The sequence below is a fragment of the Meriones unguiculatus genome, chromosome 15 (assembly GCF_030254825.1).
Source record: "Meriones unguiculatus strain TT.TT164.6M chromosome 15, Bangor_MerUng_6.1, whole genome shotgun sequence".
Classification (NCBI taxonomy): Eukaryota; Metazoa; Chordata; class Mammalia; order Rodentia; family Muridae; genus Meriones; species Meriones unguiculatus.
The window spans coordinates 32,582,524-32,654,612 of NC_083362.1; positions in this window are offsets into that span (position 1 = coordinate 32,582,524).

Genomic DNA, 72,089 nt, shown 5'->3' on the forward strand with positions numbered 1-72,089 from the left:
TGAAACCAGCAAGGGGGAAAGAGAAATCAGCATTTGAATGAACAAGGGTAAACTGTATGCATTTTCACAAGAACATCATACCAACAGGAGGAACTCAAGACAGTTGTGTTGACACATCTATAATGTGCCATTGAGTAGATCACCTCTCTGCCTCAGTTTTCTCATCTGCAATACAGGGAAACCTGTAAGAATTGTAACAGTATATCATTGTTCACTATGAGGACCAAATGAATGTACTCATAAAATGATTTGAAGTTTGGCAAGTTTATAAAAATACTGAGAAAAAACAAAATGAAGTTTTCTAACTGAATAAATGCAAAGTTTTCTTGCCAATCAACTCCCTATGAAAATGAGACTTTCACTCATATTCTTGGTTTTCTAGCTAGTCCTCACATGAATAAGAACATTTGACCATGCATCAGAAAATATTTAATAATAGGCTTTATTCTAGTCACTAGCTTAAGTTGTGGTCCTAAAACAGAAAAAAAAAAGTTTTTCCCCCCTTAGGAAGATTGGAGTATGTGGTATAAAAAGTACTTAAACTACTAATTACAGTGGAGGCTAGAAGGCAGTGAGATCTTGGTGGCCTGTGGACAAGTCAGTGTTTGCTACCTGATGAAGCGGCAAACACTTACATGTATTCACAAAAGGTTGATTTTAGAAATCTCAACTGTCTCATATAACAGAAGATCAGAGAGTGCTGTGTATTGTTTTCCTGAGTGTGAGTTCTTTGAAACTGCAAACTCTGAAAGTCTCTAACGAATAATCTGCAACAAAGGCTTAGGTATTAGGTTGGTTAAAGATGAAAAGTGTTATGCAACATCGAACTTAGCTTTGCTAGATTCTTTCAGACATTGCAACCTGAAATTATTTTCTACTGATTAAATATATAAACATAAATACTGTGGCCCTACCTAGATTCAATTGTGCTTATTGGCTACACAGACCAATGTAACATTCTTCCTGTTTGTGCCCTCTGGCTGGCTAGACATATAGCAGAAATCAAGCAGCACTTGAAAACTCTGATATTTTCCTGTGCTATTGTGGTTATCACAAATATTTCCAGTCATTTTCATTGGTACAATATGTTTTTAATCAATTCATCTAATAGCATGTTATTACTATTAGAGAAAAAATTGAAAGTGGTAGATATCTGTGAAGAACTTTTTCTCACCTAAATTCAGATTCTAATTGCATTTATTTTAAATATAGAAGATAAGCTGATATAATGAGGCTGAGTCTAAGCACTGCGCTGGCTTAGGTGATTTATATAAGATTCTTTCTCTAGACATTCTCAACACTGTGCCATTTTGTAGGGTAGAATAATGAATAGGATCAAGGTAGGTCTCAGTCACCAAAGGAACAATGACCACTGACACATCACTGGGTGCAGGGAGCACCTCTACAGAGTTTGGTCAGGCAGCCTTGGCTGCACAGCCTTGGAGTAAATTCTACTGAGTGAGACCAGATGATCTGCAAATTATGATGTCTTACCCAAAGAGCTTTCTAGAGTATCTCTCCTAGCAGTACATCATTCCTACACAAATCATACAGAATTTCCATGATTTCTAAAAACTTCTCATCTTTTCTTCTAGGAAGACTGATACAATTTTTAATATTTTTGACATAGGAACATCAGGAGTAATGTGTCTAAATTAATTTGGACAATCAAAATTACTAGTTGACAGTTGTTAGGCCATTTTTGTACTCTATCCTGGAAAGCTTAAGGGTCAGGAAGCTATAACTGTGGGGATGGAGAAATCTGAGAGGAGGAGATTCATGTGGGGAGGGTAAAAAATAGGAGGAGTCAAATTGACTACTATATTAAACTCCTCAGGTCAGATTTCCAAAGAGGTCTTCATGCCTATGGCACTAGAAGGAAATTTCAGATATCTGAATCCCATTCTGGATACTTCTTCGGAACAAGTAATAACAGACAAGTTATTTATCTCTCTAGAGCTAAGCATGTCCTCAACTGTGAATTGGGATGGTTAATATTTATTGTCAGTGTAGCAAGATCTATAGTCACTTAGGAGCCAAACTCTCAACTTGTGTGAGGGAGTATCTAAGTTTGAATCAGATGAGGTCAGAAGACTCAGCATAAATATGATGATAGTATTCCATGGACCAGTGTTCCACACTTTAAAAAGATGCAGCCAACTGGGTATCACATGCATTTCTGCTTCCGAGGTGTGGATTCAATGCTGTCTCATGCACCTGCCATTGTGCTTGACTGTATCCATTAAACTGTGAAGCAAAACAAAACAAAAGAAACCCATCTTTAAATGTGTGTTTTTGTGTGTGTGTGTTCAATAGCATGTGCATGTACACATATGTGAGTATGTATGCCATAACTCACATTTGGGAGTTAAGAAGATGATCCCAGGTGTAGCATACACCCTCTCCCTTGTTTGAGAAAAGATCTCTTGATGTCTACAATTGTGTACACCAAAATAGATAGCTTGTTGGATTCCTAGATTCTCTTGTCTCTGACTCCTGCTTCGTAGCCAGAGCACCAGGCTTGCAGCTGTATCCTACAGTTTCCAGCTTTGAGTTAGGTCTGGAACGCCAAAGCCAGATCCCTTTGCTTGTGTACCAAACAGTTTACTTGATGAGCTCTCTCTGCAGCCACATTAACTTTCTTTTGTCAGGTATCTTGTCACAGCGATATTAAAGGTAAGTGACACAGGTTTAATAGCGATGCCCTTTCTTGGAATATTAAATGAATAGTGTGAAATGCTCAGATATGTGCATGTAAGAAGTAGAAAATTGATGTCCTTCATCTTCATTGAGTTTTATTTTTTTATTTAGAAAAGGCCATTATCATAAATCAACTTGTTTTTGAGCTATCATAATTTCACTGAAATACATTTAAATAAATCTGAAATGACCCACTATTTAGAAGGATTTCATTTGTCTGTTCCTATGGTCCCAGGAAAGATTGATATTAAGTCTTTGTAAATATCCAGACAAAGAAGCTTTGAGACTGAGCTGTGCTTGCAGTGGAGGTGAAGACTCAAGCCTGAGGAAGAACAGGAGAGCTGGGAAAAAGACTAAGCCATTGCCAAGTCAATGCTAGCCGAGCTCTTAATTTGCCCTCAGCTTCCCTACCTTCTAAACTACTTCCTTGCTGTGGCAAGGATTCTGCTTTTATTTGTTTCTATTTTGTTTTGTTTTTGTTTGTTTCAATCAAAAGGCATTTTCCATGGGAACATATGTCTAGCTATGAATAGAAAATCAATGGTAAAGCAGGTTTCACTCTGCTGAACTTATCGATTCCATAAAGGAAAGCTGCTCGTATATACATCCAGCCCAGGCAAAGGGCACCGGCGTGGAGTCGGGCTTGTTTCTAAGCTGCCTTTCTTGGTCCTTTCACATCCAACAGTGCTGAAAAGGGAAAGCGGTGTTCTTTGGCTTCACACAAACTCACAGCCATTTTGATGACAAGAAAGCAGAGCTGCTTCCCAACGTGTTTTTGTTCGACTGATAGCAGGCCCATTGAAACCTCCTGATGGAGCTCATTGAAAATAATAGGCGCCATTATCTTCCCTGCCAATGCTGCCATGAGAGCTTCAAAAGCTCAAATCATGACAGCACATATTGGATGTACAGTAGAAAGGCAGAGCGTGATTATGGGCAATTTGTGGCTCTCCTCCGCACACCTCATTGTATGAGGAGGGGGCACGGGGCTTTGTAATGCATGGAGAAAGGCTTTGTAGCGAACACTCTTGGGGGATGTTTTTGTATCTTTAGAATTTAAATGATTTGTCTCAAATAATTTGCGAAAATAAAATATCAATTTCAGGATCTCTTCAGAAACCGGAGTTTGAAAGTAAGCGTTTCTTTAATTTAGTATTGGAATACTGTCATATTTGCTAACTTGGTAGGGACTGCAGCAAGGAAATAAGTAGGGAATCTTATCTTAGACACTGCGGAGTGCAGCAACAGAGAGTCCAGGTAGTGTGGGATCGATAGATCAGGTTGCTGCAAGATTGCAAAGGCCTTCTTTTCCCCAGGTCAGCACTCTGTCACCTCAAATGTCCCTAGAAATCTGATTTTCAGCTCCCTGGAGTCAGGAGGAACTAGTGAGAAGCAGGATAAACTTGGGGGAAAACATTAGTCCTCACCCCCAGCACAAAGAGCAAGCCTGTTAGGCAGTGAGAAATTATAGGAGAAAAACTCCCCTCAAGGGCTCAGTGACAGTCGAGCAGGAAGGAGATGGCTCAGGAGAAGGGCTCCATTTTATTAAAGAAGAGAGGGAAGGGGATGCTTGCTTTTGGGGAATCTTTCTTTTTGTTCTGTGTTATTATCTCTATGTCTTCCAAAATGAAATGTCTTAAAACCACTACCCAAACACACAGACATTACTTTTTTTTTTCATTTGAAACAACACCGAAGAACACATTGTGCCATGTACAGCACCCTTGGGGCTTATATTTAATATCAGAACAAGATGGTCTCCCTGTTTGCCTGATGCCTGACTCTAGCTAGGGAGAGGCCTGCAGTGGTAATAGCATCTTCCAGCTACTGTGGCAAAATAGAAAGTGACAAGAAAGACAAGGGTCCCTATAGAAATGGCCAGAGATAAACAGAATCTCAGGAAGGTGTTACTGAGAAAGAGATGGAAGAACTGCTTGGGACTTACATCTACATAAAAACAAACTTCTCCCTCCTGTTTTGCTGCTGTATCTTCTATTTTCTTTGTCTGTGAATAAATCCTTAGGTCTGAGTGGGAATGCATGACTAACCCTGGCTGTGTTGCAAACAGACACACACAGAGAGAGGGGGAAAGTCAGAGAAAGAAAGGGAGAGAGAAAGAGAAAGAGAGAGGGAGATCCTGCACACATTTACCACATCACCCTAAAGCAGAATACTCTGAATGAGCCAAGGCAACTCTGAGGTACTATGCTGAATGAAGTCTCAATACCAAGGAATCTATGACCTACCACTTACCCATGCCTGTTGAACATTCTGGGTTCTTTTCCTGTCTTTGAAATATCCTTAGGTGACAAAGAAATTTTGTTCATGGAAGAAATAAGATTGTTTTAGATTTCTTTTCTATGAATTTACCCCCCCCCCCAAACCAGGAAAGATTTAATTACAGATACCAAAGGTCATCCCCAGGTCCAGACAGGCTATCATTTGCTCCTCTGTCTGGAGTAAATCAAGTTGTAGTCATGCTTTCTAGACCAAGAAGAATGGTCTCCAGGTCACTTTATGTCCTAAAGGTCAGACACTAAGCCTCCCAAGTGTCTGCCCTCTTACTTCCTTTTCACCCATGTAGGAGAATCTGCAGCTTATCATTCTCATGCAGCCATCGATGTTCCTTGAGGTTTTCATGCGTATTAATGAGTGTAGGCTTCCCACCCAATAAATCTGTCTATCATCAGCTCACTTCCATAAATTTCAGAGGGCAGAGGAAAATTCCACTTGCCCCTGAAAAGACAATTTCTCCCTATTCATGGAACTTAATGAATACTTAGTAGATATTTCTGAATGAAACTATTGACCAAGCATAGAAATCATAACTAGTGAAAGCAAGATGATGATTGTCTATAACTTTTCCAAAACATCTTAAAAGAATTTCAAGCCAAAATCTTGTATTTATTAAATTCCGAAGAAAGAGTTTTGCTCTCCACACCTTGACCCTGGCAAGTTTCTTTGCTCCAGGATCACTCTCCTGTTTCAGATGTGGTGTTTTGAGTAAAAAGCTTTCCTGGTAGCCTATGAGGAGTGGCAAAATTAGGAGGAGTGGCTTTGTTGGAGGCAGTTTGTCTCTAGGTGGTTGGCTTTGAGGTTTCAAATGCTGAAGCCAGGCCCAGTTTCACTCTCTCTTCCTGTTGCCTGTTGATCCAAATGTAGAACTCTCAGCTACCTCCCTAGCACAATGTCTGCCTGTGTGGCACCATGCTTTCTGTCATGATGACACTGAATTAAACCTCTGAAACTGTGCGCCAGTCCCAATTAACTGTTTTCTTTTAAAAGAGTTGCAGTGGTCATGATGTCTCTTCACAGCAATAGAAACCCTAGCTACTGTCTTAGTAGGTTTTCAACAGAAATACTTTTCATGTGCCATGCTTGTTTGGTCTTATTTCTTGGGTGAATGAAGGGGTTAATTTGTGCATTTGTTCATTTTTAATTCAAAATCTGATTTACATACAGGTCTTAACTGGTCATAGAGGGAAAAGTACATAAAAGGCCATATGTTTCTACAACATTCTGCTTCTCAATGATTATTAATGTTATGTAAGAAAAGAGCCTAAGTGGGGTTGTCACTGTGTCATTAAAAAGAGGTCTGAAACACTTACCCAAGTCTTCTGAATTGAAGACTCTGGAGGTGGCATGTCTTTGAATCCTGAACATGCAAACATATTTTTAATTACTTATTTTGCTATAGTTACTGTTTTGGTTTTGGAAGTGGTGGATTTGACTCAGAGTCTTTGCACCAGAGATGGCCTTGAATTTACAATCCTCCTGGCTTAGCTACCAAGATCTCAGCTTTCAGGCCTGGGCGACTAGGTATTTTCTGCCCACGCTAATATGCAAGGCAGCAAGAACGAAGGTTCAGTCAGCATGGCAGCACCCATGTTTCTGGGTGGAATTTCACAATTGCATGCTTAGGGAAAAATGAATAAAGTCTGTATTGCATTTCCAAAGCAATTACCAATTTTACCATAAGTTTTTGGCTCATGGTTTTTAACAAAGTTTATTGAAAGTTTTACCAACATCAGATTTTGTTTTAAGGAGATAGAAGGAAGGCATGACAAAATACACCTGGGAATATGATTTTATTCTATTGGTATTTCCTACTCTAAAGTGGGTGGTGAATTAAAATCTGCTGACTATTCAATAGTACAGTCTGACAGCAGTACACATGAATGACTCAGCTCTTTTGGAAAACATTTCAGAGTCCATGCATGATCATGGCTGAAAATAAAGCCATAAAAAAGGTAAGGAAATTAAATTAATATAGCCCAAGGATTAAACTGTTTAATCCTTAACAGTAAACCCAGACTTGTTTATGAATTAGGCAACATGAATGTCTAATGGCAAATGAAAAATCCAAGAGCACTGTCACTCAGATGAGAGGTATTTTGTGATACTGAGAACAACAGATTTTTTTTATTTTAATTACATTATTATTACCATTTTAATTATCTACAAATTATCTATTGTTTTGTTATCTGTATCTAGAGAAGTAATTCAACAACATAGCTTTAGTTGGCCAGTGTGGTGTTTAATCTCCTTTGATTGATCCTGTTATGTAATTTGATTAATTTTAGACATTAACCTGTTTATCTCACTTGTGTCATTAGAACACTCTTAATGATTGAGTTCAATTCAGGCCCTAGTACTAATACAAATTTACAGAAGAGAGAAAATATGGCATTTTTCATTATGGAAAATTGTTATGTTTTTTCACTGTAGTTATTACATTACATATTCATTGGAGAAAAAGGTGATTTTTGATCAGAACTCAACTCCAGTCTAGAATTCTTTGCAAATTTAAAAGCCCATGCTTGCAAAACAATTTTGTACTTATGATTTGTTTTCTAAGGAAATTGAAGATATTATTTTTTCTACTGTGGGAATGAAGAAATTAGTAAGTGGCACAGTTAAAATCTGAGTTCTGAATTATAGCTTTCATTTAGACCCCATTAATGTATTTTAGAAGATCACTTCTAATTCTCATGCTATGTAAAGCCCTACCTCCATTTTTCCAGTTTCTCTTTCTATATAAAACTTTCTGTTATGAGTCCATGTTTTAGTGAAAATGATAGCATATAATGTGTTTTCAATATTTCAAAAGGCTTTCTTATGTTTTCACTACCTTAAACTCATTCTTTCTTGAGAACACAACGTTCCTCACATAAGTTTTAAGTCCGTACAACTGCAAATGGGGTCAGGACTTCTGGCCAGTCATCTTTCTGGATGAAGTTCTATTTCTTCAGCTTTGAATCATGTTTGGGATTTTATGTTTAAGATAGCATTCCATGACACAAGAATATCTTCTTTTTGGTATGTTTTGTTTTCTTATATTATTTTTATTTATTAAGCTTGTTTATTCTTTTATTTTTAATCTAATTATTGTCAGAATTTACATCATATCCATCCATACTTCTCCCTCCAGCTTTTCCTGTGTCCCCATCCCCTCTCAAACTAATGATCTCTTCTAAATATATGTGTATATAAATTATATATTATACGTAATATATAAAATTGTGTTTGTGTCCTGCTGATTCCATTCAGTTTTTCTCCTATGAATGTGACTAGAGCTTTCTACTTGGGACTAGATAACTTATGGTGATAACTAGTTGAAAACTGAATATTTTTCTCTCAGAAGCCATTAACTTCATTCATATCAATTGGTGCTGCCATCATGCAGGTCTTGTTTAGGTGATTATGCTGTTGAGATTTCATAGGTGTAGGCCCCTGTTATATATAGGTGGCAAAATGCAGCAGCAGACTTCCTGAGCAACAGGCTTTTACAGTCTTTGACACGTCCATTCCAAAAGGTTTCTTGAGCCTTAGTCATCTGGGTAGTGACGTAGTTGTATCAATTTGAGCTGAGTAATCCATGGTCAATTTTTCTTTGTCTTTTGACCACCAATTGTGGGATTCTGTGATGGACTCTGCTACAAAATAAAACTTAGTTGATGAGTGTTGGAGCTACATTTAAGAATGGATATACGAGTACATATTTATAATTCACTTAGAAATTTTACTGCTTCAGGAGAGTGTGGTAGTAGGTTCTACCTTTTGATGGCCTCAGCAACCAACGGTGATCCTACGGAGTATAGTACTACCCATACAGTTCTTTCTATTGAGCAGGCCATAAATCCTGAACTCATTAGACTGAAGTCTTTGCAAGACCTTTATTATTAAGTCCATGCTTCTGGTACACATATTATTCTGCTTTACATAAGTTCATATAAGACTTTCAGAATGCATAAGTGAATGAATGAACTCAACAAATTACGTAATGCTCAACTTCAAGTCTGGCTCTGACACATACAGTACATAAAAACTTTTCACTGTGTAAACTATCCTATATGGAAATGTGAGATTTAATATGATGCATTATCTTTACTTTGGGATTTTGTGAAAATAAAATACAACCTCCTTGTTAATTAACACCCTTGATAATTCTAGCTAGATGACAGGGTGACTAAATGGCAGTGGTATAAATTTTTATGTTATTTGAAAATAAATATGGCAGTTAGTTACAAATTTCACCAAATGTAGTTTAAAGAAATAGCTTTTTATTTTAACCACACAATACCTGTTAGAGTTTCATGATGCCAGGGTCAATGTTTCTTCAACTCAGTCTATTCTGTTATTATTTGCAGAAGCTATGGCTGCTACACTGTGTTCTAATAAAGGAATGTGAAGGACAGAAGGTAGAAGACATTGGTGATGTTGTCTATTTTCTTTGACCTGTTAGCTCTTTTTTTGAAGTGTACATAGCAGTATGCCCCTTAGTTCTCACTGGACAGAACCTCATTCCATGGTTATTCCCAGCTGAAAGAGCTTTATGATTGCCTTTGTCAATCACATTTTGTTCTCTAGAGATAAGCATACTTAGCCTCAGACAAAATTAAGACCCTATTAGTCAGAAAAAATTACACCTTACCATGTCTTTCGCATAAATATCAGAGATTTTATAAGGAGCAAGTTTTTCAAAGTGGGGAAAAACAGTCCAAATAGACATAAGTATACATGTGTTTGACTGTGTTTTGTCCTAAGTGCTATTGGTGCGAGGAAGTTTAACCTTTTTGTTCTTTGATTATTAACTGCTGAATCTGGAAAAGGAGTGACATAAAGAAATCTGCTATGTGATGTAAAATCAGGATTGCATTGCTTTTCTATAGAAATCTCTGCCTTATGAGTTCTGCCAAGATGGAGTGATAGCCTTAGTATGTGCAAGAACAATAAATGACTCTCTAATCTGCCACACACACTGCTCTTTAAATTTTGTTACTGAAAGACCATATTTCATATCATCAGTGCAGAATGTCTATTGGAATAAAAATCCTAAGAATAGTAATTACAGGGTACAGTAAAGCAGTGCATTCAGTCTGCAATGTTCCTGACTTATGTCTTTTCCCTTAATTATGGGATCAGCACAATACGCCATGCCTGTCATCTCTGGTGACCCCCAAGTTCCATTTACATGAGCATGTCTGGCATACTTAAATAGGATATTCATTCCACCATTTGTTTGACTGTGGTCCCTATCGCCTCCTCCTCCTTCCCTACCTCCTGTTAAACTGCTTTGCTTACTTTCCGTTACAGAAGTGACTGGAATACTCTGCACTGGCCCTGGTTATTTACTCTTCTGAACCCATCAGTGTTTAAAAAGGAAAATAGGCAGACATCTGTGACCTAGCCGGGGACAGGGAGCCACAATTTACAACTGCCAAGTTACAACTACCAAGTAATTTTATAATGCTAGCGTCAGACACACAGGTCATATGAGCAGACCAGAGTACTATATTATAACCCAACAACCTGCTTCTGCCCTGTTCTTACATGCCAGTAGAACCCGGTTTATGGTTGATCAGAATGCTTCAGGGTTTGAGACTGCAGCAGGTATCACATACATGAGAAAACGAAATTTTCTCATTTCTAGCTATAGCCACAAAATGCTAAAGGTCTTTTGAATTAGAATTAGCTAGAGGACTCCTGGTAATATTTTATACCCACAACTATAAGTATACTCTCACATTTTGTCAATTACACTACTTCAGGAAATTGTATATTCAACATGGGTAGAAGTTTTCCTTTATAAAGCTTCTATAGATGGATTCTTAATGCTACACAGATACTGTTGCTGATTTTGTTTTGTTTCATTTTCTTTTTACTTTGAGAGAATAAAATCTTTCTCTTCTCAGATGTTCTGCTGAATTGTATTTTTTTAAATCCCATTGTACACTTGGGGTTAATATGAGCTGCATTTTTCTTTCTACATGAATAATCAGGCTATTATTATTGGTGTTGTTGTTGTTGTCTACTATTTGCTTGGATCTTGTAGTGTACATGAATTCAGGGAAGGCCAAATGTAGAATTCATATATTTTATATCAATGAATTTATCGATATAAACCAACACCATCAAGGTCTATCCCCTTCAAACTCATTCATATTTCATCAACAAATGATTGGAAACTCAATATCATAGTAAGGTGCCTGATGTTCTCCCGGGAGAACCTAATAAAATGTGATCAGCTATGTGGCTTCTGTGTCAGGAACTCATTTTCTTACAATTCTGGAGGCCAAGGATATGAGATCTGAGTACCAGAGCTGTCCAGAGCTGTCTAGATACCGACAAAGGCACTAACCCTGTCTAAGGTTCCTCCCTTTACATAGTTATCTAAATCTATTGCTTTGCCCTGGCCCATTTCCAAATACCACCACATTGGACTTATGGCTCCAACATAGGAACTTGGATGATATCATTTACTAAGACATACCTTACAGCAATAAACACTTGAAACTACTAATTTTGATAGATGAAAAGTATTTAAATATCAGCTTAATTGACAAGAAAGTTAAGGAATTCAGCAGATGCTCAAAACAAAGAAGAAATTTATGCAGAGAAAACACACCTCAATTGAGGTTCAGTAGAGTAGGCTAAAGTACTACTGAGAAGCAGCTTCAATTCAAGCTTCCTGGGAAATAAGGCACTGGAAGAGCTAGAGCAGTAACAACGCAGAATATCACCACTATGGTGCAAGCACCACGTGGAACTTAAAAGGGTGATTTTTTTTGGAGAAATTTCTACTTACAATTTTGGAAAGGTGAAAATACTCATCTACTCATCTCATCTACTTTCTGACTTCTTGAAAACCTTAAATACTGATTGTGGGCATCACTTAAGCATGAGGTTGAGAGTAACTGTATCTCCATTGTCTCTGAGCTCAAAAGATAAAAATGAAAAGTTAACCCTTACAGTAGATATCCTCGGAATGAAAGCAGAAAATACTAGAAAATGTATACTTAGGAATTTTTATAGAGGAGAAGGTATGTTTAACACAAAATAGTTAACCATGAGTAGGATTCACATTTACAAAACAAAGAATTTTAGGGGCTAGGAACATGAGCTTATAAATTAACAATCAAAAAACTCAAAATGAAAAAAATTCTTAATGGCTAGACATCAAAGAAAAGGCCACGACTATAAGATTTTACGAACACATATATTTCAAATAGATAAAATAGAATATATGATTAGGAAGAATCTTGTTGAAGTTAAAAAAATCAGTAGTGTCTTTAAATACTAAGTTGCACACATGCAAACAAAAAGTAGCTATTTGAAATATAAAGGTAAATCTGGGGATTAAAAAAACAATAGAAATAAATATAGAGAAATTGTAAGGAAATTTAAAACATAGATGGGTAAGGTTGCTTAATAGTAATATTCCAGAAAGGAAAAGCGAATAAGCATATAAGAAATGCATACAGCCAGAAAATTTATAGAATTTATGGATAATTACATTTTTCCAGATTTAAGAAGCACAGCTTCCTCTCTCATTGGCTTCTTGACTCCTTAGTAACCAAAACAAGGCATTTTCAACCATTACATCTTATGAGAATAATATCTAAAGCCTTTAAAGGCTTGTTTGCATAAATACTCAAGAATATTTGTAAACTGTAAAGAAACATGACAGGCTCCAAGTAAAAAGTTTTTAAGTACATGTAAAATTTCAGCAACAAATTATATTAACATTCGTCAAATTTTAATTTTGAAAAACTTCTACACAATTAGAAAATTAACTTTGAGTTGAAGGAATTTGCATATATGTAGTATTATTGTTAAGATTTAAAGTCAGTGTTTAATAGATTATTTCCACTTTCAACCACTAAATTATAAGAAGAAAAATTTGTATCCATTCACATTCAAAAATTTTATTATAGGATTTATGTATATTTTTTCTTGTGTTGGTCTATGAAATATTTTTTTCTATGGAATAAAATCCGCTCTTTCTCAAAGTGGCTGTGGTGTCTGTGGTAGTCCTTCAATCATTTTCAATGATCTCAGTGGCTCATTCACCAGAACTATCTATTATAGAAGATGGGAAGTAGAGATGAGATGGTTTATGGCATTACTATGTCTCTGATTCCGACTCCTTTTCTTCTATTGTAGCTATTATAAGTACAATGTTTATTGAGTTATCACATGTCAGGCATTGTGCAGAGTTGCAAATGCTTTAATTCCTTTAATCCTCATGATAGCCCTATGAAAATAGGCTCAATTATCGTTAGTTTATAGATATGGAAATTGTGGCTTAGTGAGCTATGCAGCTTGCCAAGAAATCACACCAATAGAGTGTTGGACAGGGTAAAGAAAAGAGCCTTCTGACTTGAATGCCTTGTTCTTGCCCATTATGTTATATTGCCTTTATAGTCCACACATACAGTACGATTACTGTTGTCAAGCCTGGCACTTGCAGGATGAATTAAATCTACTTCTATTATGACTTCTCCAGGGCTGATCAGAACACACACACAGACACAGACACACACATACACACACATTTGCTGATACCTTGAAACGTTTAGTGTGACCAAAAGGGGAATCTTTAAGGATTGTGATTTTTGAAACACCAAGGTGATATAAAGTTGTCTATTATGCCAGAATGTGTATACTGTAAGACAAAAATGAGAAATTCAGAGTCCTAGCTTGAACTATGATGACTGCTATTTTAGAAATGCTACGTCTTTAGCTATTTAAAAAAAATTATGTTTATATTAATTTATTTTTCTGCCTTCTTAAATACACATTTGGTTCATATGAAGTTTAATTTTTGTATGTCAATCTAGAGAATATTTTGGAATGAATTTAACATCTCAATAATGGATTTTGAGTAAAATGGACTACTATCCAGGTTCTTAGTGGGTCTTCATACACCTTCAGACCTGGATAAACCATATAGCCTAGAAACATAACCTGTTGTAGAAGCTTTTCTGGGTCTACTGACTGATTCCTGTAATACAGATTCTGGGATTTCCATATTTTACAAGTATATAAGCCAAATGCTTTAAGTAAATAGCCTTTCGTATGTCTGTTCTGTTTCTTCTCTGGAGATTAATGATAAAAACAATCTCTCTGTTGACTGACTCACATTTTCACAATGCCTGCCCTCGCTTAAGAATTCCAAATCTCTGCTGCCTCTTTCTAAATATTAATGTCTGAATTCTTAACCTACAATGGTCTTCTGTACTTGACAGGATGTACAAGTTAATAATTATAGGCATTCTTAGTGAAATAACTCTGCCATTGTGTGGCCAACAAAGTTAAGTTACACAAGCCAAGGTAGCCACAGTCCCTGGGAGACATGATCTTAGAGTACCTTGTCCTCAAATACAGTTTGTTATTGACCTTAACATTATTATGTGGAGGATGACTATATTTAGTCGTGTTTTTTTCTAGTTCCCCTGATCTTCTTTTGTTGTTGTTGTCATTGTTATAAATGCTTTTATTTTACTAGAGGCAGAGGAGCATGTAACTTGGTACAAAGCTGAAGCTCTTCTGAGCTCCTTATTCTCCTCCTCTATCAAATATTGATATTATAGGCATGTGCATCATGATCTTTTTTTGTTAATTTTTGTTTTTTATATTATTCACAGGTTATTTACTTATCCCAGCCATAGTCCCCTCACTCATTCCCTCCCAGGCCCATCTTCTCTCCCTTGTCTTCTCCCTGCCCCTTTCCAAGTCCACTGGAAAGGGGCAAGTCCTCCTCTCCTTCCATCTGATCTTATCAAGTATCTTCAGGACTGGCTTCCATGTCCGCCTCTGTGGCCAAGCAAGGCTGTTCCTCCCTCAGGGTGTGGGGCAAGGTAATGGAGCCAGATGTTGAGTTCATGTCAGAAATAGTTCCTGTTCCCCTTACTGGGGAAAACCCACTTGGTTACTGATCTACCATGGGCTACTTCCGAGCAGAGGTTCTAGGTTGTATCCATACATGGTCCTTGGTTGGAGAAACAGAGGCCCCCCTTGCCCTGATATATTTTGTCCTTGTGGAGCTCTTGTCCTCTCCCAGGTATATTAACTTCCCTTTTTATCACAACACTCTATACTGTTTTATCTACTGTCCTGTGGTAATTTAACTTCAATGTAGAAACAAGATAATACAATTGTGGGAAAAACATTGAAATCCGACCTTCATTCTCATCCCAAAGTTCTATGCCCCAGGACAAATTGTCTGGATCCCTCATTTATAGGCTATTGTTTTGTTTTCTTTGTGGTCCATATATGAAAAGAAAGTACACTTACAACAAACACAAAATCTAAATCCAACAAGTGGTCATGGGATTTTTCAGAATACAGAAATCAAATGAGTTTTGATTTCAAATTCCTGGAACCTTGTATTTGATTCTTAGAGACCACAGATGCCAGCCACAATATATTCTCAAAGTTTTATTTTTTTTTATTGTAGCTACCCTCACTCCACAAACAACTGAATTAGTTCACATTAACCATGTGTACAGCAAAAGTACACAAAACATAAAGAAATCACCTAAAATAATGTGTCTGAACCAGCTGCTAAATTAAGTAATGTATTTGTTTTATTGCACATTTGCATAATAGGGCAAACCAGAAATTCTCTGTGCCAGATGTGCTGGTGGCAGGGAGCTCTGATTACTGGCTTCTGTTATTAATCACTGCACAAACCTTAAATGATTTGTTTCCACAGTTTGATCAATTTACAGCTCACAATGAACATTTATGCACACAATGTGGAGACAAAGCAGCTGTTTGCACCTTTCACAGGCCTTGGTATATTTATGGAGATTGAAGTGAATGCTGTTAGCCAAGGCACAGGGGAATTGGGCCACAGGGTTGATGACTTTTAGAAGAATGCCATTGTCTCTCATCAAAGTAGTTAATAAATACAAACCATTTACCATTCCCATAACATTTGTGTTCTGACCTCTCTTGCTTTGTTTATTTTCTGAAAATAAATGAAAGATACAGTGTATTAAATTCACCTTTGTACCCTGGACAGACCTCCTTTATATAAATCACTTCAGAACTGTGAGAGGCTGGACCATGCCTGAGTCTCACTGAGAGGTGCAACGGATGCTTTTTCAGCCATCCTCCCTTCTGGTTTTACATTTGACATTTCATAATCTTTTATCTATGATTTCCATCAGCATTTTAAACAGGTTTAATACATCTAAAGATGGCATGCCTGATGAAAAAAGTGAAAGTGCATACAGTATAAATACTGTTTCATTAATTTCCAATTAAACATGATAAATGTATGGGCCCCACACATAAATGTTTCTTCAATAAGTCATAACACTAGATAATGTGATTTCTTTTCAATTGTGAACAGTGTAGTTATTTTATATGCAAAAAAGTCATAAAGCCCATAAAATAAAGTTACCATTTATTTTAGCACATCGATTCCAGGAGCTTATTTGCATTGTGAGGCTTGTGTGGTATCATTTCTTACTGTGATGACTTACCATTTGAGTCCTAATGCTATTGTTAGGATTTCACACATGTGTATGCATATATGCTGTATTTGTTTAATTCAGAGATCTTCCTAAAGCACAGTAACCAATCAACAGAGAAGAGAAATGATTAGGAATAATTATTTCTCAGATTATCTTTTTTTTCTGTATTTGGCCTTGTATTTCTTCATTGTAGAGAGAGAAGAATAAAGAACAGAAACTCATCATAAATTAAGTGCATCATTTTCTAAAACTAGACAAAATTTCAGATAGAGGCTTTGTTTTTAATACCTAAGGAAAAAAAATGTGTGTTTTTTTCTCAGTTGTCGTTGCAGTTCTGAGTTCCCACAGCTCATCCTGGGAGCTAATGAAGCACTACATATTTGTTTTAAATTCAAAGCATATGCAGTCACTGGGCCATTTTTTTTTCTTTATATAGTTTGATTTAAAAAAAAGCCCCAATGTGGTCAGCTTAGAAAATGTAATTTGGTCCAGCACTAAAGAACTTTTTTTCCAGACAACAAAAACCTTAACCTTTGAGTTGCCTATGAGAACACAAAGTGGCTGTGAGGCTCCTTCAGCTGTGTGTGAAAAGTGTCCAGCAGCTGATGAAAATATATTAAAGGACTGGTGTGCCAAGGCCACAAAGGGCGTTGAACAAATTTGGATAAATGTGTCCAGATTTCACAGAAGCTGAATCAGAAGTGAGTTAGAGGATGAAGTGAGAAGATGCTGAGGAAGATATCGCAATTGAGATAATGAACTTAACTACATTACACATCAAGAGCCATCTCCGAAGCTATTAGCACTGTTGCCGGGGGTGCCTGCCAAAGAGCCAGATGTCACTCTGCCACAACTTGGCATCTGATGGTTGTCATTTGTAAGAGTGAATCAAGTAAGGACTGCAATTATGTTTGTGCTGAATAGAACCCTTCCTCCAGACTCCATTGGATTCCTACCCCCATGCAGAACAAAACAGACCGATATGCCCTTGAGATTCCTAAGAACTTATGTATTTTATTCCTTGAGGAAAATACTGACCTTATAAGTTTATTTGATTTGTTTTTAGCACATTGGGCTTTTGTTAATTCTTTAAGAATGGCAGTCACGTTCCTGGACTTCTTAGAAGCATATGCTCCAAGAAAAGAAAGATTCAGACATGTAAACAGATATGGTAAAAACACACCCTTGTAGCACTATATGAGGAATATAAGTATAGAAAGGGTATGTGGGAGCACAAAGAGGAGCTAGGCTTCCCTTTAAAGACTGGAGACAGGCCACAGAGAGGCGAAGATATTAAAGAAGCAAGCATTTGGTATGTGGGTGAAGAAGTAAGGGGGTGGGTACCTCCACAGAAGGCATCTCATGGTGACGAATGATTATATAATCTTCTATGAAAAGTCTGTTGTAATGCAGGAATGTTGGAGATATTTTCCATGGTGAGAGTCTAAAGCTACAAGCATTCTAGGGGAAGATAAAGCCAAGCAGAGAGGACAAAGCCCACTAACGCCTTCATTCTGTGCTTTCGAAAAATAGTTAACTTAAAGAAGTATAAAGTCAGGGCAGCAGTCTTGAAACCAAACCACCATAATACTTGTCTACACCGTGTTCAAATTCACTTATACATCTAATTCTTACCACACTCCTGTGCCAAAGTTTATTTTCATTTTATAAGTTATGAAAAGAAAATTTGTAGGTGATATACAGCAGGCCCCAGTAGGCAGCAGAAGGGGTCTTATCAATTTGGCTAGCCTGGCTGGCTAGCAAGTCCCTGAAATTGTCCCTTGTGCTTAGAATAGAGATTATGCCATGTGAATAATGGAGATACCGTCTCAGGTCCTCATGCTTGTATGACAACTAGCCCTCAATCGTTAAATACTTAAGGTGATGAATGTGATCCAACAACACCTATCCAACATATCTATTAAGATAATGAAAAACATTCTCTGAATGCTAAAATTGTGACATTTGAAAACGTTTGCATTTATCTTCCATCAACAGGTAGAATTTGCAGTGTTAGAAAGCATATAACTGTAGCAAGCAAAAGGCATGAGTCAGACAACACACTGTTAAGTCAGCAGCCTCAGCTCTCACCTGGGGATGTCAAGACCTCATAGATATCATCAGCAAGTAGGAAAGGATCATTTGTTCTCAAGATCAAGTAATTTTACAGAAAACTTCCCTCAGCTGGATAATACCAATACATTTTAGAAGTTTGTGTTTCTGGGAACACAAAGCCTTCCACAATATCCAGAACACTTCCTTGACCAGTGCTACAGGGCAAACATCCTAATGCACAGGTAACCGAAACCACATGTGCTGGCTTTCACTGTATGTATATTTTCTAGCACAAGAATAGGTTGAGACCATAACAGTTGCTAGACAGATCAAAGGTAGCCAGACCTGTCTTCCATACGCACAAATGCTCAGCTGCAGCTGGCTCCTTTTTGTGAAGAAGCTTCTGAAAATATCCCAGCATTTGGTGTAAGTGGTCTCGAAGTAGGGGACAGAGGAATAGCCAACACTTTTTCTTCTGGCCTTAAGAATGATCAGATATTTCCCAGAGGACCCTTTTGTTGCCCTCTTATTGTGTCCATTCATGATTCTTAAATAGATAAGTTTTTTATTAAAGCCCAGCTTCTGCTTGCCAATGGCTCCTACATTACATCATAGGTTATGGGAAGCTCCATTTGGAATTACCCTGCATTAACAGCAATTTGCCCAGCATGTTGGAAATAAACGAAAGAGAGCAGAAATCCTCTGATCAATACATAGTGACTGATAGTTGTAGTAAAAGCTGAGAGGCAGTTTTTTTCTCTGTATATTATAGCAGATACTAGTTAGTGATAAAGTCAGCGTGGAAGCAACTAGCTTCCTCCAAAGAGTTTTATTGAAGTGATTGACTCTTTTGTGTTAAAACATCTGCACACATTGGAGTAGAGTTAACACAAGAATCTGTTCTAGTAGCATTCACAAGAGGCATTATCCCAGCCTTCTTGCATCAGAAGACTGATAAAAACCACAACCGTGGCATCAGTAGCATAGGCTGCACTACATTTTATAGGTAGTGTAGATAGCAACAAATGAGGAGAAAAATGGGCTCATCCCTGGCATTGTTGTTTCCAAGGCAACCAGGGAACATCAGTCTTAAATTGGTCTTGAAGAAAAGAAAAAGATGACTTGAGTGTTAACTCTTTACCAGTAGGTCAAAAAATTTCTGGTTGAGGGGTCCTCATGAAGTATATGGTTTTCTTCCCTTTATTAATTTGCTTTGTGTTATTACAATAAAATATTTCAATCTAGATAACTTTACAAATGAAAGAGGTTTTTGTAGTTTACAGCTCTGAGAGTTCAAATTGATGTCTAATTATTCTATCTTCGATGGCTGAGAGAGCACAGGCATTATGTGGCAAGAAACAGGAAGCCTGTGTGTATCTTCTCTAGCTTTTCTCAATCCTATAAACCAATATTTTAAAGTTCAATCATGGAGTTCTTCTAATAGCTTTGTTTAATCCTGGTTTCCTCCCCAAGGACTTGTCTCTAGGCAACACATTCACGTTAAATTTTATCCTTTTAACAGTCTGCCATGTGGATGAAAATTCAATAGACAGACACATAAGGGTCACTCAATCCACACCCCCAAAACAGCACTGCACTTTCAGACTTTATCTAGTTAAATATCAATACCATAGTGGGAATGGGGACAATTTCTCTAAGTGTAGAACTCATTTTTTAATAGTTTTGGATAGATGTTGGCATCTAGACAGCATTGTAGATGAACATGAAGTTTCACCATCTTGGCAAGATTTTTAGGCTTTTATAACAAAGGGGTCTGGCCAGTCCTTTTTAATGAGATGAACACTACTACCCAAATTAGATTCTCTAGCAACTGCAATGCCTTAATGTTCCTGATAGATCACCTGGTCACTGATAGAATAGCAGAAAACTGTATTGGGAGGGGTATCAGAGATACTGCTACTGGTGGAAACTCAGCATCTTCAGCATCAACTTCCCTCTAAACAACTGTCCATAAATAATGTCTAAGTACATTCAAACAACACAAAAGCCCCATGGTATCCGTATCCTTCTTTGGAAAACTTTAGTGTTGACAGAGATCCAAGGATACAAGTGTAGAATTGAAACATCCTCAATGCTCAGTTTACAGGTGGTAGATTAAAGTACAAAATGCAAGACTGTTAACATTTCCCAAATTCTCAAACCTTGCTCTTCTTTGATATCAATATTTGTATGCAGTGTTAACACTATTTTTAGAAAACTGTATTTGTTTCTCAGTTTCTCTCTTAACCTGACTGACACACAAACAAATGTGACTATTATGTTACTTTAACAATCTTCACAGCACAAGAGCTGAGTAGTTATTACTCTATTCTTAACCTTCTAAGATAATCTTTTTTCCTCCCAGCATACATCTCAGAGATATTTGCACTCTGAAAATTTTCCTTCTTCAGCTTCCCTCCTGATGTCTCCTAAACCTCTCCCAAGGGTGAATCCCTTTACTTCTTTTTGAACTTTGCCTCTCCTGGCTCCAGAAAGTCTACCTCTGTTCTCTTCCCTGTTCAGAAATTGACTGTAAGCAGCTTTATTGGCATATCAGGAAACAGTTGTGAACAACACCGAGAAAAGACAGTCTCAGAACAAGCATTGTAACCACATATGGGGATTACAGAAATCAGCATTTTAATTACACAACACCCTGTACCTACATTGCAGTGAACTTAGAGACACCAGAAGAAGGTATTATACACTCTGGAAAGGGAGTCACAGGTGATAGTGTTTTATCTGCCATGTGGGTGCTGGGAGCCCAATTTGGATTTTCTGGAAGAGCAGCAAATGCTTTTAACCAATAAATCATCTCTCTAACAATCACTTTAATGTATACTTGAAAACCAAACTCTGAGTTCTTTAATGCAGTATTTCCTGTTTATCTCTCCAAACTCATATCTCATAGATATTCTTCTTACAATTTTATGTATAGTCTATAAATGAAGAACATTTTTACACAGTAATGTAGAAACTCTATCCTCTGCCTCAAATGCCTCCTAGCTTAAAACACTACATAACTCCTCTCTTCTCTTTCAACTCAAGTATTCATTTGCTGTTCTGAAAACCATGCTTCATGAAATTAGTTTCTGGTATTATTCCTTCACAATTTTCAAGTATTTAATTTACCCCCCTTTTCTGATATTTACAATAAAAATGTTAGTTTCTAAATTGAAAGAACATGTCTGACTTAATATTTTTTTAGCATGTTCAATTTCTGGCAAAATAACACCCATGAATCAATAAAAAGGGCATTTGTTCAGTAATCAAATGAACCAATGAATCAAGAGGAAGTTGGAGAAGAGATTTCTGACTGTGGGGAGTAAGATTCCATAAAATTTGTTTCACCATTTTCTCTTTGACATTGTTTTCCTTGTTCTCATAATTTCTACTTAGTAAGGGTATATTTTCAGAGTTGTTCTAGAAATAAAACATACTCTGAAATGTGAAAAATAATTTTCTTTTCTAATGTGTAACTAAAGTGAAATAATCAAGTTTCCAAAAGTCAAGATAAGTTGAATAGAAGTTTGAGGTGGTACCTTCCCAGTTCTTGGAAGTCACACTAAATAGTGAATGAGGAATTGGGCATTAGAAATCACATAAAAGGGAAGAACATACAAAAGAGACTCAAGAATAACCAGAACATGCAGCATAGATGACAAAGGGTAAAGTGAGAACTACTCCAGGGTATGGTTGAGAAAAGGGTTTATTGTTGATATGGGGGAGAGCACAGCTAAATGCATCTGAAATAGTACCGAGCCGGAGATAAACTAGTAGACAAAACATGGCCAGCAGATTGGACCAGGCATGTGAGGAGAGGAAGTGGGGAGAAAGCTAGAGAAGAGAAAGAGAAGACAAAAAAGAGTGCCAAGAGAGGAAGATAAAAGAGAGGACCCAGACAGAACATGGCCGAAATGGAAGTGTTATTTAGGAATAAGGAAGCTGGAGGAAGGGATGCCTGTGACCTGGAGAACTTTAGGGGACTGATATAAACCATGGGCTGTGATACTGAAAAATACCTGAAGCCAACATGTGCTTTAGTATACTAATAGGCACCACAAATAGCCATTTGTCCAAAGTTTTCTTTGGACCTGACAGACACTGCATTTACACTGGATTTTATTGGACAGCAACTCTCTGGGTAATTTCTGTTATATATGTGATTTATTACATATATATTCACAGACATATAACATATATTTAATAAATATATACAATTGACTAAAAAGACTGACAAATGTCTTAACACACTTTTCAAAAATATTTTATGAGAATTGTGTCAGTAACAAATAGTTTCATAGTAGTAAGTTCTTAATTTTCTTGGACTTAATATAACACAAAATTAATTCTTTCCAATTCTTTGCACATTAGAAGACAGAATTATTTTCTTTTGTGTATTATTCTTTGTCTACATATCCATACTTTTACTATTTCTCACAGTTATTAATACCCATGTTAAAATGCACATAATTTATTCTAACAGATGAATAATTACTACATTCTGTTACAATGTGAGACTTTCTTGTTTCAGCTACTCTATTTTTCACTTATATTTATGACTAATATATAACAGGTAACAAAATACTAAGAAATAAATTAATGAAAATTAAGTGTAGATAGTTTTGCTAATTCAGTAAAACTGTGGAAAGACAAAAAAGAAACCAATTGCAAAATAACATTTATAAAAATTCAAGAGGGTATTTATTCACTGTGTAAGCAATGTACTGAATATTTAAACTGAGAGAACTTCTCTGTGAGTGAAGTAGACTGCTTGATGTAAGCCCAACTCTGTGTTAACAACAAAAACAGAAAATTAAAATTAAAGATCATGTTCTAATAACATATGATAAGAAAGTTATTCACAAATTTTTCTAAAGATTTGTGAACCTCTTGCTAAAAATTATGAAATTGTTACTTATATAATTAAAGAAGATTTAAATGAAATGATAAGAGATAACTATATTAATGAGTTTGGAGACTCAATATTGCTCATTTTTCTTGAAGTCATCTAGATTTGCACAGTTGAAATTCTAGAAGATGTGTTCCCTCTTAGTCTCTCTCTTACTTTTGTTACACTCTCTATTTATTAAAACCAATGCTTCTAAACTTAATATAAAACTGAATAGGGCTGAAGCAATGATTTACTGGTTAAAAACATTGACTCTTCATGCAAAGAACAAGAGTTTGATTCCCAGCATCTATATTGAAGCTCACAACTGGAATCCAATTTTGTCCTCTTTAGATATTAGGCACACACATGGTGCACAGACATATATGCAAGTTAAATACCCATACATATAAATTAATTTTTCTTAATTTAAAATGCTAAGAGTAAGAATATCTTGAACAATTTTAAAGAGCTGAAGCTGTGAGGCTAGCAATAAGAAAATTATATAAAAATATAGCATAAAGGGATATGTGATGTCAACATGGAAATGGCTTAAGTATAAACAAGTGAATCCAAAAGAATTGAGCAAAGATACTAACTGAAGCCACACATATGTGAACAGCAAATCAGACTGATTCCATGCAGCAGGTGGTCTTATCTAATGAATTGTGCCAATACTACATTTATTATTATCAAAGATTAGTCCAAATGAATTATAAACCTAAATGTAAAGCCTAAATTTTACAATTAGGAGGGAAAACATTTTTTAATACCTCATGTTAATTTATTTTGGTGCTTATATAACAAAAGCACTACCCATGGTAAAACAAACACAAATGCTGACAAATTAAATTTCATCCCAAATTGAAGTCTTCCCTTTTTGAAAGGTATTTATCCAGCCAAATGTGATAACATATAACTGTGCCAGCACTTTGAAGGCTAAGGAAAGTAAATCAGAAGTTCAAAGCCAACATTGGCTGCAGAGCAAATTGACGACTAGTCTGATGCTACAAAGAATTTTGTCTCAAAAAACTAAAAAATAAAGGTTAGAAAAACAACCAAAAATGAGTTTAAATACCTTTCTTGGTGACATAAATATGAGTTATTGCCTTGATTGCTCTGCTCCTTTTATAAGACTACACACAGTGCATCAAAACAACATAATAAATGCATATCGCTTATAGCCTAATTCTAGATTTGGTCCACCTTATTCTGGTGTTTCATTTTATTTTTAAATTGATTATCTTAGCTTAATTGAAACTTTATCACACTAATAAGTACAATAGTGCAACATATCTTTGAATCACTGCTGGTGAATATCTTTTCAAAGTGAATTAATTTACAATGTATCTGACCATGAATGGTTTGATTCACTGGTAAATTAAGTATTTGAGGGCTCAATCACCATAGATAGAGAAAACAAGACATTCCATTACAAAACCAAATTTATGCAATATCAGTGCACCAACCCAGCTCTATAGAAGATATTAAAAGGAAAACTCCAACCCAATGAGGTCAACTATACTCAAGAAAACGTGGGATACAGGAAACTCAACAGCCAAACCAAAAGAAAACAAGCACACACACACACACACACACACACACACACACACACTATCACCCCCAACTCCACAATAAAAAGAACTAACAATCATTGGTCACTATTATTTATCAACATCAATGGAATCAACTCTCCAATAAAAAGACACAGGCTAGCAGAATGGTTGCAGAAAAAGGAGCCAAAATTTTGCAGCATTCAAGAAACTTACCTCAGCAACAAAGTAGACACTACCTCAGAGTTAAGGCTAGAGAAAGGTTTCTAAACAAACAGACTCCAAAAGCAATCCAGAGAAGCCAACCTAATATCTAATAAAATAGACTTTCAGTCAAAATTAATCAAAAGAGATGGGGAGGGTCACTTCATTCTCATCAAAGGAAAAATCCACCATGAGGACATTGCAATCCTGAATATCTATGCCACAAATACAAGGGCACCTTCATTTGTAAAAGAAATATTATTAAAACTTAAATAACACATTGATCTCAACACATTAATAGAAGGAGACTTCAACACCCCAGACTCCTCAATGGACAGATCATTAAGACACATCATTAAATAGAGAAATAATAAAGCTAACAGAAGTCATGAATCAAATGGACCTAATAGATGTCTACAGAATTATTCACCCAAATACAAAAGAATATACTTTTTCTCAACACCACACTGAACCTGCTACAAAATTAACCATAAAGTTGGTCACAAAGCAAATCTTATCCATTACATGAAAATTGAATTAAGCCATTGTTCTTTATCAGATCACCATGGATTAAAGTTAGACCTTAACAACAACAGAAACAACAAAAAGCCTATGCATTCATAGAACCTGAACAATTCCCTGCTCAATGATCACTGAGTGAGAGTAGAAATAAAGAAATAAATTAAAGACTTCATAGAATTCAACAAAATGAGTACACAATTTACCCAAATTTACTGGACACCATGAAATCAGTGCTAAGAGGAAAGTTCATAGCATTAAATCTTCCTCATAAAGAAATTTCAGAAATCCCATAGTGGTAAGTTAATACAGCACCAGAAAACTTTAGGGGGAAAAAAAAAAAGAATCTGTCACACCAAGAGAAGTAGATGGCAAGAAATAATCAAACTTGGGCTGAAATCAATAAATTAGAAACAAAGAGAGCAATGCAAAGGATCAGCGAAACCAATAGTTGGTTCCTTGAGAAAATCAGCAAGATAGACAAGCCCTAGCCAAACTAAATAATAGACAAAGATACATTACCCAAATTAACAAAATCAGAAATGAAGAGGACATAACAACAGACACTGAGGGAATCCAAAGAATCATTAGGCCTGTCTTCAAAAGCCTGTATTCTACAAAATTGGAAAATACAAAGGAAATGGACAATTTTCTTGATTTCACCTACAAAAGTTAAATCAAGAAAATGTAAGCAGTTTAAACAGTTATATTACCCCTAGCAAAGTAGAAGCAGCCATCAAAAGTTTCCCACCCAAAAATAATCCCAGGGTCAGATGTTTTAGTGTGAAATTCTGCCAGACTTTTCAAGAAGAGTTAACACCAATACTGCTCAAAATATTCTATTCCACAAAATAGAAACATAAGGAACATCACGAACCTTATTCTATGAAGCCACAGTCACCCTGATACTTAAACAGAAAAATGGCCATATTACCAAAGGCAATCTACAGATTCAATGCAATCCCCATGAAAATACGAATACAATTTTTCAAAACCTTAAAAAAATAATTCTAAGCTTCATATGGAAAAACACAATCCCAGAATAGCTAAAAACAATCCTATAAAATAACAGAACTTCTGAAAGTATCTCCATACCTGACCTCAAGCTATACTACAGAGCAATCGTAATAAAAACTGCATGACACTGGCATAGATATAGACTGTTTTAACAATGGAATTGAATCAAAGACCCAGAAATAAACCCACACCCTATCCAAACCTGATTTTTGACAAAAGAACAAAATCTATATAATGGAAAAAAGACGGCATCTTCAAAAAAATGGTGCTGTTCTAACTGGATGTATACGTGTAGAAAAAAATTCAAATAGATTCATATTTATCATGCTGCACAAAATTCAAGTCCAAGTGGATCAAAGATCTCAAAAAACCACATACACTAAATCTTCTAGAGGAAAAAGTGGGTAAGAGCATTGAACTCATTGTCATTGGAGACAATGTCCTGAAAAGAACACCAACAGCACAACAGAGCTACCAACACCAACACCAACAGATCTACAATCAAAAAATGGGACCTCTTGAAAATTAAAAACTTCTGTGAAGCAAAGGACACTATCAATAGAACAAAACCACAGTCTACTAATTGGGAAAAGATGTTTGCCAATCCTGTATCTGACAAAGGGCTAATATTCAGAATATATAAAGAACTCATGAAATTAAACACAAAAACCCCCACAAATAATCAAATTAATGGATACAGATCTAAACAATGAATTCTCAACAAAGGAATCTTGAATGGTGGAGAAAAGCTGTGATCTGTCTAGAGTAGGCAAGTTCATAGCAAATAGAAAATAAAGAAATGGTAGCCAGATTCTGAAAGAAAGCAAAGAGGGAGGTGTTTATGGGTATGAAGTTCTGGAGTCTGGCTAAACAACTAATCCGTATATATAGAACCACTGAGCTATCTCATGCAGGGGGTTGGGAGGGAAAATTGCATACTGTGCTTATTTAATTAAATTAAAATATATTTAAATAAATCCCCCACAAAAAATGAAATGCTCAGCGTCCTTAGTCATCATGGAAATGCAGATCAAAACTACTATAAGATTCCATCTTACAGCTGCCAGAATGGCTATGATCAAAGACTCAAGTGACAGCACATGCTCTTAAGGGTGTGGAGAAAGGGGAATACTCCTCCATTGCTGTTGGCAGTTCAAACTTGTACATACACTTTGGTAATCAGTCTGGTGCTTTCTCAGAAAACTGGGAATAGCCATATCTCAAGACCCAGCTGTACTTTGCCTTGACATATACCTGAAAGATGCTCCACTATACAACAAGGACATTTTCTTAACTATGTTCATAACAGCTTTTTTCATAATAGCCAGGATCTGGGAAACAATCTAGATGTCCCTCAGCAAAAGAATGAATACTGAAATTGTGTTACATTTACACAATGGAATATAACTCAGCTATTAAAAACAAGGAAATCATGAAATTTGCAGACAAATGGATGGAACTAGAAAAGATCATTCTGAATGAGGTATCCCAGAAACAGAAGGACACGCATGTTATGTACTTAAATATAAGTAGATTTTAATCATATAGTACAGGATAAACATACTACAATCACAGACCCCAAGAAAATAAGTAACAAGGAGGACTCAAGAGAGGACATGTAAATCTCACTCAGATGGGTAAATAGGATAGACAGAAGCAGTGGTTGAAGAGTGGGAACAAGGTAGAAGAAGGAGCTTAGAGAGAAATAAGGTAGGAGATTAGATCTGGGGAGAATAGGAGTAGGAGGGCAGAAGGCCTGCAGAGGAAAGAGAAATGCTGAGTGGGGCATCTCTGCCACAAGCTGCAGACCTAAATCAGAAACGGACTCCGGGGGAATATGAGGGGGAACTCTAGCTAAGACTCCTAATACTAGGGGCCAGGGAGACTTTGTCTAGGCTTTATCTAGACAATACTCTTAGTGGACAGTGGAGATCACCAACGTACCCACAACAACTTCAATCTAAAACTTACCCTACTTACAAAATCTGCAGAGACAAAGATAGAACAGACAGAGCAGAGATTGAGGGAATGTTGAACTAATGCCAGGCTGAACACTAAGAGCCACCCCATGGAAGAAAGCCAACCCCTTTCCCCTTAGAAACTCCACTTAGCAATGGCTCAAAACAGATACCAAGACTCAGAGAGAAACACTGGGTGATGCATAGGGAGCCTACTGGAAAAGAGGGGGTGGGGATAAATGGACCTAGAGGTGACAAAATCTCCACAAGATCATCAGAACCAATCAACCAGAGTCCAGGGGACCTATGAAGTCTGAAGCACCAACCAAGGATAATACATGGTCTGGACCTAGGTCTACTCTTATAAATAGCCAATGGGCATCTTCGGCATCCTTAGTTCACAAGTCAAAAGACCCTATGAAATACGATAGGAGTTCTTTACATTTGGATAATAATCAGTGAATTAATGCAGTTTTTATAGCTTCTTAAAACCTCTTTCAAATCATAGAAACAACTGATTAAGAGCAGTTCTAAAAAATTTCAGAACTCAGTATTTTGATACACTCAGATGTATAGCCTCTCACTTCTTTTGTTTTTATTTTTCTTGTATTTACTATCTTTTTGAAACACTTAGGGACTTTACTTATTTGTATCATGTTCACAAGCAGTGTGTAGTGCTGCTTATGTGTGAATTTGGATTATAGTATGCTTTTGAAATCTATTTTTTCCTCTCTATTACCACATTTGTAGCTTTGATAAACTTGACTATCCAGGCCTGCAATTTCATTCCCAGAGGAAGCATTACCTTTAATCAATGTGGTCATTGGGGAGTGAAAAGCGTTAAACGGGGTTAAACTAAAGCAAGAGGAGGTTTGGGTTAAACAGTAAGAGAAACATGTCCAGAAAAGATTACTTATATCTTGGAATGCTTCCCAAAGAGGATGCAGTGATATCTTCCTGTAAGTTTCTGAGCACAGTCTAGAGCTTAACAGGGGCATCACTTCACAGCAGACAATCCAGTTCTGCCCACCTAAACCAGATTAAAGAAAATGTAAAAACCTTTTCACTGGGGCATGACGTGTAACATGCTGCAACCAGAAAATATTTCTTGGGACTTTCTGCATAGAATGACCTGTTTAATTTTTTAGCATTGACATGTGAGTTTATTAGTCCATGACTATTTCATGGAGCTTCCTGGAGTTGTCTGTGTTCCCTCGGTAAATAGGTTTCATGGACAATACTGTTAACTAGTTGTAGTTTTCTGATAAGTGGAGCAATGAAGTCAAATCTTTTTTATTCTTCAAAAGACAACAGGATGTGTGTTTTCTATTACTAATCATAGATATAACCGTATATTAAGGACATATAGTTTTATGGTATTCTCAGAAAGCTAAGAAGTAACTGAAAAGAAGGAGTTTACACAGCACTCATACCTATATACTTCTATCTTTTCAGCAAATGATATCAACTGACTGCATTCTTCATTGAGTGTGTGTGGGTTTTTTTTTTCATTTTTTAGCTCATCAATTCTTAATTTGACATTTATTTTAGTGACACATGTCATTATTGTTGAGGGCTAATAACGACAGTTTTAAATGCTGACTGTATCAATCTGACATAATCAAATTAACATTTTAATAACTTCTAAAATTAGTGGTAACCACTAGCCTTCTCTGAATCTACTTGTAGGTTTGAAATGAAATTCATCAGTACAGGTAGAATCATTTACGTATTTTGCAGATGTTGGTGTTTCTGAAGTAAAGGTTACAAACTGGTTGCCTGTGCACAGGATTATTTCTGCAGACAGATTTTGTGTGGTTCCCATTACACTATCATGGAATTTTGTTGAGAACTATTGCTAATAGCTCCTGTAACTAAATTCTCTGTTGAAAGAATCTGATAATATCTCTCTAAAACTAGATGTTTTAGGGTAAGTAGAGCGGGGCTGGAGAGATGAATCAGTGGTTAAGAGCACTGACAGCCCTTCCAGAGGACCTGGGTTAAATTCCTAGAGCCAACATGACAATCCACAATTGCCTGTAATTATACGCCTAGGAGATCAACACCATCTTCTGTCTTCCATGGACACAGGCATACACATGGCACACAAATGTGCAAGCAAAACACACATACACATTAAATTAAATTTAAAAATATAGGCTGAATTTAAAAAATAAACTTTTACAAAAACTATACTACAAAAGGATATTATAGATATTGCTCTGGTTATACAAAGTGCTACCTTGGGTCTTCTTGCCACCATCTAATGTTTCTTCCTCTTCAAATTTATAAAGTACTTCCATCAATTTTTGTAACTGCTTTATCTCTCTCTTACTTTAATTGTTAGTTATAACCCTGAAATTTAGCTATTGGTCTGTGCCCTTTCATTACTAAAGACGAAGGTGTCCTTAGTGAGTTTATTCAACTTTCTTCTCCACTGCTTTATTTCTCGGTTTAAGATCTGTTTCAGCCAGGCGCAGTGGCACACACCTATAATTCCAGCACTCAGGGAGGCAGAGGCAGGCAGATCTCTGTGACAATCCGGGCTGCAAAGGAGAGTCCAGGATATCACACTGAATAATGAATTAATTTTGTTCTTCTCTTAATGACCATAAAATTTAGAATATGTCTTCTGATCAAGATAGGTCATTTACATACGTGAACTTACAGTAGCTGTGCTAGCTTGCACAAGATCAAGATCCATCTACATTTCAGTGTAGATGGAGGAAGAATGTGTAAGCTGAGGAGCTATTGAGAGTCGAAGAGTGCTAAGGAGAAAAGAATTGGCTTTATTTAGAGGTAGGGCAACCATGCTCTGATGGACGCACACACCCACGCACTGCGTAGCACTGACTGCACCTGGTGGGCTGTAAAATTAGAAATAAAAAGACTCTTGTGGTTGAGAGGAAGTTGTGGAGGGAGATCCAGAAGAGGAAAGTGAATATAATCAAAATACATTGTGTACATATATACATATATATACACATTCTCAATGAATAGATTATTAAATATTTTATTGTAGAAGCAAGATAATTAAAATATAAATAAATAAATTTGGGTTCTTGTGTCATTGAGAGTCTTCCCCAAATAAAGAAACTCACATTCAGAAACATCAAGAAGAGATCAATAAAAGTAAAGACTTTCAGGCTGGAAGATCCCAAGGTAAAGTGTAGAGGAGCCAAACAAATGACCGTGCAGACTATTTTCTACTTACACCTGTAATCAGCTTGATCCTGAAGAACCAAGCAATTAAAAAGAGTCCAGAAAGATGCAACGTTTTAGGGAAGTGTCCTGAGACGAACTGTATACTGTAATGAAAGCAGAGTTCAATAGAAAACAATTGGGTAGAGTTGGCAGTGCATGCATTGAAATCTTCGGCAGCCTCTTCTTTCCACTGGCCTCTCTTAGTTTCCCTCCTAATTTATTTTTATTCATGTGTATGGATACATATGTAGGTACAATAATGTCTCTATTTGTTTTATAACTATGGATTTGTGTGGTGTGTGTGTGTTTCTGTAGGAGAGGTGTATGCATTTGGTTAGTAGCCATGTGGAGAGCAAGAGGTTAATCTGGGCTGTCTGCAATCACATATCCACCCTGATTTTGGAGGCAGAATTTCTCACTGAACCTGGGGCTCACCAATCAGCTAGGTGGACAGGCCAGTAACTCTAAAGAACCTCTTACCTTTGCCTACTTAGTGCTTCCAGGCCCCGCTTATTATGTGGGTACAGGGAGTCCAATGCTTATCAGGTTCACATGCTCCTATGGCAAGCAGTTTCATAATTTAGCTATTCCTTATCTCATAGCTGATTTTTATAATTAAATAATACATAATAAACTAGAAATTTGTTTTTATGTCAGAATATTTTCTTTAACACAGTGGAATTTTTATATGATTATATAAATCTACATAGTTACCTCCATATAGGTTTAGATTATTTCAAATATTGCACTACCATGTAACAAAGTCTTATCATCCAAAAACAGTTTTTTTTCTACTTGTGTGTTTATGTGCAGATATGTGCATAATGAATGCAGATGCTGCAGAGGGCAGCTGTTGGATCCCTGTGAAGTTGGAGTTAAAAGTGACTGTGAGAGTAATGCAGCCATGACCATTCAGGCCCTTACAGCCATTGAAGCAGGACAGTCTCCCCAAGCATGGTTGGCTACCATAAAAAGCTAAAATGTTATGCTTAGGATGCGAGGCTAAGCACTGCACTCAGGGTCAGCCGCTTTGGACCCAGAGAAGAGCATGTCTGATTGCATGCGGGTTGATGCCCCAGGTCCCGCCTCTGAGAAAAAGGTATCAGACGGGTCTGATGCTCTTTGGGTGGATGACACCTAAATGAACATCGGTACAAAGTCCCAATTTATTTCTAATATCAGAGATCAGACCTCTACTCTTGCCTGATGCGTCTAAAACAAAAAGGGGGAACTGTAGAGAGCTGCGGAATGTTGCGCCTTAAAGATGGAGCTGGTTTCTGCCTTCCACCTTCCTGATGGTGAGTACTCTCTGTCACGAACAACTCCACATTTGGCTAAGGCTGAGGATCTGGCTTGCTTCCATGTATGTGGACCTATCTGCATTGCCCACATGGCACGCTGGGGTTGGCTACCCAGAGGCTATTTAAGCTGTGGGCTGGCTTTCCCCAGGGTCAGAAGATTGTTCAAGGTTCCTGAATAAACTTCATTGAAAAAGAAAAAAAAAAAAGATTCTAACACACATACACACACACACACATCTGCATGTACATTCATATACTGAATGAACTGGGCCTTGCTTACATGCATTTATCACCTGTGTTTTCACTCATCAGTAAGTTTTGGGGATCTCTGCAAAGTGGCATAGGAGTGTGCATAACTCTAAACTGGAGCAGAGCAACCTATCTTAGGGATTGCGCCACTGCCCTAATGTGAAAAAAAAAAAAAAAAAAAAAAAACCTCTATAGCTTTACTATCTTAATCCAGCTAATTTTGTATTTAGCATTACTGTATTACTGTTTTAGTATTTTTCAGAGGGTTAAAAAAATAAACATTTGGTTGTCGAAAAAAAAAAGTGACTGTGAATGGCTGGATGTGTGTGCTGAGAATGGAACTCAGGTCCTCTGAAAGAGCAGTGCATGCTCTGAATGGCTGGCCCATCTCTCAAATACCTGTGGATACATAAACAAAGACAATGTATCATAAGACAACAGAGAGGTATACTTCCTGTTCTCACACAAGAGTGCTTTTCAAAAAGACAAGGCCAGTTGCTTATTTCACTGCATTCTCACCATGTACCACCAAAAACATTTTTGAAAGATCTGAGTCTACTTCCCTACTATTTCTTATTCCAGAGTGTTAGTAATATGAAACTCTGTTCTTGGCAAAGCACAATTACCTCCCAATTTTAAATGCCAATGGCTATTTATCATTTTTGTCATTGTCTGTACAGAATTTGATACTGACCTTGGACTCTCTTTTGAAAAGTCTTGCTTTATTTGGTAGTATGATACACTCATACTCTTTCCACCTCCCTAACTTCATTATTTCTCTGTTTTAGTTTCTACTTCTTCCTCCTTTTCATTTCTTTCTTGCCTGGCCTTCGGTCAGACTCAGAACACTTTAAAATTTGTGATAGTGCAAGAGTAGCCTACTATACCTCTTATCCTTTTGTGGTCTTTTCCATGATCTTTCACTATCTCCTTCAAGACCTTATTTTTACCAAAACCAACAGCATCCCAACTAGCCCCTCTGTTTCTTCCTGAAGCATTCTATGCTGGAGCACTCTCTTCAGGTACAGCCTGTGCTATTGTCTTCCTGTTGCTTAGCAGATGAATACAAGCTGGCAATTCACATCACCTTTTTCCATGACTCTGCAATGCACAGTCTATATATTTTTTTCTTTTCTGTCTGCTTATAATTTATTTCCTTATCTTGGTAATGTAAAATTATACTCTTTCACTAAGCCATGACTCAACATATCTCTTGGAGGAATTTTTCTAATCATCCCCATTAAAGATGACCTTTGTCTTCCAGGTACTGTAATTCAGACTTTGTTTTATTGTTGCTATTGTAACCAGCATGGGGTGCTTTAACCTCTAGTAGATTATAAAATGATTAAAGACCAAATCAAGTATTGTTCATTTTGCTCCAAACACCCAACATAGAGTTTAGTGTCTGTAGATGAATAATAAATATTAATTTAAGCAATGAGCCAGCCTGTGAACAATTAAATCTTTGGGCTTGAAAACAGTTAGGGAAGGCAGCTATGCTCACCACTATGACTTGATAAGCTAAGGGCAGTTGGCAGGGGAGGAGAACTCCTCCTTTCAGTGGTGTAGGCTAAGGGGTAAAGAGGGAGGAAGGATAGTACCAGGAGTTGAGGGAGGAGGCTACTATTTGGATATGAAATGAATAAATTGTAAAAAAACAAAATATTTTTAAAAAGAAAAAAAGAACAGCTAAGGAGTAAACTGTGATGGTACAATGCCTACAGTTCAAACCTTGAAGAGGTGAGAACAGGAGAATCATGAATTCTGGATAGATAATAAGATACTGTCTCAAAAAACAAAATTCAGAGGTAGTTCAGAAACAGTTCTTCATTGGCAACAGCACCTTTCACACTTGTTACTGATCCTCAATTTTTATTTATGTATTATTATGTATTGGGATGAGCAGTGAATACATCATACAGAGCTTTGTTCAAAATTTCCCAGGATTTCAGAATATTTCAAAAAGATGTATGTTTCATTTTCCAAAGTGAAACAAGTATCCACATTCAGGCTTCTGAACAATTCCAAGGAATGACAACAAAGTATGTGCCACTGGCAAGTTTTGGGTGGACAGCTAACATCTTTTTCTCTACGGCTACTCTACTGGTTTCTCCCAGGGAATACACTGTAGTCTTCCTTTGCTTTGATGTTGTTTCATATGGGGCACCTTCAAATTAAAATTGTGTAAACAATATCTTAGGTTCAAAAGATAGAAAAATAAAGAAAATCTTCCTGTCCATCACAAATATCCTAAGGCCATTTTGCTGGAGTTCCAGAGGGGGAGGAGGGGAGTGGTGGGATGTGGAAGAAGAGGGTTCTGTTCAGAGCTGTACATGGCTTTCTCTTAGCTCCATACTTTTCCTTTCCTATGCGACTTTACACCAGTTGTTCGCTCATTTGTTATATGATATGGAGTGCCCCACCTAAATGCCTCCTACTTTCACTTTCCAAACTATAAATATGCCCTCAAAATTTCTTTGAAGAGTTTCTCCAGCATCTCCTAGACTTCTGTACAGTGTGCTATGCTACAATTTGCCCAGTACCTTCTCTAAGCAGGGAGAAGCTGTACAAGCCAGTAGTAAACAATACAGCAGCAGGAGGAAGCACCAATGGAGGCCATCTAACATGTTGTAGGAAAACAAAATTAAGCAGCAAAACTCTTTAGAGAAAGAGAGGCTTAGGAGAGAGTTCTCAAAGGTAATGTAAGCACTTGCTTTACTATCTCTCTCTAAAGTGCATGCCACAGGCTCAAAAGAACAACTCCTTCAAACCCAAAAGAAAAAGCTGACCTTCAATAGAAACTAAATCCTTGTACCTTCATGTCTCAATGAAAAATACTGTGTAATTTGTAAATCACATGTACTAATTGCATCCCTTTAAGAATACACAGTGTATTTTCTCTTTCTGGGCTCAGACAATTCATATAGGGAGACATTTGATCATTCTCCCTGTACAAAGATTCTTATGTGAATGTGGCTTCTTACTAAATGTGGCCGTGGAAAAATTATATCCAGAAAGAAAGTGCTGAGAAGGTAGAGGGATTATAAGGTGGAAAATGTGGCCTGTGTCCTCCAAAAACCATGCAGGTGAGAAATGGCATTCATGTCTGCTCAGTTTTAATTCGCGAACACAGTACATAATCTCCAGTTTAGCCATATGTTGACCTCCAATTAAACCGTGATGTGTAAGTCCACAACAGTGCAAAAACAGACAAATCCCATTCTCCACAGTACTGTCAGGTGAACAGAATAGCAGTTTTGCATTTTCCTGCAGTTTAATTTATTTTCTAATATGACTATCTGATCCATGCCAAAACCACATTGTTTTCCCTGATAAGCTTGGGAGAAAAGTTCCTCTAAGATTCTGTTGCAAGTGGACTTCTCTCCGTAAATCGTTCACTGTTGGTTGTATAAGGTATAATTTACAATGTTAGAATCTAAGGAGTGAACTACCTACAGTTGATATGTTTCTCAGAGAAAATGTAAAATTTGACTTGAACGTGTATTCTTACCACTGAAAACTGAATCCTCCAGTCAGATTTTCAAAATGGCAGACAGCCCAGTATGCTTTCTGTCAGTCTAAGGTGTTATGTAAAGATGACAATGTTAGTGTTCTGTTTTAGGGTAAAAAGGGTTTGAATTTTTTTAAGGTTTGTTACCCACTATGAAAATAACTCATCACACCTTCTGCAGAAGTTCATATAATATACAGATTAAGAGTAGTTTTTTCTGTCTGCAGTTTGTCTTGATGCAGGGCAAGGACTACACTTACTTGTGTGTATAAAGTCAAATATTTACACTATTTTTATAGATTGTGCCGGTTTAGTAAAGTGCTAATTGTAGGTTTTTACCCATGAGTCATGACTTCATTAGCCATGGGTAGTTGGCTAGGTTTCCAGTATTGGGTATGATTTCTCTTTTTGATCAGATCTTAAGTCTGATTAGAAAAGAAAGGGAGGCATGATGTAATTATATTAAAATAATCATGCAATTATATAATTATCTTAAAAATTAAAACAGCATATAGGTTTTATAGAAGGTAAGCTTATTCATTTCTTGGTAGTTTGAGAAAGCCTTTCTTGTCTCAATTTCCACCTGTTTAAATGACATGAGCGTAACCCCCAAAATACTGATTTGCACAAGAACTCACAAGTTATTTTAAGTGTTTAGCCCTTGGCCTTAGATAGACAGTACACACACCATTATGTTTTTTATAATTAGATTTCAGATTAACATGTTAAGTGCCTGATAACGGACTACAGCCTGCTATCCTCTGCTTTTAGAACTGAGGTGAGGCACAATATCTTTTAATCCTATCAATACAGTTTTTGCTGGCAGCATTCCATCAGCCCTTTATATCTCTCTCTTCACTGTCTTTCTCCTAGTCCCTTTCTGCATGCAGCCAGTGGTTACTGCTCCTTTTGGAGGAACTGTAACTCTAGCTTGAGATCTTGTTTTACTCTTCATTATCTTCATTTCCAACAGAGTATAAGCTCTATGCAAGCAGGCATCAATCCTAGGTTACTAAGTAGTGGAGCTAGGTCTTAGAAAATACCTTCCCAAGCCAAAGAAAAGAAAAGTAAAACCTTGTGTACCTTCCACACATGCAACTCTGCATCAGTATCCATAAATCTCTAACCACCATGAAGAGAGTATCAAGACAAGAGGCTGTAGGAGGTCAGAGGAATCACATGCAATATCAACATCCATAAATCTCTAACCACCAGGGAGAGAGTATTAAGATGAGAGCCTATGAGAGGGGAGAGGAATATATCAGAAAACACATTCTTAGCTCTTTTAGGTTGTATTTTAAACTTCTTAATAAAATATCTTGTCAGTGCATGTGAAAAAAAGTAGTATCAATTAGTAATTGGTGAGAGTGGGTGAGGATATTTTTCAGTGGGCAATGCACATACCACATAAGTACAAAAAAGCCTGAGTTCTAATTCTCACAGCCCTTGTAAAGCTAGGCCCAGGAGTTTGGAATCTCAGTGCTCATGTACTGAGATAAGAGGACAAGATGGGAGAATTCAAGAAGCACCCAGGTGAGTTAGTGTGGTTTACACAGCTACAATCAACAAGAAATCCTATCTCAAACCAGGTAGCAGGTGAGGACTGATACCTGAGGTTTTCCTCTGACTTCCACAAGTTCACCCACAGAAACATACACAAGTACACATGTACACACACTCAGGCACCCCATGTAATAAATATATCATATACACAAGCATTTACATAAACATATTCAAATAATGATGTGGAAAATGCAAGGAAAGCCACTGTGAACGGACATAAAATTCATCCTATCATCTATACCTACTCTCTCTTTCTCTCTACCTAGCTACCCAACTAACTACTACCTACCTGTATTGCTTCCTACCTGTCAGTCCATGCAAAGCAAATCATGGACTGTACAGCAAATCAGAGGGTACTCTCTTTTCTTATGATATTCTGATCAGCTTAAGGAGAAATCCAGTTGGTCATAAACATAACAGGGTTGCCATTAATACAGTGTAGTTTTGCTCTCTGCATTGAGATGCAGACTACTACATTGATATATGAATGCTTGATTGTATTTTTATTACTGTGCTGCTAACACAATCACTGAGAAACAATCACAGGCCTGTGTGTGATGAGCAAATGCCAGGGTGAGCAGTGCATTCCCAGTATGCCAGCTTCTGCCTTTTTTAATGATCAAAAATGAATATGGTACATGTCCTTCCATATTTTATGAGTGTATATGTTAGACTTTGATGACATCAATGTTAACAGTAAAATATGCACTATGCAGAACTGCTCTGTCAAGCTTTGAATCATTATTTGTTCTCTTCTTTGGGACAGACTCTAGGGTTAAATGGCTGAGGTTTCAGAAACAAAAGATTTATACTCCATTTTCTTTGTACTATCAATCCACGCCTCCTGTAATAGGAACCAGTTGAAAAGCCCTTTATCTGGGTTGTCATTTCTCTTGCACGTACGTATTAGAGTCCAAATGACCTCCACACCATCTAGTTTCCACAAACCTTAAATTTAAGTTACTTGCTCCACCAAAGTACCTAAAACAATAACTTTTTTATGTTGCAACAAACATTACCTTTAATGAGTACAGTGCACATGTAATGATACAGTGAATCAGTGTGAAGCCTCAAATAATGATTTCTGTTGGCACTATAAAAGGAATGTAATTTTTCTTGTTGAAATACCATTTTTCAGTTACTGCATGAGTGATGTGGTAATTATCCCCTACACCTGGGATTTAAATCCAATCCTACAAGCCCATTTTCTGTTTGCAAGCTGTCAGGCTGATGCATAGGCTTTGTTCTTATCTGGCAGTAGGGAAGGAATCGGTAATTCAGAAACAACAAAGCCACTGATGGGTCATCATGTAATCTGCACTGAAAATTGCAATCTGTAATGAGATTGGAAACGCAGATGAGGTGACTGAAATTGATTACCTACCATATCTGAAATTTTCAATTTTATTGCACAAATATGATCAAACTAGTCCCTAAGTTTGGGGATTAGTTGAGAAAGAATAAAGATTACTTTTAAATTAGGTGAATGCAGATAAGTTATTTAAATGTAAATTATTTGCTTTATAGCAGCATGGTTGGACTCATATGGCCACGTATTTTAAGCTCCCTGATGGCATCTTTTCTGCCTGGGAGTTCCAATTAGAGATGACATATACACTTTCAAGTCTTTTAAAGCACTGCGGCAAAGCTAACCATGAACAAAACTCATACCAATCCTAAGGCCATATACATTCACCTTTCATATGATTATTATGGAAAGAAATCATCTAAATGTCTTGGAAGCCTCAAAAACAAATAGAAACGTGTGCTTAGAATATTTCAACATATCTTCCTAAGCCCTCCACACCCACACACTGTCTCCCGAAGGTTCGGGATTATGAGCTTAGCTCAGGAGTCAAAGTGACAGGCTCACAGCACTCTATCCAGTGGGAGTCAGGGGCAGGATATATAATTTCAGAGATGTAAGAGATATTCAAATTCATTGATCTAACTTCCCAAACACTTTCTTCTTGTTGTTAGTGAAATATAATAACCCTGGCCACTGGAAGCATAGGAACAAATCGTGCTTTGAACAACGACAACAAATATATACATAAACACACACACACGGGGGGGGGGGGGAGATGATAAGGAATAGGTTCCCGGATCCTTTTAGAAGTAAATGACAATATACTCCTATAATAATGACACTCAAAAAGTGTTTACCTCATAGTATAGCACCTTGAAAGTATCCTTAAGGGTGGCAAGAGAAAGACTTCAGAGGCTGAGGAAAAATGCATACTACTGAATCTCAATCTGGTATGCAAAAGCAACAGTTCTTTCTACACTGTTAACCTATAGCTCCTGCTGCAGTTGCAAGGGGTTTATCAGTGGTTATGAAAGGTCTGTGGTAATAACATTGATGCTCTAATGTCCACACAGCACAGGCGAGGAGCAGAACAGGTGTAGTATTGTGGCACATGGTCAAATAACTCTTCAGCATGGACACCTGCAGAACTTTATAGGTCTTGTGGCCAGTGTACAGTGCTCCTAGGCCAGTTTTAGAAATTATTTCTTTTCAGATGCAAAGTTCTTAGGAAAAATCCTTGTCATAATTATGATTGTTTTGTTATTTGCTTTGGCCTTGCTATATTCTAACTTTTCTTTTTCAGTTTACTGAAGTCCAGAGATGGTCTAATGGAAGCTGACTCATGCAGTATTCACTGACATTGACCTGTAAGTTAAGAAGAAAGATGGAAGTTCTTCTGGCCCTAACTACTGTTTGCTAGACTTTATTTTTTGGAGGAAGAGAAAGTAAAAAAGGAGTGTCTCACCCACTTCCTAAACCATCGAAAGCTTCCCTTCACTTGTACTAGTTACATTTTTAAATGTCTGTTTTCCTTCATGCTTGTTCTTTTTCTTTATTAAAGTTTTTCTTTATTCTTTTTCTTTATTAAAGTTTGCCTCTGAAATGAGGTTTCCTTCTTTTTCATATCCTTTCTTCTTTCTGAATCTAACAGAATGACCTTCCAAGGAGAAGAGCTGTAATGCTACTATTGTGGCCTGTATGCCTCACACTCAAATACCTAAACAAAGAGAGCACCCTCTCCTGAAGCCACTGCACTCATACCTACCTTCTCCCACATAAATCTAATGCCCAGCCACCTTTTTTAAAACAAAAATTTCTTTCTTAATAGACACTTATGTGAGCCACCCCACTCTCTCAGTGGAAGGATTGAAGAGACATTCTGTTTCCCAACATGCAAAAATTTCCTCCCCATAAAGTTGTCCGTGATCTTTCTAAGACACTGATCTGATGATAGTACTGTTATTTTTAAATCTTTATGATGATTTTAAGTCATACTGAAAAAAATCCAACCATCTTATCTAGCTTACAATTTTAGGAAGACTAATACCCTCATTTCATGTGATTATCAGCCTCTTTTTCTGCACTATAGCTAAGGTTGAGATTGATTATAACATACAAAATAGAAACTTCTAGTCATTTGAGCTCAACCAAATTACATCTTCCTCACAGAGACCTTTCTTTCCTGCCCATTTCAGTCCAATCTACAATATCTACTTAGTCACTTTATATTTTGACCTTGGCTTTAAATTTCTTTATAGTGTCTAGATGATGATGATAATGACAATGATTCTCATTCTTATTTTATACCCTCAATTTGATAGATGTTGCATGTACCCTGAGATTGATTGTCTTACTCATCTATGAAATTCAAACTTTCAATACACCATAGTACAGGCTATCTACCTAATGAAGATGTTAGCATAAATATCAGTTCGTGTCAACTGAACATTTTATACAATTGCTTGTTTTTGAGACAAGATCACACTATATAACCCAGGCTGACTTGAGCTTGCAATCCCCTTGTTTCATTCTTCAGAGGCTGGGATTGCAGATATATTACCATGTCTACTTTATTACAATGACTTTTTCCTACAGTATTCTCAATACTTGCTTTTTTGCATCTAATTGATGCTCATGATAGTCCAAGGTTTTTTTGGCCTTTAAATTCTATACTGTAAATAAAATAATTTCATTATATTTCTCCATTACATTTGTAGGCATTTAATTAATTAGTTTATCTTGTGGCTCTGGATGGATAATGGATAAATGACATTCTGAATTGCAATGGAGGTCATAATACTGTACCTAGCATAGGTTTTCTGCTAAAGAGTAAAGATCAAAGGCATGTCTTTTCCCAAGAGTCAATCCAAATGGGATTAACAAACTGTGAAGGGTAAAACGTATATTCTAGAAACTTTGGAAATAGTTTGAAGATGAGAGAGCCAATCCCTGACACTATTAAAGATTCTGTGTTTGGCTCACAGACAGGAGCTTAGCATAATTGTTTTCTGAGAGACTTCATCCAGCAGCTGATGGAGACAGAAAAACAATAGATAGAGCACCCAACCTTGGGGAGTGCTGTGGTACAGTGGGAGGAAGGACTGAGGGATCTAGAGAGGTCAAGCAAACCACAAAAAGACCTACAGAGTAAGCTAATCTGGGCCCATGTCTCAGAAGGTGAGAGTGAACACTGGCCATTTGGATTTCAAATAGGCTTTATCCTGGGTTTTTTTATTATTATTATTATTTGATTACTTTACAGGCTGATCACAATGCCCTCTCTCCTCTCCTCCCAGTTCCATCCTCATGCTCCCTTTCCCCACCCCTTCTCAGAGAGGGATGGGTCCCTGAGGGGTACCAACCCATCCTGGTTGCTTAAGTCACAGCCAGACTAAGTCCATTTTCTTCCACTGAGGAAAGAAAAGGCAGCCAACTAAGGGGGAGGGATCCAAAGACAGGAAACAGAGTTAGAATATCCCCTGCTCTAATTGTGAGAGGACCCATAAGTTAATTAAGCTACATATCTGTTACATATGTGCATGGGGCCTAGGTCCAGTCCATGCATGTTATTTTGGTTGGTGGTTTAGTCTCTGTGAGGCTCCATAGAGCCTCTTTGGCAAAATACTCAACAAGATACAACACTTTCTTGGCTTTGGAGGTTTTTACTTGATGGTGTAAGATGTCTAATTAGAGACATTGTCTTCCCTATTATTTGATGACTTTAGCTGGTTCATGAGGTAAACTTATTCTAAGCTGGCTGAGCAAACACCATAGTAATTTCCAAAGAGGCTGCATAAGTTTTCACTCCCACCAGAAATGAATAAGTGATCACCTTTGTCTACATCCTCACCAGCATGAGCTGTCAGTTGTTATTGATCTTGGCTGTTCTGACTATTGTAAGATGAACTCTCAAAATAATTTTAATTTGCATTTATCTGATTACTAAGTTTAAAATCTTTAACTGTTTCTAAGCCATTTATGTCTCATCTTTTGTAATCTCTCTACCTCTCTGCTTAATTCTTACTCTATTTTTTAAAAAAAATGTAATATTCATTTTCTTTCTCTTCAAAATTTTTAGGCCTTTATATATTGTAGATGCTAAACCTCTACCAGATGTATAATTGTTTTTTATAGGTTTTTTTTTATTTCCCATCTTCTTTATTAGTAGAGCCAACACAACTTCCAAAAAACATATAACCTTCATCCATGTCAAGACTAAGGAACATTACAAAAAATAATGACAATAATATTCTATACCAAAAATAATACAAGAGTTATTACATGCTGAAGTATTATTAAATGTTATTATTTTGACAAGTGTATACACTGTATGTAGAGTACTATTTTAATTCTACTCTGCACAAGCACTCTAAATGACATGCATGAAGATGAATTTCTTTTTATTTATTTATTTTTTTAATTTTTTATTTAACTTTTATTAATTACATTTTATTCCTTTTGTATCCCCCCCATAAGCCCCTCCCTCCTCCCCTCCCAGTCCCACGCTCCCCCCCCCTTTCTGCATGTATGCCTCTTCCCAAGTCCACTGATAGGGGAGGTCCTCCACTCCTTCTTTCTGATCATTTTTTTTTTTGTTCTTCTCAATGCAGTTTATTCAGGAACCTTGAACAATCTTCTGACCTGGGGAAAGCCAGCCCACAGCTTAAAATAGCCTCTGGGTAGCCAACCCCAGCGTGCCTCGTGGGCAATGCAGATAGGTCCACATACACGGAAGCAAGCCAGATCCTCAGCCTTAGCCAAATGTGGAGTTGTTTGTGACAGAGAGCACTCACCATCGGGAAGGTGGAAGGCAGAAACCAGCTCCATCTTTAAGGCACAGCATTACGCAGATCTCTACAGTTCCCCCTTTTTGTTTTAGATGCATCAGGCAAGAGTAGAGGTCTGATCTCTGATATTAGAAATAAATTGGGACTTTGTACCGATGTTCATTTAGGTGTCATCCACCCAAAGAGCATCAGACCCGTCCAATACCTTTTTCTCAAAGGCGGGACCTGGGGCATCAACCCGCATGCAATCAGACATGCTCTTCTCTGGGTCCAAAGCAGCTGACCCTGAGTGCAGTGCTTAGCCTCGCATCCTGAGCATAAAATTTTAGCTTTTTATGGTAGCCAACCATGCTTGGGGATACTGTCCTGCTTCAATGGCTGTAAAGGCCTGAATGGGTCATGGCTGCATTACGCTGTTGTGAGACTCTAATCTTGCATATACACCACAGGCAAACCAAGGAGACCAACACCAGAAGGCCTGCTAGTGCTCCCATGCCCGCCCATTCCTTCAGATGATTCATGGCTGCAGCAATCCATGATGATAATCCTGTGGCTAGTCCTGCATCCACTCTGGTAGAATTTACCGTGACAATGGCCACTCTCAGCTGCTCAATCGTAGTATTCAATTCTCCAGTCCAATTACATAAAATATAGCTAGACAATTGTTTAGACAGATTTGCAGCACGGGAAAAATTCTCATATTGTATGCTAGTGACACAAAGTCCAGCATACTTCCATTGACAGCCAAGTTGAGCGATTTGCCATAGGGTATCAATTTGCTCCTGCACGAGGTCAATCCTCTGATTGAACACCATCAAGCCTCCTTTTAGTTGAGCATTAATTCCTTTTTGTACATCTAAAGTATGAGCTACATTGGCTAAAAGATTATTCAGGGTCTGAGCAGTCTGCCCAGTATGACTCATGGCTAATGCCCTGGTGGTAGCTCCAACAGCCGCCAATGAGATGGCAGTAACAATGGCGGATGTAATTCCAAGATCCCTTTTCAGTCTGAAGAGAGTCATAGCATGAGGGGCATCAACGGGCACAGGCACCCAGCGAGACATGCGAGTAACCAGGGCATACCTAAATTCACTAGCATTCCAGCATTGGGCAAAAAAGCAAGTATCATTACCACAATTACTTGGCTCTATCTGGCTATCAATGAATAAAAATGGGGGTTATAAACAAACAGGTGTGGACTTATAGGAAATATTATGAGAAGCCTTAACCCCCTCGTTGCAACATCCTTCATCAGTTCTAGAACTAGCAGTGGTGATGTCCGAGTAGGTTCAGGAGACCATTGCCCCCAGGGGCGAGACATGCTCCATGTATATTGACTAACTCCATGTTTTCTCCACTTTTGAAAGTCATTTAAGGTTCTTAAATTATCTGTTTTTTTTTTTTAACTTTTTCATCAATTACACTTTATTCATTCTGCACCTCCCATAAGTCCCTCCCTCCTCCCCTCCCGATCCCACCCTCCCTCTCCTTTCTGCATGCATGCCACTCCCCAAGTCCACTGATAGGGGAGGTTCTCCTCTCCTTTCTGATCTTAGTCCATCAGTTCACATCAAAAGTGGCTGCATTGTCCTTTACTATGGCCTGGTAAGACTGCTCCCCCGAGGGGGAGGTGATCAAAGAGCAGGCCAATCAGATTATGTCAGAGGCAGTCTCTCTTCACATTACTATGTAACCCACTTGGAAACTAAGCTGCCATGGGCTACATCTGTGCAGGGGTTCTAGGTTATCTCCATGCATAGTCCTTGGTTGAAGTATGAGTTTCTGGAAAGTTCCCTGTGTTCAAATTTTCTTGTTCTGTTGCTCTCTTTGTAGAGGCCCTGTCCTCTCCAGCTCTTACTATTTCCCAGTTCTTACATAAAATTCCATTCACTCTGCCCAACAATTGCCCATCAGGCTCAGCATCTGCTTTGATAGTCTGTAGGGCACAGGCTTTCAGAGGCCCTCTGTGGTAGGTTCCTAGGTTGTTTCCTGTTTTCTTCTTCTTCTGATGTCCATCCTCTTTGCCTTTCAGGATGGGGATTGACCATTTTAGGTAGGGTCCTCTCTCTTGCTTAGTTTCTTTAGATGCACAGGTTTTAGTGGGTTTGTCCTATGTTGTATGTCTATATGAGTGAGTATATACCATGTGTGTCTTTTTGCTTCTGGGACACCTCACTCAGGATGATCCTTTCCAGGTCCCACCATTTACCTGCAAATTTCATGATTTCCTTGTTTTTCATTGCTGAGTAATATTCCATTGTGTAGATGTACCACAATTTCTGCATCCATTCTTCAGTTGAGGGGCATCTGGGTTGTTTCCAGCTTCTGGCTATTACAAATAAAGCTGCTACAAACATGGTTGAGCAAATGTCCTTTTTGTGTACTTGAGCCTCTTTTGGATATATGCCCAGGAGTGGTATGGCTGGATCTTGAGGAAGCACTATTCCTAGTTGTCTGAGACAGCGCCAGATTGATTTCCAGAGTGGTTGTATAAGTTTACATTCCCACCAGCAGTGGAGAAGGGTTCCCCTTTCTCCACAACCTCTCCAGGATGTGTTGTCACTTGAGTTTTTGATCTTGGCCATTTTGATAGGTGTAAGGTGAAATCTCAGGGTTGTTTTGATTTGCATTTCTCTAATGGCTAATGAGGTTGAGCATTTCTTTAAGTGCTTCTCTGCCATTCGATATTCCTCTGTCAAGAATTCTTTATTTAGCTCTGTTCCCCATTTTTTAAGTGGATTACTTGGTTTGCTGCTTTTCAGCTTCTTTAGTTCTTTATATATACTGGATATGAGTCCTCTGTCAGATAAAGGGTTGGTGAAGATTCTTTCCCAATCGGTAGGCAGTCACTTTGTTTTGATGACAGTGTCCTTCGCTTTGGAGCTTTTCAGTTTCATGAGGTCCCGTTTATTGATATTTATTTATTTTTTTATATTTTATTTTATTTTTCCTTATTAGTTACATTTTGTTAACTCTGTATCCCAGCTGTATTCCTGCTCTCTAATTCCCTCCCAATCCCACCCTCTCTCCCTTATCTCCTCCCTGCCCCTTTCCAAGTCCACTGATAGAGGAGAACCTCCTCCCCTTTCATTTGACCTTGTTTTATCAGGTAGCTTCAGGATTGGCTGCAAAGTCCTCCTCTGTGGCCTAACAGGACTGCTCCTCCCTTGGGGGGTGGGGATGTGAAAGAGTCAGTCATTGAGTTCCTGTTAGAAATAGTCCTTCTTCTCCTTACTATGGGAAACCAATTGGTTACTGAGCTACCACAGGCTACATCCAAGCAGAGGATCTAGGTTATATCCATACATGGTCTTTGGTTCAGTGTCAGTCTCAGAAAAGACCCTGTGCCCAGATATATTTGGTCCTTGTGGAGCTCCTATCCTTTCCACATCATACTAACTCCCCTTCTTTCATGATTCCCTATACTCTGCCGAAGTTTGGTTATGAGTCTTAGTATCTGCTTTGAAACACTGCTAGGTAGAGTCTTTCAGATGCTTTCTGCGGTATAATCCTGTCATACATTCAATGCATATCCCATTTGTCTTTCTAAATGAGGATTGATCATCATACCCTGTGTCTGCTTTCTTGGTTTTCTTTTTTAGATGTATAGATTTCATTATGTTTATCATATCTTATAGGGCTATATAAGTGAGTATATACCATGTTTGTCTTTCTCCTTCTGGGACACTTCACTCAGAATGATCTTTTCTAGATCCCACCATTTGCTTGCAAATTTCATGATTTCCTCCTTTTTGATTTCTGAGTAGAATTCCATTGTGTAAAAATACCACAATTTCTGTATCCATTCCTCAGTTGATGGACATCTGGGTTGTTTCCAGGTTCTGGCAATTACAAATGAAACTGCTACAAATATGGTTGAGCAAATGTCCTTGCTGTGTACTTGAGCAAATTTTGGGTATATGCCTAGGAGTGCTATAGCTGGGTCTTGAGGAAGCACTATTCCTAATTGTCTGAGAAAGCACCAGATAGACTTCCGAAGAGGTTGTACTAGTTTACATTCCCACCAGCAGTGGAGGAGGGTTCCCCTTTCTCCACAACCTCTCCAGTAGCATGTGATGTCACTTGAGTTTTTCATCTTGGCCATTCTGATGGGTGTAAAGTGAAATTCAGGGTCGTTTTGATTTGCATTTCCCTAATGGTTAATGAGTTTGAGCATTTCTTTAAGTGTTTCTCTGCCATTTGATATTCCTCTGTTGAGAATTCTCTGTTTAACTCTGTTCCCCATCTTTTAATTGGATTACTTGGTTTGTTGTTTTCAGCTTCTTTAGTTCTTTATATATACTGGATATTAGCCCTCTGCCAAATAAAGGGTTGGGGAAGATTCTTTCCCAATCTGTAGGCAGTCATTTTGTTTTGATGACAGTGTCCTTTGCTTTACAGAAGCTTTTCAGTTTCATGAGGTCTCATTTATTGATTGTTGCTCTTAGAGCCCGTGGTGTTGGTGTTCTGTTCAGGAAGTTGTCTCTTGTGCCAATGAGTTCTAGGCACAGGAAAGTTCCCCACTTTTTCTTCTAACAGATATAGAGTATCTGGTTTTATGTTGAGGTTTTTGATCCACTTGGACTTTAGTTTTGTGCAGGGTGATAAATATGGATCTATTTTCATTTTTCTGCATGTAGACATCCAGTTGGACCAGCACCATTTGTTGAAGATGCTGTCTTTTTTTCTATTGAATAGATTTGGCTTCTTTGTCAAAAATCGAGGTTTCATAGGTGTGTGTGTTTATTTCTGGGTCTTCTATTCTGTTCCATTGATCCTCCTTTCTGTTTCTATGCCAATACCATGCAGTTTTTATTACTATTGCTCTTTAGTACAGCTTGAGATCGGGGATGGTGATACTTCCAGATGATCTGTTGCTGTATAGGATTGTTTTGGAGATTCTGGGTTTTTTTTTTGTTTGTTTCTCCATATGAAGCTGAGAATGTTTTTTTCAATGTCTGTAAAGAATTGAGTTGGCATTTTGATGGGAATTGTGTTGAACATGTAGATTGCTTTTGGCAGGATGGCCATTTTCACAATGTTAATCAGATGTATAATTGTTAAAAATTCTTTCTCATTCTGTATATTGCTGCTTTGCCTAAATGATGCTGTCTTTTTTTCCATACAGAAACTTATCAGTTTCCTGAGGTCATTTATTCTCTGTTGTACTTAGTGTCTTGCTATTGGGTTTCTGGTCAGAGTCTTTTCCGGTGTCACTAAGTTCAAGTTTATTCCCACTTTATTTTATTTTATTTTTTTTATTATTATTTTTTATTATATTTTTTTTAATTTTTCATCAATTACACTTTATTCATTCTGCATCCCCCATAAGCCCCTCCATCCTCCCCTCCCAATCCCACCCTCCCTCCTCCCTCTGCTTGCATGCCACTCCCCAAGTCCACTGATAGGGGAGGTTCTCCTCTCCTTTCTGATCTTAGTCCATCAGTTCACATCAAAAGTGGCTGCATTGTCCTCTACTATGGCCTGGTAAGGCTGCTCCCCCCCAGGGGGAGGTGATCAAAGAGCAGGCCAATCAGATTATGTCAGAGGCAGTCCCTCTTCCCTTTACTATGTAACCCAATTGGACTCTGAACTGCCCTGGGCTACATCTGTGCAGGGGTTCTGGGTTATCTCCATGAATAGTCCTTGGTTGGAGTATGAGTCTCTGGGAAGTTCCCTGTATTCAAATTTTCTTGTTCTGTTGCTCTCCTTGTGGAGACCCTGTCCTCCCCAGCTCTTACTAGTTCCCAGTTCTTACATAAAATTCCATTCCCTCTGCCCAACGGTTGCCCATCAGGCTCAGCATCTGCTTTGATAGTCTGTAGGGAAGAGGCTTTCAAAGGCCCTCTGTGGTAGGTTCCTAGGTTGTTTCCTGTTTTCTTCTTCTTCTGATATCCATCCTCTTTGCCTTTCCGGATGGGGATTGGACATTTTTGTTAGGGTCCTCTCTCTTGCTTAGTTTCTTTAGATGCACAGGTTTTAGTGGGTTTGTCCTATGTTGTATGTCTATATGAGTGAGTATATACCATGTGTGTCTTTTTGCTTCTGTGACAACTCACTCAGGATGATCCTTTCCAGATCCCACCATTTACCTGCAAATTTCATGATTTCCTTGTTTTTCATTGCTGAGTAATATTCCATTGTGTAGATGTACCACAATTTCTGCATCCATTCTTCAGTTGAGGGGCATCTGGGTTGTTTCCAGCTTCTGGCTATTACAAACAAAGCTGCTACAAACATGGTTAAGCATGTCCTTATTATGTACTTGAGCCCCTTTTGGATATATGCCTAGCAGTGGTATGGCTGGATCTTGAGGAAGCACTATTCCTAGTTGTCTGAGAAAGCGCCAGATTGATTTCCAGAGTGGTTGTACAAGTTTACATTCCCACCAGCAGTGGAGAAGGGTTCCCCTTTCTCCATAACCTCTCCAGCATGTGTTGTCACTTGAGTTTTTGATCTTGGCCATTCTATTACTATTGCTCTGTAGTACAACTTGAGATCGGGGATGGAGATACCTCAAGATGATCTGTTGTTGTATAGGATTGTTTTGGAGATTCTGGGTTTTTTGTTTCTCCATATGAAGCTGAGAATCTTTTTTTCAAGTTTTGTGAAGAATTGAGTTGGTATTTTCATGGGAATTGCATTGAATCTGTAGATTGCTTTTGGCAGGATGGCCATTTTCACAATGTTAATCCTACCAATCTATGAGCACGGGAGATCTTTCCATCTTCTGATATCTTCGTCAATTTCTTTCTTCAGAGACTTGAAGTTTTTCTCAAACAGGTCTTTCACTTGCTTGGTTTTTGTCACCCCAAGGTACTTTATGTTATTAGTGGCTATTGTGAAGGGTGTTGTTTCCCTAATTTCTTTCTCCGCCCTTTTGTCTTTGGTATACAGGAGGGCTTCTGAGTTATTTGAATTGATTTTGTATACTGCCACTTTGCTGAAGGTGTTTATCAGCTGGAGGAGTTCTCTGAATTTTTTGGGGTTGCTCATATATACTATCATATCATCTGCGAATAGTGACACTTTGACCTCTTCCTTTCCTATTTGTATCCCCTTGATCTCCTTTAGTTGTCTTATTGCTCTGGCTAGGACTTCAAGTACTATGTTGAAGAGGTATGGAAAGAGTGGGCAGCCTTGTCTTGTCCCTGATTTCAGTGGGATTGATTTAAGTTTCTCTCCATTGAGTTTGATGTTGGCTATAGGCTTGCTGTATATTGCCTTTACTATCTTTAGATATGTGCCTTGTATCCCTGATCTCTCCAAGACTTTAAACATGAATGGGTGTTGGACTTTTTCAAATGCTTTTTCAGCATCTAAGGAGATGATCATGTGGTTTTTCTCCTTCAGTTTGTTTATGTGGTGGATTATATTGATGGATTTATACATACCTTTCTATATGTATATATGTAAACATATTTTTATATAATATATAACTAGTTGAATAAAATGAGTTCAGTATATATGTTTAAATTATGTGAAAATTGCTTACAATATTAATTATTTCTAAGCATAATATTATATACTACTTAGCTTTCCCAGTATCTATACTCCCCCCCCCCCAGGTTTAGAAATGTAAAATTCATTACCACATAAAATCTTCTTTTCTCTGCACCATTTGCTAATATGGAAAAGTTATATATATTATAAAGACATTGTAAAGGCTCATAATGGTTTTTTTTTCTAAGATTTTAGTACTTCATATCTAATGTATAAATATTAAATATCGTCTTAAACATAACTACTAGCTACTATCGGCTTTAAATGTAAACACTAATATGCCACCAGAAACATCAAGAATTTTATCTATTAAAATTTGTAACTTCAGATAACTCTAAAGGCTTCAAAAATTAAATCTCCAATCATTGTACTTGTTGACTGAACCTAACAGAAGTTTACTTCTCATTTTGCATGTGCGTGTTCATGTGCACATGTATATGTGTCTAAGTGTGTGTGTGTTCCTTTACTTTTCTCCTTTAAATAAAACACAGATAATAGCATCTATCCTGAGAACTTTTTATGCTTTCTTTGGCTTAAAAATACATCTTTAAAAACTAGTAAAATTTTGTTTCATAACCAAGAAAAACCCATTTGACAAGTTGGCATGTCAAGTCTTATAAATTAGAGAACTGGAGAAGAAAAATGTATCAATTTGTTCCATGTTCTTTCCTGGACCTGGCAAACAGCAATGAGAGCTCATCACTTTCATGGACCTGGGAAGTATAGCTTCTGTCCTGACAGCTATTTCCCAGCAGCAATTTTATTCCTTGAAGTCAGTCACAGATTCTCAATGATCAACTGGCTCCTTCTGCTATTTGGGTTCAAATAATATCTGAAACCTCAGTAATTTAACATCTTAAAAATCAAGATTAATTAGTCATGAAAATTGTATAAACAGATAAATATACATAGATTATATTTTAGGTAGGCCTGTTTCTATATAGATTTTGTTTTTTTATTACCAAAGAAATTTGGAGAAAGAAGCCTTCTCTTGGCACAATAATTCTTTGATGAATCTGAAGGCCTTTAAAAGAAGTATGGAGGGTGGGTTATAGAGTTCAGTTGGTCAAGTACTGAGTTTGATTCTCAGTACTGCGTAAACCAGCCATGGTGTTGAAAGTCAGTCCTTGATATTTGGAAGCTAAGGATCAGATATTATGTTCATCCTCAGTTAGGCCAGCTTAAGTTACAAAGTGTGCTTGCGTACACACACACACACACACACACACACGGTACACATTTTACACATTCATGGTACAAAACATAACACAGGTAATTCTACAATAGAATTTGCAAGTATAAAATGTAAGTCTAAAGTTGGATTTTTATTCTTTTAATAAGCAAAAGTATAGTATTCTATGAATATAAAAATTTTCAAAAACTATTTGAGTAATAAAATAAGAAATTAATAACTTAAATAGTAACTCAAAAGAAAATATATGGGACCAAAGTAGAAGTTGGGAAACTTCATCCAGCAGGGCCAGTCTCACAGACGGTTGTTGGAGAACAAGACATCCTCTTATTATCTGCTGTCTATGACTGCCTTTACATGTTGCCTCTGAAATAATATGTGCTCTACAAAATACTGAAAATAGATGTTATTTGATGACTTTCAGAAAACTTTTGACAACTTCCAACTGTAGAAATTATCATCTTTTCTCCCTCCTGACTTTGTAATTTCAGGAAGAACTTAGTCACACCTAGACAATTCATAGGAAAGTGATCTCATGATGGAATAATGGTATGTTTAACTCATTTTGTTTTTTATCTTTTTTAAATATTCAGTATTATATCTTTAATTTGAAAAAATTTACTTCCTTTCTTAATGCTTAGCTTGCCATTTGGGAATTCTGTTGTTTTATCAACCAGTGATTTTTATTAGGAAAACAATGTGATTTAATATAAATTATAAATTTACATTTTAAAATTTAATTATTTTAATAGATTTATCAATTTGTATTTAAATTTTCCTCAGAATAAAATATAAATTCTAGTCAGGATATGTTAGTAAGTGCCAATATTTTAATCCCATTATGGTATGTTCTAGAAACAATGTTTTTACATTTAGATTGACCTAACCTAGAAGCTTGTTTTTAGTTAGTTGTCAGTTTATGTTGGATACTCAGCTAGAGAGAGAACTACTCTATAGATCTCTGTTTTCTATATGGTTACTGAAACAGATAAGGATCTCTAAATGCAATGACTGTTTGCAATTTGAAAACAGACGCAAAAAATATGCACAAATTTATATGATGTATTTAAAAACAAAATAAAACAAGACAAATCATGTTGCTGCCAAAGAAGTGAACTTTAATCTCAAAGTGAATCAAGCTAAGCTACATCAATACCAAAACAAAGTCTTCTATGTAGTTCTGACTTATTTGTGCATTTACTGTCAGAAAAAAACAAAGAAGAGCATATTTCAGCATTTGAAATCTCTCTATTGAATGAACTATTTATCTGTAGTCATTTTTCAAAAGTCTTAAAATCAGAACAAAATGTCCTATTTAGTTTCTCTAGAAATATTTGTAGAAACCAAGACAGTAAAATCAACTGTTCTCTTTATGCAACGTTGATGCCAATGTCTGCTCAATAGTCCAGGCGCTCTGCATTTTATTTCCATGGTGAAGATAGAGGATCCATCCACATCACTTTCCAGGCTGTCTCTCACTGTGACAGCCTTTATTTATGACTGGCATTTGTGGAAAATCTCTAATCATTGGCCAGAGAACAGGATAAAGCTACCGGGATCTTGTGATGATAACAGGAAACTTGTCTACATTAAAAGATTAAATTCTTACAGTAAGGGCTTAAATTTCTGGCTATGATGGATTAGTGTGCAAAGTCCAACCCACTTTCTTTTTTTTTTTTTTTCAATGCAGTTTATTCAGGAACATTGAACAATCCTCGGACCCCGGGGAAAGCCAGCCCACAGCTTAAATAGCCTCTGGGTAGCCAACCCAGGCGTGCCACGTGGGCAATGCAGATAGGTCCACATACATGGAAGCAAGCCAGATCCTCGGCCTTAGCCAAATGTGGAGTTGTTCGTGACAGAGAGCACTCACCATCGGGAAGGTGGAAGGCAGAAACCAGCTCCATCTTTAAGGCATAGCATTCCGCAGCTCTCTACAGTTCCCCCTTTTTGTTTTAGACGCATCAGGCAAGAGTAGAGGTCTGATCTCTGATATTAGAAATAAATTGGGACTTTGTACAGATGTTCATTTAGGTGTCATCCACCCAAAGAGCATCAGACCGTCCGATACCTTTTTCTCAGAGGCGGAACCTGGGGCATCAACCCGCATGCAATCAGACATGCTCTTCTCTGGGTCCAAAGCGGCTGACCCTGAGTGCAGTGCTTAGCCTCGCATCCTGAGCGTATCATTTTAGCTTTTTATGGTATCCAACCATGCTTGGGGAGAATGTCCTGCTTCAATGGCTGTAAAGGCCTGAATGATCATGGCTGCATCACACTGTTGTGAGACTCTAATCTTGCATATATACCACAGGCAAACCAAGGAGACCAACACCAGAAGGCCTGCTAACCCTCCCATGCCCGCCCATTCCTTCAGATGATTCATGGCTGCAGCAATCCATGTTGATAATCCTGTGGCTAGTCCTGCGTCCACTCTGGTAGAATTTACCAACCCACTTTCTTTAAGAAAGGCTGGATCAGACAATGAGAGACATGCAGGGAAAAAAAACGCAAAGTCAGCAAGAACATGAGGACCAAGATCTTGAAGAATTACTGAAATGCATTCCTACAAGAGCTGCTTCGACCTCTTTTTCCACATTTGTAATTGCTGGCCTCCAGATAGATGAAAGCTAAGGTGGCCTTCAGTCTCTTAAAGCTTGTGAGAACAGAAAGATACTGTGAAAGTGAGGGAAAGTAACTTTTCTTATTAAATGTCAAGAGGAAGGGAGAGAGGGAAGAAAAGAAGGAGGGAAGGAGGGAGAAATGGAGAGAGATGGAGGGAAGGGTGAGGGAGAGAAAAAGAGAATAAATGAATAGCTCACAAAGACTTAGCAGAAAGATTACCAGCCTTCCTAACCTGAACCATCACTTTCAGCAACCCTTTAGCTAGAATTTGTTGATTTCTTTCAATCTTATCCTTCATGCTTGCTGATACAACAATAAAATTCTCAGTGTAGAACAAAAATACCTACAAATTCTCAATGATGGTCATTTCGTAAAAAGATACGATGAATATCAAAAGATATTAACAAGTAGAAAAAAAACACAGATATAAAATTAGAGCAACAAAAAGCAGAGCCATAAGAAATCTAGAGTCCATATTTGCCAAATTACATATAAAATTATTTAAAATGCCCAAGGATATAGGTGACAAGCTCTAGTAGAGAGCTTCCTGTGAAAACGAGAATGTTGAAAATTACTCTAATTAACTCTAATTATGATATTAATATGAATATAATATGTATGTAGGAATACAATAAGTCTATTTCTCTCTGTCCAAACTCTTTCACTAGAATGTTAGAAAGGGATTTTACTTATTCTTCCTTGTTCCTTTATTCTTCTGCAATATCTGATATGTGATTATGTCTAATAATAGATTTCTGAAAATAATTATTAAAGGAACAAATTAAAGATAGCTTGCCAAAAGGCAGAACAAAATTTCATCTAAAGGTGTAAGAGCCAGCAAGAAAAGGAAAACATAAAAAGAAACAGAGCAAAAATAGTCATTGGCTGAAGAATAACAACAACAGAAAATGAGCCACAGGGCTCCAGCAAACTTCACCATGTGCTCTCTCAGATGCACATTTTACTCTGCCAGCTACTCAGCCATTCAAGGAGACTAATACTTCAAGTTGTATACAAGAAACCATATCCAAGGTCTCCTGTGGATACACCATGCTGAATAATTTTGGGCTGCCCCACCCAAAACTGAGTTACAAAGTTGTCTGTAACCTCCAAAAGAGACAGATCTGCCAGAGGAGCCAAAGCTTTCACTCTTAGACTTTTCACTTTCTTCTGTGAACCCCTCTTTCTATTGAGATGGGGTTGCAAGAAAATTCTGTCTTAGAGGACTTCGCATCTCTACAGTGGCCGTTCAAGGAAGGGGCATGAGGCAGCAAGCACTACCATGCTGTAACATTTCTGCTTTCAGAAGCCATTATTTAATGAATAAAGTGACTAAAGAAGAAGGCAAAAATGAAAAGAGAAATGAATATCCCAAGAGTTAATAGGCAATGTTGATAACTTCAGACCCTTCTGCTTCAGCTCTTTTAAATATTAAAACTAATGTTAAATTTAAGAGTAAAATGGAAAGAAAGGGATCAACTTTAGTTACAAGGCAGAAATTGAAGAAATTCTGAAAGCTAGATAAGAGGTCAACAAAGGCAATCATTTACACTGAGATTTTATCTATGCAATACATGGGCTTCCTAATGCCCACCCTCCTACACCAGCTAAGAACTTTCTTCACTGAAATGCAAAAACAGTGTCCTTTGCCTTGAATAAGCTCTTCAGCTTCATGAGGTCCCATTTATTGATTGTTGATCTTAGAGCCTGAGTGGGTGGTATTCTGTTCAGGAAGCTGCCTCCTCTTCAAATGAGTTCAAAGCTGTTCCCCACTTTTTTCTCTATTAGATTTAGTGTGTCTGGTTTTATGCTGAGATCTTCGATCCATGTTGTTGTAAATAAAAATGGGTGTTTGGATATATAATATATATATTATATATATAATTTATTATTAACCCTATTATTATTATGGTGATATTATCTAACCCACTATCACAAAGTATAAGATACAAACACCTGTTAAATTTTATAATTGCCTTATTTACCTTGGGCTGGGCAGGTATTTCACTATGCTGTCTCAATAACCTCACCAGTCATCTCCCAGCTTCCATCCAATGCCAGCCTCCTTAACCGTCTTCATCTGGGATACCTTCCTTCCATAATCTTATGAATACTTGCTTATATTTGCTGTTTTTTTTTTCTATCCACACCATACTTGGAATCCTTCCTCCTGGCCCACGTGGGTTTTTTCTCCATGTTAACCCATCATGACCTGCTCCTTCCTCCTCTCTTCCCATCTATGTTCTTCTCATGATTCTCCTCTTCCCAAAGCCCAGGAACCTTAGCCATGCCTACCCCATTTTGCTTTGTCTAGGTTTTAGGCCTTTTAATCAACCAATCAGGTATAATGTCTTAAGCAGGTTTACACAACAAGAATAGGTATATTTGGCCATGTATTTAGCCAATAACCATATCTTAAGGGCCAGTAATTAGCATCAAAATATAAGCATCAGACCAATGCCCAACAGATCCACTTGGATTTGAGTTTTGTGCAGGATGATAATTTTGGATATATTTTCATTTTTTCTACATGTAGACATCCAGTTAGACCAGCAGCATTTGTTGCAGATACTCTTTTTTTTTTTCTTTTATTGTTTGGTTTTAGTTTCTTTGTTAAATTCAGGTCTCCAAAAGTTTGTGGGTTTATTTCAAGATATTTCTTGATTTTATTTTTGATTCTATTCCATTCATCAATCTGTCTATTTTTGTGTCAATACTATGTGGTTCTTATTACTATTGCTTTGTAGTACAGCTTGAAATCAGGAATGGTGATTTTTTTGGTACCAAATTGTTTTAGCTATCCTGAGTTTTCGTTTCTTTGTTTATTTGTTTTTCCATATGATATTAAGAACAAAAGTGGCAATCATCAGAATGGGAAAAGAGCTTCACCAACCCTACATCCAACAAAGGGGTAATATCCAAATCATATAAAGAACCTAAGAAATTAAATACCAACAAACCAAATAACCCAATTTAAAAAATGAGGTATAGAGTTAAACAGAGAATTATCAATAGAGCATCTCTAAAGGCCAAGAAGAACTTAAAGAAATGGTCAGTGTTCTTATTATCAGAGAAATGAAAATCAAAATGACTCTGAGATTTCATCTCACACCCATCAGAATGGCTAAGATGAAAACTTCAAGTGAGAGCATGTGCTGGCAGTGAGGTGGAACAATGGGAACACTCCTCCATTGCTTGTGGGAGTACAAATTTGTAGAACCACTTTGTTAATCAACATGGTACTTTCTCAGGAATTCGGGGCTAGCTCTACCTCAAGACAGCTATACCACTCCTGGGAATATAAAAGATACTTCACTATACCACAAAGACATTTTCTCAACTATGTTCATAATATCAGCTTTACTCGTAATAACTAGAAACTAGAAGCAACCTCGATACCCCTCAACCAAAAAATGGATAAAGAAAATGTGATACATTTACACAATGTAATACTACTCAGCTATTAAAAACAATATTTAGAGGCAAATGATGGAACTACAAAAGATCAACTTGAATGAGGTAATCCAGAACCAAAAAGACACACATGGTATATCCTCACTTATAAGTGGGTACTAGCCAAAAACTACAGGATAACATACTACAATCCACAGACCCAAAGAAGCCAAGGAAGGATGCTTGAATCTTACTCAGAGAGGGGGAATATGGAAACTGAGGTCACCACCTTCTGTAGCCAAGTGGAGGGAGGGGGACAACAGCCCTCAAGAAGATGGATGTTTGAGATTTGAAGGACTGTAAATAACTGTCAAAATTATGCAAAAGAATGTATATGTGTATGTATATATGTGACATAGACAGAAATAGACATACAGTAAAGTGAAATTGATTCTCTAGGGGCCATTAGCTATTTATTTTATTTCTTTAAAATAGTGCCTTGCAATTCAATAACACACTGTGAAACTAGGTAAGGGGGATGTTTTTTGTCACTCAGTGTGTCACGATATAATTTTACCTATCATTATTTCAGCTGAAGGTGGCATTTAGGAGTTCATTAGTGATTAATAGATCCCTCTGTTGCTCAAAGATGATCTTAGATATTTAAAGAAAGCACTTGCTTTGGATTGATGGCTTTTCTCTCCTCACAATGACTCTAAAACAAACAAAGTAAAAAGTTAAGGGCCTTCTACTGAGAAGAGAATTTCCTTGTAAATTTGCCACCAAACTAAAAGCAGAAATGAGAGTAAGGCATAGTTCTCTCTCCCAGCTTGCTTTATTCCTCTATGAAATGAGAATACTGATGGCATGGCTTGGTGGAAGACTCTTACCGCTCCATGCTTTCTTCATTGTGGGACCTGTGGGCCCTGACGATTGGGTCTACTCTTTTCACTTGCTTGTTGTTAGTCAGGTGCTAAAAGAGGAGATGAAATTCAAATAATTGTTTTTTTTTGGGGGGGGGCATTACAATGACCCACCTTGACAAATTTTATGACACTCCCCACTAGATACTGAATATTTTGTGAGGTTGGCATCAAGTCATACTGGTTGGCTTCTGATAACTTCTGCCAACTTCCTTTGAGCATAAAATTAAACTGTACAATGAAAAAGGGACACTCAAAAATGCAGGACTGATGCCCATGAAGGATCTTAAAACTTTCATTCCTTTATCAGTCATTGAAGAGAATTTTAGTAGCTTGTTACTGAAATGTATTTTAGGGAATTTGTCTAATCAGTGTGCTGACATCTCTAGGGAGAGATTCTTCTTCTGAGTTTTTATAAAGTTTCTCTTTGTCCAAAATGAGGACAGACTGTTTTCTTGTTAGCAATATTGTCAGATATTTCTTTGATAAGAATCTAGTAGTGGCTGAGAAAACTTAAGCCAATTTATCTTTAAAAGCCTCTTGATAATAAAATCTGAATTAATGTTAGTCAGGATTGTTATATATGACCCTACAGTTGGGGATATTGAGAAAGCGCATATTAAAAAGTTGGAGTTCTTCAATTTTTTTTCTATTAATTCACTCATTTAAGTCATCTTGGTGTGCCAGAGACTGCAATTTTTAAGAAAAGCCAGATCTTAAAAAAGTCACAGTTTGTTTGTGGAAAAATCTCTATATATGTATGGAAAACACCCTATAATAATCCTTTTTAACACCAAGTTTAAAGGGTAGAAAAAAATGCACATGCAGAAACTTAAGAATTCAGCCCTTAAAACCCCACTTTTAACAAACACCTTAGTAAAGATCATGCCTCAGTGTTAAAGACATGAAGTGAAAAAGTAGCAAATTCAAACCGAGCTGATACTGGAAGAGATCGGCATCCAACAAAACAAAGAATCCAGGTCTTATTATTCTTATTATTCTTTCAGTCATACCTATTAAAGGTTATAGTTATGTAGTTCCAAAGAATTTGGGATTATCTGAATATGAAACTGTACATCCTTAAAATTGGTTTCTGTAACTATATCTGTGGTGTCTAGACATTTTCTATCATTACTTTTGCCTTTATTGTTTATTACAAGTGAAAAACAAGCTATTTTAATATGTTTGTGGGTGTTAATTATATTTTAATATTAGTTACAGTTTATTAACTTAGTATCCCAGATGTATCTCCCTCCCTCATTCCCTCCCAAATCCCACACTCCTTCCCTCATTTCCTCCCTGTCCCTTTCCAAGTCCACTGATAGGGGAGGACCTCCACCCCTTTCATCTGATCCTGGTTTATCAGGTATCTTCAGGACTGGCTGAAAAGTCCTCCTCTCTGGCCTAGCAGGGATGCTCCTCCCTCGGAGTACCCACTTGGATACTGAGCTACCATGCGCTACATCCGAGCAGAGGTTCTAGGTTATATCCATACATGGTCCTTGGTTGGAGAAACAATCTCAGAAAAGACCCCTGTGCCCAGACATATTTGCTCCTTGTGGAGCTCCTATCTTCTCCAGGTCATACTAACTCCCCCTTCGTTCATATGATTCCCTGCACGCTGTCAAAAGTTTGGTTATAGGTCTCAGTATCTGCTTTGGTACACAGCTAGGTAGAGTCTTTCAGAGGCCCTCTGTGGTAGGCTCCTATTCTGTTACTTGTTTTCTCCTACATCCAATGTCCATCCCATTTGTCTTTCTAAGTGAGGATTGATCATCTTACCCCAGGTCCTCTTTCTTGTTTATCTTCTTTAGGTATACAGACTTCAGTATGTTTATCATATCTATATAAGTGAGTATATACCATGTATGTCTTTCTATTCCTGGGATTCCTCACTAAGGATGATCTTTTCTAGTTCCTGCCATTTACCTGCAAATTTCATGATTTCCTTGTTTTTGATTGCTGAATAGTATTCCATTGTGTAAAAGTACCACAATTTCTATATCCATTCCTCCGTCGACAGACATCTGGGTTGTTTCCAGATTCTGGCTATTATGAATAATGCTCAGAAGAACATAGTTGAGCAAATGTCCTTGTTGTGTACTTGAGGATCTTTTGGATATATGCCTAGGAGTGGTATAGCTGTATCTTGAGGTAACACTATTCCTAATTGTCTGAGAAAGCGCCAGATTGATTTCCAAAGGGGTTGGACAAGTTTACATTCCCCACCACCAATGGAGGAGGGTTCCTCTTTCTCCACAACCTCTCCAGCATCTTGTTGTGTTGAGTTTTTGTTCTTAGCCATTCTGATGGGTGTAAGGTGAAATCTCAGGATCATTTTGATTTGCACCTCTATGACAACTAAGGATGTTGACGGTCTAGATATTTCTATTTATTTATTTTATTAAAATATATTTTCTCCACTTCTTTTCTACTCTTTCCACATCCACCTGCTCCCAATTCACTATCTCACCTTCTTTAATCATGGTTGTTACATATACTTATAAATGAATCAACATGTAAACACAACTTGCTTCAGTCTTGCCTCTATATTTCATCTCTAGGGAAGATTAATTTTCTCTCAGTAGTTGTTATTTGCCTGTAGCTTTTAATCTTGGGGTGAGCCCCATGAGATGCCAACTGGTTTTTTCTCTGTTTGGGTCTTGTTAAGAAAGTCATAGTCTAGCTTCATGGGTATAGCTTCTATTTTTTTTTCTAGCTTCTTTATTTATTTTTTTTTAATTTATTTACTTTTATTAAATTAATGGAAGAAAAATGTATCCCACCTGTAGCTCCCTCCCTCCTCCCACCCAATCCCACCCTCTCTCCTTCTTCTCCACCCATGACCCTCCCCAGTCCACTGATAGGAGAGTTCTTCCTCCCCTTCCTTCTGATCCTAGTCTATCAGGTCTCATCAGGAGTGGCTGCATTGTCTTCCTCTGTGGCCTTGTAAGGCTAATCTCCCTGAGGGGGAAGTGATCAAAGAGCAGGACAAAGAGCAGCTCCTGTCCTCTCTAAGTCTTACTATTGCCCACTTAGCTTCCTTATTATATCTACAAGACAGTATCTTGCAACACATTTCTTAGCACTTTGATTCTTTTCTCTTTTTTTCTTATTTATTTATTTTTCTGGCTAGAAAATTAATTTTATTTTTAAAATATTTTTTATTTATTACAGTGTATTCACTTTGTATCCCAGCTGTAGCCCCCTTCCTCATTCCATCCCAAACCCACCCTCCCATCCTCTCTCATCTACTCCCATGCTGATAGTGGAGGACCTCTATCAGCATATTTTTCATAGTCTTCCTCTGTGCCCTGTTCAGGCTGCTTCTCCTCAGTAGGAGATGATCAAAGAACCAGTTCATGTCAGAGACAGACCCTGCTCCCTTTACTAGGGAGCTCATTTGCTCCCTAGCCATGGGCTACTTCTGTGCAGGTGGTCGAGGTTATCTCCATGAATGGTCCTTGATTGGGGTGTCAGTCTCAGAAAAGACCCCTAGGCCCAGATTTATTGGTTCTGTTGTTCTCCTTGTGGAGCTGCAGACCCTTCCAGGTCTGGTACAATTATACAGTGGAATTCTACTCAGCAATTAAAACAAGGAAATCATGAAATTTGCAGGCAAATGGTGGAAACCAGAAAAGATCATCCTGAGTGAGCTATCCCAAAAGTGGAAAGACACACATGGTATATACTCACTTGTAAATGAATATTAGAAATATAATATAGGATAAACATACTAAAATCTGTACAGCTAAAGAAGCTAAGCAAAAAGGAAAACCCTGGGTATGATGCTAAATCTTCATTCAGAAAGGCAAATGGGATAGACATAAGAAAAAGGTGAAAATAAGGAACATGACAGGAGTCTACCACAGAGGGCCTCTGAAAGACTCTACCCAGCAGGGTATTAAAGCAGATGCTGAGACTCATAGCCAAACTGTAGGCAGAGTGCAGGGAATCTTATGAAAGAAGGGGACACTATGACTCTTAAAATCATTTTCACCATCCTCTTCTGTGATGCTTCCTGAGACATGTGTCCTGGAGTTGTTTGGTAGATATCAGTTGGGGATGGGTTTCCCATAGTATGTTGGTCTCTGTATTTTCATTTATGGCTTTCTGAAATGACCTCATGCTGCTGCAGAGAGAGCATCTTTGATAAGAGGTGATATCGACTGATATCCACTGACTTGGGGATATAAAGATGTATTTAAGATGTGATTAAATTTTTAAATGACAGTCCAGCCCCTTTTATACATATATTTTTTTTTCATATAGTGCTTTGTTTGTGAGTCCATTAACTAACAGTTTATCTTCAAAGAAGGACTGAGTAGAAAATCCTCACAAGTAGGATCAAGTGGTTTCTAATGGCACATTTTTAAAGAATCCTGTTAGTGTGTTAAGACTGCATGTTACAAAGGTAGAAACATAAACACCCTGTTTCTCCATTCCTCATGAGACCTCTCAGAGAAGAGACATACAAGAACCAAAGAGTATGACCTGGGACAGGACTTAGGAGTAACTGGTGTTTAGAAAGAAAATTGCGACCATGTGTCCTTTTAAAAGATCTTATGATTATCTTCATTCTTGTGTTTGCCTAGAAAGGGGTAATTGAGTTGGAAGATATTTTTTAATGCCCATATAATTTCTTTCAGTATTTTCCAGAGTCACCTCTAATGAATACATTCTACATGAAAATGCTCATGTATGCAGCATTTTACTATAATTCATTTACTTGTCTTTATCTCCAAGCATTCTGGTGTAGAAACCTTGGATTCATCCCTGAGATACACACAAACACATACTTTATGAGCAAAGCCAAAAATGAGGACTAGATAGCATAAACTACAAGAGGTAGAAAACTTGCCATGCGTTTCAACCTTCATTGGATACTATAGGATGAAATGGACATAAACAGCTACTTTGGCATGAAAATAAATGAACAGCAGATAACCTGTGTTGATAACAATGGTGGTTAATGCTTAGTCAACACTGTAAACTAGTCACTTCGCTCTGTTTTAGCACATTTTGAGGTGCTAATTCCCTAATTCATAGTTTAATGTTGCCCTTGGTAGTTGAAGGAGCAAAGATCTGAGCAGCATGTTGGTCAGGATCCTGAGTTGTATCTGGAGAGAAATATCACCCAGGAACAAAAGAATGGTTGGAAATGATAGTCCTTGTTTGCAGTAGAACCCTCAGTAGAAGCCTCAGCTTTGGGGGAAAGAACATGTGATGTTCCTTTTACAAAAAAAACATTCTTAAGTTATCATTTGTTGTTTAAGAGGAATGGTGAGCCAAACACAATGGAATATGCCTGTAATCTTAGGAAATAAGAAGGCAAATCAGGAGTATTACTAAGATCAACCAATTGTCCAAGGCCAGTCTGGGTTACATAGTAAGTTTGATGCCAGCTTGGGATATAGAATGAGAATTTTTTTGAATAAAAGAAAGAGAGGAGAAAAAGGAAAAGGTGAAAATACGGCGGAGTCTTATTGATTCTAGTATCTAGGTGCTGGAAAACATTCTGGTTTTTTTTATGTTCTGTAGAATGGACTATTGTTAAAACTATTCAATTGTAAATACTTGTTTAAATTAATGTTAAGAAGGCTAATTTTGAAAATTGGAAACCCAATGATAAGTATACAGTAATTGAAAAACACGGAAAGAAGTCTGTGGAGACAGTTGTACTGATGAAGTGCTACCTGAACAAGTATGAGGAATGGATTTCAAACCCCAGAACCCAAATAAGAGCAGAGCAGCTGTGCAAGCCCACCTGGAATCCCGGAACACTCAGACGAATTTGAGAAGTCCTCAGAGCAAATGAACTCACCTGACTTGTCTAAATGATAAGTTTCAGATTCGGCAAGAAATGAGGAAGAACAGCTGACATTCCTCAGGCCTCCATACCCTCATGCACCCTACACATGAGAAGAGTGCACATGAGAAGAGGTAGGTGCACATGTGAAGCAGAGGCATACATGTCATTTACCTTTGTGTCTTTAAACGTAAGTAAATGTGCATAGAGACTCCGTCTGCTGCCCTCTGTTTGACAACTGACTTAGATGATGATGTCTTCACTGACAGATTCCCTCCCTCTCTATTGACATCAGTTATCAATTCGAAATCAATAGCTCCTATACCTAGGGTATCTGTAGAGAGAATTGAATAGCAGTTTTTCTTCTCAGATATGTCTCAGACAACTAGGAATAGCGCTTCCTCAAGATCCAGCCATACCACTCCTAGGCATATATCCAAAAGAGGCTCAAGTACACAACAAGGACATTTGCTCAACCATGTTTGTAGCAGCTTTATTTCTAATAGCCAGAACCTGGAAACAATCCAGATGTTCCTCTATTGAGGAATGGATACAGAAATTGTGGTACTTTTACACAATGGAATACTACTCAGCAATTAAAAACAAGGAAATCATGAAATTTGCAGGTAAATGGTGGGACCTGGAAAAGATCATCCTGAGTGAGCTGTCCCAGAAGCAGAAAGACACACACGGTATATACTCATTCACATAGACATATAACATAGGATAAATCTACTAAAATCTGTACATCTAAAGAAACTAATTAAGAGAGAGGACCCTGACTAAAATGCTCAATCCCCATCCCGAAAGGCAAAGGAGATGGACATCAGAAGAAGAAGAAAACAGGAAACAACCTAGGAGACTGCCACAGAGGGCCTCTGAAAGGCTCTGCCCTGCAGACTATCAAAGCAGACGCTGAGACTTATGGCCAACTGTTGGGCAGAGTGCATGGAATCTTATGTAAGAAGTGGGAAATAGTAAGATCTGGAGAGGACAGGAACCCCACAAGGAGGGCAACAGAACCAGAAAATTTGAACACAGGGGTCTTCCCAGAGACTCATACTCCAACCAAGTACCAGGCATGGAGATAACCTAGAACCCCTGCACAGATGTAGCCCATGGCAGTTCAGTGTCCAAGTGCGTTACATAGTAATGGGAAGAGGGACTGCCTCTGACATAATCTGATTGGCCTGCTTTTTGATCACCTCCCCCTGAGGGGGGAGCAGCCTTACCAGGTCACAGAAGATGACAATGCAGCCACTCCTGATGTGACCTGATAGATTAAGATCAGAAGGAAGAAGAGGAGGACCTCCCCTATCAGTGGACTTGGAGGACATGCGTGAAAAAGAGAGAGGGTGGGTGGGACTAGGAGGGGAGGAGGGAGGGGTTTATGGGGGAATACAAAGTGAATAAAGTATAATTAATAAAATAAAATAAAATTTAAAAAGATATGTAGACTTTTAAAGAAAAGATGCAAAGGTGCTGCACCACACACACAGGCAGAAGCACACATGCCCACATACACAGAGGTACACACACATGCATACACACAGAAACACATACTCATACACAAACATACTCACACAAACTCACAAACACACATAAACACACATTCACATAAACTCATAAACATAACCACATACAAACATACACTCATATAAACAGATACATACATACCACATATTCAAACACATACAGAGACACACACATGCACACACACAGAGGCATACATACATACACACACATACACTTACACATACTCACGTACACACAAACACACACACACATACACAAAATCACACACATACACACAAACTCACATAAACACACACAAACATACTCTTAAACACACACACAGACACCACATATTCACACATACAAACATACACATACTCACAAACACACAGTCAGGCACAGAGACACAATTATACGCATACAGAGACACAATTATACACATCGAGGTCTGCACACACAAACACAAATACACACATACACAAACACACACACACATACTCAGATGCAAGCACACACACACACACACACAGACACACACACACACAAACACACCACACACACACACACACACACACACACACACGCCTAAGACTAATATACAAGATTCAGGAAGACCTTGAGAAAACACAGCTCAGTGAAGGCTGCTCTTTAAACCGAGTCACCACTCTGAACAAAACCGAGGAGCAAAGCTTTCACTACATAATTTGTTACATTTTAAAAGCAACCGTTGGAAAAATTATAGAGAAAATATCTAATACTAGCTATCACAACTCTCTGCTCTTTTGAGTCCCTTCTCTAAAACTATGTAATAAGACAGCTTCAAGTATCGTAGAGGAAATGTGTTCAGGAAAGAAATGAGTGAATGTAGGAATTGAAGGGAAGTGATAAAGATCACTCATATTGTTTTATTGAAATAACTAAAGGTGAAGTAGAACAAAAAGTGGCAAGTGAACTCTAACAGTAATGGAATTGGCACTTATATGCGTTAGTTACCTTATCTGCCTTATCATAATTCAAAACTCCCCCCAGTGTTTTCTCTCAATCCACCATGGAATCCACCTCTACCATCTTGTTTGTGAGCAAAGTAGTTGGTATGCAAGGAAACACTAAGCTACCCTAGCAAGGTGCAGAGAGTCACTATCAATCCCTTGTGAAAATGGCATCCACGTTTCCATCACACTAGAAACAGCTAACAAACATGCTGGCTGTCAAGGGGCTTCATGGAAGAATGAAGACTTCTGTTAATGCCTTTGTTCTACTTTCTCTTTTTGGAGGTAAAACTGTGGATCTTGATTCTTTTCAGCTTTTCCTTAAAGTGTGTGACGTCCACAGGTCAGTTTTCATGCGAGTGTGTGAGCCATGGGGATGGTGGTGAGCATTTATCTCCACAGCCCTCACCTGCTGTAGGGTGTGAGCGCAGGAATGTTGGCTGAAGTGGCTTTTTGTTAAGTAAAGTGTTCTTCTACTAAAGTAAGTTTACTTCAAGAGGGAGGGAGGGTAGGATTGGGAGATGAGGAAGGGTGCCACCGCTGGGATATAAATTGAATAAACTGTAATAAATGATATTAAAAAAGGAAAAATGAATAAATTATAATAAATAAATAAGATGTATCTTGGGGAGGGGCATGCATGCAGAAAGGGGAGGAAGGGTGGAATTGGGAGGGCAGGAGGGAAGGGCTTGTGGGGGAATACAAAATGAATAAAGTGTAATTAATAATAATAATTAAAAAAGAAATAAAAAATAAAATAAATAAAAATAAAATAAAAAGAATAATAAATAAATAAATAAAATAGAATAGAATGGAATGGAATGGAATGGAATGGAATGGAATGGAATGGAATGGAATGGAATGCATGGGAAATGACATCTAGCTAGATAATACTCCATGTACGCTTTTTATGCCTTATTTTAAATTTCCATGGAATATGATGTACAAAGAACTGTGATCATCAGCTAAAACCACCTCATATAGAGCAGAGGTCAGAAAGTTGTACTACTGACATGTCAGAAAAAAAGCTCTCATCATTCATCATGAAGCTTCTTCATGCAGCAGATTGAGACCATTAAGGATGGCCACAACTAGTCAAAATGCACAGAATAACTAAGCATGGGGTGACCATGCTTAATTAGTACATTTGCAATAACTTAACATTAGCCTAAACTTAAGGATCAAGAAACATACTGGAAGAGAGGATGCAAAAAAAGTGTAGGGGCTAGAGGAGCAGGACATTTGCGAGACGTAGTCTCTCGTATAAATAATTTTAGATAATGACATAGAATGGAGTAGAGGAACTTGTTCTTGGAAGATTTGTGGGAGGAATCATCAGTAAATATGAACAAAAACAGTCGATTTCCTAAAAATTAATAAAACTGTATTATTTTTATAAATTAAACATTTTAAAATAATGTGTTCTCATCCTAGAGTTTATTCATTTAGTGTTGAAAGACTGTCATATTTATATTTTAACAGATATTAATGTCATATTACTTTAATAATGTTATAATAATTGTACTTCCTTTTATGTAGATTAATATTTAATAGCAATGCAACCTTTCCAATCTGCTTAATTTACTTTGTAGACTCCAGTGCTTTATTTAATTAGTCATCATTATGTTAGGAACAGCAATGTGGTTGGAAGTTTGTCATGGATCCAATATGACTACACTTGTATGAGAAAAACTTATAACAAAGCATGAGAATTAAACAAAAAGTAGTTTTACTTCACTGCATTGCTTCAATTTACAGAGTAGAAAATAATTGATCTAGATTTTTCAGCAAATCAAATTGTTCTGTCTCTACTCATCATTCATCATTTATTTCTGGGAAATAAATGGCAGATGCTTCCTACTATAGATAGATTTTTTTTTCAACCCTGAACTAGTGTTTAGTTTAATTTTAATATTTGCCAATGATAGGAGGAATGAGGATTTTGGTACTTGAAATTCCATTCTTTTAATTCTGCATGACTATATCCAGAAATAAAAGTACAAAAATGTTTCAGGAACTTATTGGTAAATTAATCACAAAGGAAGTAATACAAGCAGCTGAGACAATAGAAGTTTGTTTTAGGCTCACTGAGCCCTTTGTGTATATCAATTAAATTCTCATCTGATATTATTCATAGTAACTTCATTGTCCAGAATGCATGATGAAGATTTGGGCCTCTGGATCAAGGTACTAACAGTTGTAGTCTACAAAATGTTTGCAGTGGGAAAGAATGTGAAATCATTCTAAACCACTAAAGTCATAGTTCTGAACACCAGCTAAGCTTTCTCTTTAGCCATACAGCAGGTGGCCAAGTAATACTCAGCTTCCTGTGAGAGGTCTTATGGAAAAATATATTTCAGGTAACACTGCCTCAGATTATAGTACAGACCACCACAGATTTTAGAGAAATGACAGACAAGGAACATACTAGTTGATTTTTTTTCAGGATCAAATTTCAATCTATGTCGCTACGACTACTCTCTACAACTGCTTTATTGTCCAGTTATAATAACTGTTTGCTATTATTTTGCTCCTAAGCTTTGCTACTTCATTCACACAACCCAACTGTGAAGTTGCCTACACTAGGCTAATGAAATAAAAGTCACATTAGCCAAATAAGTCTTCTTAGAACAAAAAGCAATAATTTTTTTTTCAATGCAGTTTATTCAGGAACCTTGAACAATCATCTGACCCTGGGGAAAGCCAGCCCACAGCTTAAATAGCCTCTGGGTAGCCAACCCAGGCGTGCCACGTGGGCAATGCAGATAGGTCCACATACATGGAAGCAAGCCAGATCCTCAGCCTTAGCCAAATGTGGAATTGTTCGTGACAGAGAGCACTCACCATCGGGAAGGTGGAAGTCAGAAACCAGCTCCATCTTTAAGGCACAGCATTCCGCACCTCTCTACAGTTCCCCCTTCTTGTTTTAGACGCATCAGGCAAGAGTAGAGGTCTGATCTCTGATATTAGGAATAAATTGGGACTTTGTACCGATGTTCATTTAGGTGTCATCCACCCAAAGAGCATCGGACCCGTCTGATACCTTTTTCTCAGAGGCGGGACCTGGGGTATCAACCCGCATGCAATCAGACATGCTCTTCTCTGGGTCCAAAGCGGCTGACCCTGAGTGCAGTGAAAAAGCAACAATTTTAAGACTCAATTTCTTTCTGTGGTCTTTACAATGTTTCAGATAATTTTAAGATGGCCTCAAATATGGTGTATTACTTTTGGCAATGTTTTGATGGAAATCACCCAAAGTAAAAACATGATTTTGAAACCGAATTTGATCACTTGTATTTCTAAAATTAGTAGGTTTTTAGCTGAATCTAAATTTTAACTTAGTCTCGTTGGGCATGTCAGCAATTTCACAGGCTTCAAAGGGAACAAATCTGTAAATGATGTACGGAATGCGTGATTTAAGAATAGCTATGTGATTTAACTAATGGAATGACACTGTAAATGGCAGCAAAAGAGGAAAAACCCTTGCGTTACTGTAAAAAAAAAAACCAAGTTAAGATGGATAAAATGTATTAAGTCCTACAAATGAGAA